The sequence below is a fragment of the Anomalospiza imberbis genome, chromosome 21, assembly GCF_031753505.1.
Source record: "Anomalospiza imberbis isolate Cuckoo-Finch-1a 21T00152 chromosome 21, ASM3175350v1, whole genome shotgun sequence".
Lineage (NCBI taxonomy): Eukaryota > Metazoa > Chordata > Aves > Passeriformes > Viduidae > Anomalospiza > Anomalospiza imberbis.
Window position 1 is genome coordinate 8,685,615 of NC_089701.1, and position 68,719 is coordinate 8,754,333.

At 51.1% G+C, this 68,719-nt stretch overlaps 3 protein-coding genes and 3 long non-coding RNA genes across 20 annotated transcripts in view; 2 read left to right on the top strand and 4 right to left on the bottom strand.

Moving 5' to 3' along the window:
* Nucleotides 1–8,145: 8,145 nt before the first annotated feature.
* LOC137486308 (uncharacterized) lies at nucleotides 8,146–12,599 on the top strand. Its single transcript, XR_011005676.1, has 4 exons — nucleotides 8,146–8,802; nucleotides 8,852–9,723; nucleotides 9,997–10,098; nucleotides 11,900–12,599. It is a non-coding gene; the product is annotated as an uncharacterized lncRNA (long non-coding RNA).
* Nucleotides 12,600–13,317: 718 nt separating this feature from the next.
* On the bottom strand, nucleotides 13,318–32,426 carry TMEM268 (transmembrane protein 268). 12 transcript variants are annotated; one of them, XM_068211486.1, is made up of 10 exons: nucleotides 32,296–32,405; nucleotides 26,501–27,494; nucleotides 23,829–24,137; nucleotides 21,498–21,607; nucleotides 19,490–19,597; nucleotides 18,215–18,364; nucleotides 17,143–17,253; nucleotides 15,642–15,719; nucleotides 14,472–14,657; nucleotides 13,318–13,652 (listed from the first exon to the last, which is right to left on the bottom strand). In XM_068211486.1, exons 3-10 carry the CDS (start codon nucleotides 23,926–23,928, stop codon nucleotides 13,473–13,475), a joined length of 1,023 nt encoding a protein of 340 aa, XP_068067587.1. In that variant the 5' UTR covers nucleotides 23,929–24,137; nucleotides 26,501–27,494; nucleotides 32,296–32,405; the 3' UTR covers nucleotides 13,318–13,472. The 12 variants fall into 12 exon arrangements, with proteins under 12 accessions (XP_068067587.1, XP_068067588.1, XP_068067580.1 ...); XM_068211475.1 differs by lacking the exon at nucleotides 13,318–13,652 and having other exon boundaries at nucleotides 13,759–14,657; XM_068211479.1 differs by lacking the exons at nucleotides 13,318–13,652; nucleotides 19,490–19,597 and having other exon boundaries at nucleotides 13,738–14,657.
* Nucleotides 32,427–32,449: 23 nt separating this feature from the next.
* Nucleotides 32,450–35,964, bottom strand: ATP6V1G1 (ATPase H+ transporting V1 subunit G1). The gene is made up of 3 exons (XM_068211488.1): nucleotides 35,807–35,964; nucleotides 34,021–34,121; nucleotides 32,450–33,188 (listed from the first exon to the last, which is right to left on the bottom strand). Exons 1-3 carry the CDS (start codon nucleotides 35,886–35,888, stop codon nucleotides 33,015–33,017), a joined length of 357 nt encoding a protein of 118 aa, XP_068067589.1. The 5' UTR covers nucleotides 35,889–35,964; the 3' UTR covers nucleotides 32,450–33,014.
* Nucleotides 35,965–44,766: 8,802 nt separating this feature from the next.
* On the bottom strand, nucleotides 44,767–46,302 carry LOC137486312 (uncharacterized). Its single transcript, XR_011005687.1, has 2 exons — nucleotides 46,213–46,302; nucleotides 44,767–45,252 (listed from the first exon to the last, which is right to left on the bottom strand). It is a non-coding gene; the product is annotated as an uncharacterized lncRNA (long non-coding RNA).
* Nucleotides 46,303–59,381: 13,079 nt separating this feature from the next.
* The window catches only part of LOC137486319 (uncharacterized), a 125,336-nt gene continuing 115,998 nt past the window's right edge, over nucleotides 59,382–68,719 (bottom strand). The window contains exon 2 of the long non-coding RNA XR_011005688.1: nucleotides 59,382–59,993. This is a non-coding gene — a long non-coding RNA (uncharacterized lncRNA). The remainder of the gene's footprint in view (nucleotides 59,994–68,719) is intronic.
* WHRN (whirlin) overlaps nucleotides 60,851–68,719 on the top strand; it is a 52,530-nt gene continuing 44,661 nt past the window's right edge. For 2 of the 4 annotated variants that reach the window (XM_068211502.1, XM_068211503.1), the window contains exon 1: nucleotides 60,851–61,579. In XM_068211502.1, coding sequence (XP_068067603.1) covers nucleotides 60,980–61,579 — 600 coding nt within the window. In that variant the 5' untranslated portion in view covers nucleotides 60,851–60,979. The remainder of the gene's footprint in view (nucleotides 61,580–68,719) is intronic. The other 2 variants (XM_068211499.1, XM_068211500.1) reach the window with 2 other exon arrangements.

Below are 68,719 nucleotides of genomic sequence, written 5' to 3' on the forward strand. Positions count from 1 at the left end.
GTTCTTACAAGAGAAGAATAAGAACAACAGTGTACAGGGCCCAAGGAGAAATAGGAGCTGGTTGGGGTTGTTTCTAAGAGGCACTTATAGTAATGGGTTTGAACATCCACAGTGATCAGATGAGACCATAATTCTTAACAGGTGAATATTCAATAATCCAGTCAGAAAGGAGATGATTAATTGTCTTTTTAGGGGATTTTTTATTTAGATTTATACCAAGGAGGAAATAACATTTTCCTGCAATCAATGCATCTTTGTTTCTGAGTTAGAAAACTGAAATTAACCATTTTTGAGATCTCTCTTTAGAAAAAAAATTATAACGGCCCAACCACCTCAGCTATTTAACACCCAGCTGAGTCCTCTTCCTATCACCCACCCAAATCCTGCCCAGATCATTATCCCTGGCAAAATCCAGAGCACAGGGAGGGTGGCAGGGCTGCACAGGGAGCAGCACCAGCACCCCAAAACCCCCAGTATTTGGGGTCCCACTGCAGGCTTGGGGTCCCAGGACAGTGCCACATGCCCTGGGGTGAGATGGGAGAGCTGGGATGTGCTGTGGGATGCATCCCATCCAGCCTCTCTCCCAGGGCTGCCTTAATAGAAATGTCAGGTCAATGGCTACAAGAGAATCACCAAATTCCAGGGTTTTTTTTCCCAAAAGGCCTCTATTCCCACAGCATTTATCATTGTCTAAACAAATTTATTCTTGCTGTGTTACATAAAATACCTTACTAGAGCTAAAGACTACAAAAATAAAATAATAAAAGTATTCCCACAACAGGGGCTGCTCGGAGGATTTGTTTTCCTTTTCCCAAGCAGAGTAAACAAAGGTGCAGCCAGCTGGCAACCGAGGAAAAATCTGCACAGGGATCCAGCCAGCAGCATCCTCCAAACCAGCTGCACATCTGGGAAACCTCCACACCTCACACCCCTCCCTGCCAGCTGCCAGCACATCTGGACCAACCCTGCACAGCACCAGCCCTTCCCCAGAGCTCCCCCTGCCCCAAAAAGGGGCTTTGGGGTGGGTTTGTCTCCAACAGCAGCTCCTGGGTCACCCCCTCTTGCTGTGCCAGGTTTCAGAGGTCAGGGCCATGGAAGTGGCTCTGATCCCCGCAGGAGTCATGTGTGACAAACAGCACAAGGGGCAGCCCCTGAAATGGGGGGGAGTGCCTGGGCTGAGCAGGAGGTGGGAAAATGAGGAGTGAAGAGCACAGGAGTGCAGAGCCTGGAGCAGAGCTGGTGCCTCCTGCTCCACCCCGGGCACCTGACCTGGTCCTGCTTCGGAAACATCCCGGACAATTGTCACACCTTCACAGCTGGCCTGTCTGCCAGGGGAGAGTGAGCAGTGACAGGGAGGGATGGACCCTCAGGAGGCTCCCTGGATCCAGGGGGATGGCAGGGTGGCCCCAGGGGTCTGTGCATCACCAGCTGCCCAGGGCACAGGAGGAGACATCACCTGCCCCTTCCAGGGGTGACTCCCACACAGCTCTTACCCCACATTCCCTGCTTCTGGAGACCCTTCCACCGCAGGCTGTTCTGGATTCTGTGACCTCCCCTGGCTGATGAAATCAGTTTGCCTTGGAGGGGTGGCTCAGGCCTTTTTTGGGGGTTTTCCAAGCTTCACAACTCACACCACGAGTCCCACTGCAAATCTGTCGGGTGGTTCTCAAATCCCACACTGAGATTTCAGCATTGCAGAAGTTTTGGCTGCCTGGGCTCTTTGCAAAGACATCAATTTCACCCTCTAATAGGCACAGCAAACTTGATTTCAGGCCCACTTACAATGCTGTAAATCCAGGCTAACCATATTAAACTCAGGGCAGCTGATGCCAGAGACTTAAAACCACCAGGAGTAAAAGTCACCTCAGGTGTGTGCAGCCAACAGCCTGGCCTGAGGCCACCCTGGGCTGCTTTACAAAGCAGCCCAGAGAAATTTCTCTATAAATGTTCCATTAATATTAACAGCTAAATCCCTGGTCTGCCTTAAAACCCTCAGCCCCACCTAAGTTAGCACCAAGAGTTCTGATTTAATTTGCTCCCAAGGCTGCCAGACCACAGCAGCAGTGGCTGCATGCTGATGTAGCTCCCCTGGAGTTAATCACATTTATTTCTGTCTCTAACAGGGGTATAAACACTGCCCTGGCTGAGGAACAACCTTTTGTTCCATCCCTTTTCAAGGCACAGAAGAAAATCTGAATGAAAACCACCAAGTCCTACAACTTCTCCTTCAAATTTTCACCTAAACGTCACCTAGAGAAAAATTCCCCAGCAGTATGAAAACTACTGGGTTATTTTTTCCTTCAAGAAATTATTCTTGAGGCTTTCTAGAAATCTCCTACCATGAGGAAGAGCTTTAAGTAAAACACACCCTGGAGCTGATGCATCAATCCTCAAGCTGTGCCCAAAACATGAGGTACACCAGGCAATCTTCACTTTTTAATAGTAAGGAAAGACTTTTTTTCCTGAAATAAAGGTAGCAGCAGCCAAGCACAGCCCTGGTCCACCCTGCCCCTAATAAATCCTTTGGCACAGAATTCCCTGTGGCTCCAGACAAGCTGGGCTCTGTAAGGCACAGCTCAAACCTTAAAATTTCCCTGATTAACCATGTCCCAAACCAATCCCAAAGCAATGGTTTCACTGAGGTGAGGAATTAAACACAATTTCATGTAATTAATAACTGTTTAATAGCTATTACAATTTCATGTAATTAATAACTATTTCAACAGAGCAGCCTGAGCCAGAGGGAATTTCTTGCCAGCTGCCTCTCTGTCTCATGTCCCACTAAATCCAGCCTGGCCACTGGTTTGTACTGGTGTGATTGCACTGGTGCCCACGCCGAGTGAAAACACAACCACATCTTTTACAGACAAATTTGGGCTTTTGAATTGTTTCAGATCATGTGAACAGTCAGTTTTAGTTTCTGTTCATTACATGAACAGACTGAAACTTGAAACCAGAAGAAATCAGAGAGAAGCAGGAGAGTGGGCAGCTTGTAAAAGAAAAGAAAGGTTCAGCAGCAAAACCTCCCCATTCATAAAAATAGAAAGTGTTAGGAAGAAGCAGCAGAGTGGCAAAAGAGGACTTTCAGAAAATCAGAATGAGAATACAACACCTAGAAATGAGGATATCAGGGTAAATGCCATCCAAGAGTGGCACAAAGATTTAGTGACAAATGTCAAGTTGTGAGATGTAGATAAAGGGTTAAGAGAAATGCCAGAAAAGGGGGTTCTGCATTCATCTGAACTAAAAGAAGAAAAGGAAACATGGGGAAAGCTACAGTATTAAACACCCTTATTGTTTCCGTTTTCTGAGAGAAAAACCCATGCTTCATTCTCCCCATGTGCCCAACAACGAGGCAGGAATAAACTAAAAATAAAGGCTGTCTGTAATACATTTATTTCTTTATTTATCTATTTATTTTAAAAAGCATCAAATACTCTGGCATTGAATACTCTGGTATTTAAAGGGTCAAAGGCTCCAAGGGCTACCAGGCACCCCAAAACTTCCTTGCAGACAGTGGAAGGGGGCCAGAGGAAGGGCAGTGACGAGCTGGTCACCCAGAGGGAAGTGGAGCAGGGCTGGTCAGGAACATCCAAAGAACACTCTGTGCATGAGCCCTCGGATGGTGCAATGGCAAGGGACACCCAAGTGACCCTTCTCAAGACTAAACTGTGCCACATAAATTCTTTCTGACATCCATCTGGTTGTGGGGACAAGAAGCAAGGTGAAATATCCCAATTTATTAGGGTTTTGGGCACTGTTTTCCATGTAGGCCTGGGTTTTTGGGTTTTCCTTGTAAGACCTGGTTTGCCTGGGTTTTTATGGCCACCCTATATGGCACAGGCTGCTGAAGAACACACACACACAAGTCCTTGAAGCTCTGAGCTGTTTGTTCCCTCATTTCTGGGAGGAGAGGAGGTCCCTCCAGGGGAGCTGCAGGGCCCTGGAATTTTTTATCCAGTGTTCTGCAGGCAAATAATCCCAAAAATACTCTTCCTTTCCAGGGTGCCAGTAATTGCTGGAGGTGCCCTGCCAAGGATGGCAGCGGCAGGGAGGCCGGGCAGGGAGATGGCTCACATGGCATGGGAATGATTGGCTCACACACCACTGGAAAGATTGGCAAGCAGCAGGGATGGAATACACCCTGAGGGAGCTCCTGTCTTGACCCAGGTGCCTAGGCATGTGCCAAACCTGGCTGGCATCACTGTCAACGCCTGCCCGTGCCCCACAGGGGACAAACCAATCTGCTGGCTCACCCCAGGGCTCTGCCACGTCTGCCCCTCCTCCTGAAACTTCACTGGGCTGGGCATTTTCCATGTTGTGGCTGGCTGCTCTGAGCTGTGTTGGTGTCTCTCTTCCCTCTCAAGGATGCCACCTTGCCAAGGGCTGGGGAAGGGAAAGGATTGTGGGGATCTTGCCATAAAAAGCTCAGAGTCACCTTCATCTCTCCTCGATTAGTGAATGTTGGGATGGATTACTCAGAAATATCTTGTTTCTAAGGACTGGAGAGGAAGAGCCAGGCTGGGCTGGTGGCACAAAGAGGCCACCAAGGTGACAAGAGCCACAAGCAGCTGAGGAATTTTTTGATTCAACAGAAATTCCCCACCGTCCATGCCAAGAACAAAGCATCCGGAAAAGCACAGCACCAGCTTTGGCTCCCAAAACAATCCTTTTCCATGTCTTGTCATCCACAGTCATGGATTGCCATTGCAAGGGGTTCCTGGGCACTGAGACCCCTCTGCCCCTCATGCCAGGCCTCCGCAGGATGCGTTGTGGGGATCACTGGGCTTTCTTCTGAACTGCATCAGATCCCCAAATGCACTTGCCCTGGTTTATTCCCTCTTAAGCAAGCTGGTGTTTCATGAAAGGTTCACCATGGAGCTAAGCTGGAGTTCTGGGAGAAGGGCAGGTGTAGCAGTGCTGAGGGTAAAATCCACCAACAAACTGGGAAAATTTGGGGCATTTCTCTTAAAGGGCTCTAAGGGAGCTGGAGAGGGGCGTTGGAAGGGGGTCTGGAGTGATGGCACAAGGGAAAATGGTTTTAAAATGACAGAGAGCAGGGCTAGGTTGGATTTTAGAAAGAAATTCTTCCCTGTGAGGGTGGGGAGGCCCTGGCACAGGGTGCCTAGAGAAGCTGGGGCTTCCCCTGGATCATTGGAAGTGCCCAAGGCCAGGCTGGACAGGACTTGGGGCAGCCTGGGACAGTGGGAGGTGTCCCTGCCATGGCAGGGGGTGGCACTGGATGGGCTTTAAGGTCCCTTCCAACCCAAAATTGTCAGTCTATGATTTAGCTCCACCACGCTCCTTGGAACAGCTCTGGATTAATTCAGGCCTGTGCAGAACCCACAGGTCATGGAGAGGGTCTGAAATGGCATCAGGCCGGTTGGTGGCTGGAGATGAGGTCCCTCAGGAACTTCAGGTGACATTCTGTGCTCATGGGCAGTAGGAACTGGAATGGATGACAGGTTGTTTGCAGCACATGGATTAATGTGACAACTAATTTTTTAGAGATTTTTGCACATCTGCAGTAGAATCAAGAGGCTGGGGAGTCTCTTTCTCAGCAAAATTCTGGTTTTACATCAGCAATGGGAGAACTGCCCTGCTTTTTCCAAAATCTTGGAGCTCTGGGTGCTGCTCCACAGAAACCATGGCCTTGAGCAGCCTGACACAAACCACAAAGTGCTGAGCACTTCTGGCTGTAATTTGCTGCTTACAAGGGGACTGAGCTGTTCTGGAAACCCAGCCCAGATTATGGGTTTCAAATGCTAGAAAATCTGTCCCTGAGCTCTTAATCCAGTTTATGGGTTCATCACAAATGGAGCTGAGCCATTCTTGGAAAGAAAATTTGGCAAAAGGAATCCTTCTCCAGTGTATCAGTAGAAACCACATACAAAGCTCAAGCCAACCCATCTAGATGGAGGAGTAATTAAAACGTGTCACAGCCTCTGTTTGTGGGTGAGGGAAGTGGGGACAGCGGGGCAGCTGCCAGGGCTGAGTGCACAGCAACAGGACTGGCACCAAAACCCACCTGGAGGCTGGACTGACACCAAAATCCACCTGGAGGCTGGACTGACACCAAAACCCACCTGGAGGCTGGACTGACACCAAAATCCACCTGGAGGCTGGACTGGCACCAAAACCCACCTGGAGGCTGGACTGGCACCAAAACCCACCTGGAGGCTGGACTGACACCAAAATCCACCTGGAGGCTGGACTGGCACCAAAACCCACCTGGAGGCTGGACTGACACCAAAATCCACCTGGAGGCTGGACTGGCACCAAAACCCACCTGGAGGCTGGACTGGCACCAAAACCCACCTGGAGGCTGGACTGACACCAAAATCCACCTGGAGGCTGGACTGACACCAAAACCCACCTGGAGGCTGGGCTGTGCAACAGGACTGGCACCAAAACCCACCTGGAGGCTGGACTGTGCTCACACACCTGGAGGGCAGCTGGAGGCTCCTCAATTCCAGCCCTGCTGGTGCCAAGGAGATTCCTGCCATGGTGCCACAGCCATTCCCACCACTGCAGGCTGTGCCCTGGGGCCATCAGGGTGCAGGAAATCATCTCCCTCTGCAGAGGCATGGGGAGAGGAGCTCCGTTCTCCTGCTTCAGAGCTTCAAAGAGTCATTCTCCACATTTTATATTTAATGGAAAAAAAAAAAAAAAAAACACAAAAAAACAACAGACCTGAACAGGGCTATTTCCTTTTTAAAGTCTCTTCTAACAGCAGCTCTCTTTCAACAGCTCATTTACTGCCCATGTGGGACTCCAAAGTGAAATCTGCTCAGCCATGGATCTAAAAGACTTCCCTTCACACTAATCCTCATGATCCTTGCTGTTCTCTGGCAGCCAGGCTGGATTCTCTCTTGACTGCCCACATCAATGAATCATACATTATCTATGCTTGAATTTGGTGAAGTTTCTGGTTAATGATGCATGAGAGAGAAGAGGACTCAGCTGATGAGTTGTGCTGCTCAGTAAAACCTGGTGGAAGAGAGAAAAACAGCCAAGATTGATTTTTGCCATTAAAAACCCACTTGTCTGGTCTCGTGCATGGATAGGAGCAGATGCACTGATTAAAGTCACGATGGATTTGTGGAGTCTTACATACCAGCAAGGGAAATTGGAAGTGGAAGAAGAATCTGGGATGTGTTTGCTGCCAATAGACGCAACGAGCGCCTGCAGGAGTGGTGGAAAATGGAGAGGGAGATGATCTCCTCTCCCAGGAGACCTCGGGCAGTGCCCAGAGGGGCAGCCTGTCCTCCCAGGCCTCTCACCACCCACCTTTTCTCTTTATCTTAGCACCATCTAGAGGGATGTGTCTGGAGAGCACCCACACACGGGGTGTGGAGTCTGGGGAAGCCAAACCTCAGAGGAGCACTGCATTCCTCCAGGCACCCTCACAGGGTTCAGTCATCCCCCTTGTCCTGCTGAGCTTATCTGGGAATTGGAACAATGGGTCCTCCAGAGGGACTGGAGGTGGGGAGGTGCAGAGGAGAGGTCAGGAGGGTCCTGCTCAGGGTTTGGGGTTTTTTTTCTTGATATTTTTTAACACCTACGGATCTTGCAGGTTTCAACAGAGGCCACATCTGGAGTGCTGTGTCCACTTGGGCTCCTCAGCACAGCAGGGACAAGGAGCTCCTGGAATGGGACCAGCAGAGATGAGCAAGGGCCTGGAGCATCTCCATGCCCAGGAAAGGCTGAGGAAGCTGGGGCTGCTCAGCCTGGAGAGGAGCCCCAGTGAGAGGGGCCTCAGCCCTGGGTGTCCTGTGTGTCCCTGTGTATCCCTGTCTGTCTGTCCCAGTCTGTCCCAGTCTGTCCCTGGGTGTCCCTGTGTGTCCCTGTGTGTCCCAGTCTATCCCTGGATGTCCCAGCCTGTCCCTGTGTGTCCCTGTCTGTCCCTGTGTGTCCCTGTCTGTCTGTCCCAGTCTGTCCCTGTGTGCAGAGGGCAGAGCAGGTCCAGGCTCTGCTCCAGGCCCAGCGATGGCCCCAGAGCCCCGGGCAGGGCCTGAGCCCAGCAATTCCCTGCCCAGGAGGCAGAGCTCCTGCCCTGGGCAGTGCCAGCCCTGAGCAGAGCCCAGGGAGGCTGTGGGGTCTCCCTGACTGGGAATATTCCACTGTCAGAGGCAATTCCTGCACTCCAGCCCCATCTCCAACCAGGCTCACACAGGGGCAGTAGGAATTGGAATGGATGACAGGTTGTTTGCAGCACATGGATTAATGTGACAACTAATTTTTTAGAGATTTTTGCACATCTGCAGTAGAATCAAAAGGATGGGGAGTCTGTCAGTAAAACTCTGGTTTCACATCAGTACTGGGAAAACTGCCCTGCTTTTTCCAAAGTCCTGGTGCTCTGGGCGCTGCTCCACAGAAACCATGGGCTCGAGCAGCCTGACACAAACCACAAAGTGCAAGGCCGTGGAAAACAAAGTCCGACCTGCCTGGTCAGTGTGTGTTTGGTGCAGAGACAGGAAGGGAAGCACATTGCCCTGGCCAGAGAGGGAAGCAGGAGCTTTCAGAATTCACCTGACAGGGATTAGGGAGCACAGAAAAGCACAATCAGCAGCAAAGTCTGACAAAGGACGCATACAAGCTGCATTTCTTCAGTAGCTGGCTTTAGTCAGGACTAAATCAGTGCTCTGCAGGTGGAATGGGGTAAACACCCTGGGAAAACCAAGGACAATCCTCTCCCTACATTTTGTCTGTTAGGGATTATCACCCCTACATTCCACCCCCCCATACAATGGGTATCAGAGGGCTTGAAGGTCTGATTAGGGGACAGAAGGACAGTGGCAGGTGTCCCTAAGAGACAGAAGGACAGTGGAGGTGTTCCTGCCCATGGCAGAGGGGTTGAAACTGGATGATCTTTAAGGTCCCTTCCAACTCAAACCATCCTGCGACCCTAAAACTGTCTCTGCAGTGTTGAGAGAGCAGCACCAAAGGAGAGGGAAGGTTCCTTTCCTCACTCCTGCCCCAGACAAGCTCAGTGCTCACTGCAGGGACCCTCTCCAGCTCAGTTTGGGATCACAGCACAAGGTTCACCTCCTACATCCCAAACCCAGCTTCTCCAACAGCCACAAAAGCAACAGCAGCAACCCCTCCAGCCGAGGCCAGGTCACCTTTAATTTTCCTTCCCTCAAACCTCGGAGCAGCTGCCCTGAGCCAGCACTGAGTGCTTTAAACTTCCCGGGAGGGGCAGGGGCTGGTCTCTTTCTCCAGGCAGCACTGACAGAACCAGAGGACACAGTCTCAAGCTGCACCAAGGGAAATTTAGGTTGGATATTGGGGAAAAAGTTTTTCACAGAAAGGGTGATAAAGTTCTGGAATGGCTGCCCGGGGAGGTGGTGCAGTCACCATCCCTGGGTGTGTTTAAAACAAGCCTGGATGTGGCACTGGGTGCCAGGGTTTAGGTGAGGGGCTGGGGCTGGGTTGGACTCGATGATCTTGAAGGTCTCTTCCAACCCAGTGATTGTGTGAATTCTGTGAATTCCCGGGCAGGGATCCCGGGGGCAGCGCCAGGCTGAGCCCATCCCCGCTTGTGACCGAGCGGGCGTTCCGGGAGCAGCACCCGTGGGAGGGAGCCGGCAGCGCGGGGGAAGGAGGAAGCCGAGCTGTTGAGTCAGCACTGCGGAGCTGCCTGCGAGAGCAGAGGGGCACAGCCGGGCGAAGGACGCGTTTGCTGAGCCCACGAGAAAATGGTTTGAGTAATAATCAACGGTAAGGAAACCTCTGGTTTGAGGAGAGAGCTTAGAGGGGAAATACTCTGCGTTTTTCACGGCCTTCGCTGGTGGGGGGAGCCAGGCTGGTCCTGGAGGGGTTGGGAACACAGCCAGGACGGCAGGCACAGAAAGAAGTCCCGTTTATCCCAGTAAATCCAGTCCCTCCCTCGCTGTGCTGGGGTCCCGCGGGCCCCGCTCTGGGCTGGCTGGGGAGGCTGGGTTGGGGGGCTGCTGTTTCCCAGTGCTGCAAAGGTGTCCCCTGTCCCCACAGCCTGCCGCTATGTGGCCAGGAAGATGAGGAGCCTGAGCAGCCGGGAGCCCCGCGAGCCACCGCCCTGCCCGGCGCAGGCAGCGCCCCAGAGCCAGCACCAGAGTAAGTGTGGGCTCAGGAGACAGAGACACCCACATGTCCCAGAGCCAGCACCAGAGTAAGTGTGGGCTCAGGGGACAGGGACACCCACATGTCCCAGAGCCAGCACCAGAGTAAGTGTGGGCTCAGGGGACAGGGACACCCACATGTCCCAGAGCCAGCACCAGAGTAAGTGTGGGCTCAGGGGACAGGGACACCCACATGTCCCAGAGCCAGCACCAGAGTAAGTGTGGGCTCAGGGGACAGGGACACCCACATGTCCCAAAGCCGGCACCAGAGTAAGTGTGGGCTCAGGGGACAGGGACACCCACATGTCCCAAAGCCAGCACCAGAGTAAGTGTGGGCTCAGGGGACAGGGACACCCACATGTCCCAAAGCCAGCACCAGAGTAAGTGTGGGCTCAGGGGACAGGGACACCCACATGTCCCAGAGCCAGCATCATAGTAAGTGTGGGCTCAGGGGACAGGGACACCCACATGTCCCAGAGCCAGCACCAGAGTAAGTGTGGGCTCAGGGGACAGGGACATTGACCCACATTATCCCAAGCCTGCTGGGACGGGGTGGGGCAGGGCTCACCTGGGCTCTGCCAGGAGTAGGGGTACCTCCACACTCCCTGTCTGTGCTCCCAGGACCGAGCTGCAAACGTTTCTCTTCTCCCCTGCTTTATTTCTCCCGTTGTTTTTTGTTTTGTTGTTAAATGTCATTCCAGCCCCTGGCATAGGGGAGGAGCAAATAGCAGCCTTTGGAAAAGGGGACAGATGTGCTTTGGGGTGGGGGACAAGAAGATGTCACCTGCTCCCACAGAGCTATGTGTCCCTGGGACACTGTTTGTAACCCAGAACCCTGCCAAACACCAAAACACAGCACCATACACGGAGCTGGCAACGAGAGATTCCTGTCCTTGCTTCCCAATCTGCCCTCACTGCCCTCCCTGCTCCCATTTAAAGCACACATCTGAACCACAATGGCTTTGCAGATAAAGCACAGCCCCAGTTTGGCACGGTGGGTACAGCAAGCACCATCCTGGCTCCCGTCCCTGCCCCAAGGCATGGAATATTCTCCAGAATCACCTGACTGCACTGCTCAGGTGTCAGAGCTCCCTGTCAAGGTGAACTCAGCTTTGAGCAGCAGGCAGAGGAATCTCAGCATGGCAGGGATCTGCCCCACCCGTACTGGTTGCATTGGTTTGGCTGAGTCACTCCCGCTGGCTCCTGAGCAAACATTCCCAGAGCAGGAGCACATTCCCGGGCAGCTGCCTCAGGGTCAGGCCATGCCTGTCACCTCCTGCCTCTGCCAGGAGCTCGGAGCTGTCCCTGGAGACTCCAGGGAAGGCACGGGGCTGAGCCATTCCCTCCCCGCTGCCCCCGTGAGCTGTGTGGGAGGGGAGGAAGGGGAATTGTGTGCACAGGGGGACCTAAAATATGTCCAGAATTTCACTTGTCCCCTAAAGTAACAGCTGGATCCTGATCAGAGAAGGGAAAGGGGATGTGTCCCTTCACTGATGCATTGATTAAGGGTGTGTGAAGGAGAAGCAGAGGGAAGGAGCAGCTGCCATCCTGCAATGGGAGCCAGGAATTTGCAGAGGCTCCAGGAAGATCAAGGCAAGCACTTGGATATATCAGGGAGAGGAATCAAACTCCTCGTTTGAGCAAAGCTGTTCAGCTCCTTTCTGCAGTTAATTCCTGGGTGCTTAAGTGCAATCAGGATAGCTGAGGTTTTCAGAGGAACTTACTGTCCCTTCCAGAACCTTTCCCCTTGGTTAATCCCAAATCCCTCTCTTTTCTCCCATCCTTGTCATTTGCAGATGTAAAACCAGAGCTACCAGCACCTCCTGAACCACCAGCCTCACTCCCCAGCAACATCAAACCCATCCAGTGCAGGTCCTGACGATAAAACCCTCATGGTCCTCCCATGAAGGCACGAGATTTCTTCCCTGATTTTTGCTGGAAATCCCGTATCCCAGGGATGGGAAAATAACAGCAAATCCCTGCTGGATCTGCTCTCGGCACAGAAGCACATTGATAGAAAATGTCCTGATCAGTGTCTCATGACCAGAAATTTCTAGTTGGCAGGAGAAAAAAAAAGAAGATTCCCAATGTGTATCAGATACCTCTGGCACCCGTGGCCATGGAATACCAGGGGAAGAGCAGGAGCCATTGCATCCTAGCAGGGAAATAGATTTTTATACTGTGAAACCAAATAATGCTCCCGGTGAAATTGGTACAAATTCATACCATTACCACAAAGGTTCCAAAGCGATTCCGGAGCTGGGATAAGGAGTTTTGGAGCTCGGGTGTGTGGGAATCCCTTTCCCCATGCCCAGTGACCCCCCAGGTGATGTGCAGCACCCCCAGAGCAGAGGCTGCAGGGATGACAGCAGGATGTGCCCCCAACCCTGCCCTGTCACAGAGCAATGACAGCAGAGCCCCAAACCCCACTGGTGTGGGGGGGATTCTGCCTGACCCTTCCTGTGACAGCTCAGCCAGAATTAAAGGTGGACGAAAATCAGCTGGTTTGCAGTGTGGTGGCTTTCCTCCTGGAATGAGTTTTGCATCGCTGCAGTGCTTGGGATCGTGCATTGGCAGCATGGGGGGATAAGGGGATCACATGGGGGGGTCACTGATAAGGGGATCATTGGGGAGCTCACTGATAAGAGGATCCTTTGTTGCAGGGTCACTGGTAAGGGGATCTTTTTTTGGGGGGGTCACTGATAAGGGGATTCTTTGTTGGGAGGTCACTGATAAGGGGATCCTTTGTTGAAGGTCACTGATAAGGGGATTACGTGTTGGGAGAGTCACTGATAAGGGGATCCTTTTTTGGGGGGTCACTGATAAGGGGATCGTTCATTGAGGGGGGATCACTGATAAGGGGATCCTTTGTGGAGATCTCTCATAAGAGGATCATGTGTTAGGGGCTGGCTGCTGACAGAATGGTGCTGGGGCCTCAGGTAGGAGGAGATGGATCTCGCCATTCCTGGAGACATAAACAATGGGAGAAGGAGCAGAGCCATCCTGAACCCTGGGAAGTGCCAAATCCTGGTGCTCCAGGGCTCAGCCCCCTGCTGCCTCCCCAGCGATGGTCTGGCCTTTGCTGGTACGAGGTTGTGTGAGGGGGTGATGGTTCCTGGCACGAGGTTTTGGACACAAACGAGTCCCAGGCCGTCCCTGGGTTGTTTCTGACCCCTGGGGCAGCTCCCCTCCACCAAGCTGGTGGGTAGGAGCTCTCCAAGGTGAGCAGCTTTCCTGCATCTTTTATTAGAGTCCTCTTTCCACTCGTTCATCCAGGACAAGGAACTACAGCTCCCTTCTCTGCCCCACAGCTCCTCCACCCTGCAGTGTGGGGACAGCTCTATTTTGGTGTTTTCCTGCTCCCTCTGGTCACCTGCCCCTGCCCCAGCTGTGGTGGGTCTGCAGCACGGTGCTCTGGATGAACTGGCAGAGACAGGGAATGCTGCTGTGGCCCAGGTGTCCCCCTGGGCTGGCCCGAGGGAGCCGGCCCGTGACCAGCAGCCGGACGTAGCACGCACTGAAGATCACCAGGAGCTGCTGGGCCATGGCCTGCAGGGAACAAGAGAGGTGTCAGAGCAGGGCATCCCTGTGGGCAGAGCATACACCAAACCCCATCTTCTCCCTGCTTCAAGGACTGTCCTACTCTGACAGGAGCAGGACAGCAGCCAATGGCACAGATGACTGGCCCAGATGCCCTTGTGGCCAGCAGTGCTGGCACACTGTCCCCACAGGGGGGTGACACCAAGTGACCGCTGGCTGTGGGTGGCCCTGGGGACCTGCTTGCTCTGTCCCTGCCTCCTGGGGGTTGTTTTGCCCTGTAGACAGCCAGAGAGCCTCCATCTGCAGGGATGTCACCTCCACTGAATTCACTTAGTGACAGTGACAGGAAAACTGCAAAGGAAATCAAAACCATCCCTTTGGTAGCTCCGTGCTGAGCACGAATCAGGGCACATTTGTTGCTCAGCGTGGCACAAGTCTTTGAAGGCACTTTCCAAAGGAGACAAAGGCTGGACTCATCCATGGCTCAGCTCAGCCTGGACAGGGGCATCAGGTCCCTGGGGAGAGGTTTTCTTCCAAACAGGACCCTTGGGACCAGCAAGGAAAAGCCCAGTTCATGAATTCCTCAAGGATTATCACCAGCTGCTCAGACAGCTTTGAATTCAGGTTTACAAGTGTGGAATTCAGGTTTTTAAGGGTTTCTTCCTCCTCCTGCTCCTTGCAGCACCAGGGCTGGAGAAGGTCTGTATGGACTTCAGGTGCTTCTGCTGGAGAAAAAAAGTGGTGTCCCCCATGGCTGGGATGAGTCTTGGAGCTGAGATGCCTTGGGGGGTGATTTGGTGCCACTGTCAGGGGGATATTTCTCCTCACCTGGGGTGGACCCTCGGGGATGAGGTGCAGAAGCTCACTGCAGGTCACAGGATCTTTATTCAGGGTCACCCCGCTGGATAAAAGAGGGGATTCTTCACATGGAGCCTCCTCCTCCACCTCCAGCTCAGGCTGAACTGCCACATCCATGACCACCCAGAGCTTGTTCAGCCTGTGCCTCAAGCCTGCCTGGAAGAGAAGGAGATTTTGGGGGTCTCCAAAGGCAGGCAGCAGTGGTGTCCTGAGCACAGCCTTTACAGGGCACCATTTCCTCCTACATGGATTTATTCCTGGGATTTCCCACCCCAGGCACCAGTGGTGTCCCATGGAGAGCCTTTACAGGGCACTCTTTACACCTTCATGGTTTTTATTCCTGGGATTTCCCACCCCATGCAGCAGTGGTGTCTTGAGGACAGAGTTTAAAGGTACAGTTTTCTCCTTTTTTGCACATTTTTCACTCCTGCGATTTCCCATGCCAAGAGCCGTGCCCAGCACTTGGAGCTGGGTGTCCGTGCCATGGCCTGACTGCCTCAGCTGCCAGTCACTGCCCCCAGCACCACGGACACAGCCTGGCATGGAGAGCCCTGTCTTTAAAAACGGAGTTCTCTCATGCCCTGTGTGAATCAGGGAACTGCTGTCCATCCCTGAGCTGCAGCTTTCAGGGAGATGAGCGGCCTGGAGATTTCAGAGGGCTCTCACCTCTCACCCCACAAAGTCAGTTCAGTGGATATTTACACACCCACAGAGAGCAAAACATTTTCTGAAGGCTAAGAGGACAAAATTTGTATATAATTAACTCAATCCAGCAATTCCTGCTCCTCCAGGCTATCCCACTTATCCCACAGGAGGACAGCTCAAGGTGGAAGCTGTTTCAAGGTGTGCCACATGCTTCCAAAATTTGCCTTTCATTCCTGATGGCTTTCCATCACTAAAGCTGCACAGTTAATTATCCAGACACGCACATTCCACGGGGTCTGGACAAATTCCTGCTGAACTGGGCAGGGACAGGTGCACTTTATTCACCTCCCAGCCTGCCCAGCTCCCAGTGCACAGCAGGGGAATGCCAGCAGGGCACTCAAACACTCATTTGTCCTTTCCTGCCTCCATCCCAGCAAATCCAGGGCTGAGGGCAGGATCTGCCCGTGTCCCCAGGCTGTCCCCAGTGTCCCTTACCTGTGTCCCCTGCAGGTGAGTGATGTGGGCTGCCAGGGCCTGGAGGCAGAGCTCGGGGCTGAAGTGAACAAACCACAGCTGCAAGGGGCAGGTTAAGGAAGGATTCTCTCCATGCCTCCCCTCCCATGCTGGAATGGGCTCACAGGGAGCAGAGCTGAGGCAGGTGATGGCCTCAGGGTGCTCAGGGCAGCCAGGACCCCAATAACACAGCTGGTTTGAAGCCTGGAGGGTTTGGGCTAAGACAAAACTCCAAGCTAATGGGGAAGCAGAGCCAGTCTTCCCTCACCCCCTGCGGCCTGGGATGACCCAGGGTAATTTCCCATTGCTTATCTCAGTGACCCCACACTAAATAAACTGTGGGGCACAGTGACTCAGCTGCCCTAAACCCCTTCCTGCTGTCTCACCTTTGTTTCTAGGGATTCACTCCATTTATTTTTTACCAGTTTGCCCATTCTCAGTGCTGCTCTCAGGACACTGTTGAGAAAAGTTTTCCATGAGGTTTTGGGGATGTGAGTCCTGCCAGCCCTGAGGCAGCCAGAGCTCTGTCCTTGTGCATCTGCTGCATCTGCCAGCAGCACAGGGATGCAGGAAAATGTAAAATCCAGAGGGTTAAAATGGATCTGACATTGGAGCAGACAGAGCCATTGTAAATCTCTGGGTTATTTGCTGCTCTCAGGCAGTTTTGGGACAGGTAGGTCAAGGTGAAGGCTCCCTGGATTAGTCCTCTAATGGACTATGCTGGCCTGAATAAACATGGAATTCAGATTTACAGACATGGAATTCAGGTTTACAAATGTGGAATTCAGGTTTTTCAGGGTTTCCTCCTTCTCCTGAATGACTTTGCCCTCCTGCCCTGTCCCCTTCCCTGCTTCACCCTGGCTTCCCTCTCCATTTGTATTTCAAGCCTCTCTCTGTGTCTCTCTCACCTTCCTTTAACACCTTCATGGAGCCTTAAAACTGTCTCCATTCCAATAAATCCCTGTCTAGTGCAGAAAAATAATCTCTGAAAAGCAGCAAATGAGCCCAAAGATGGGGATTTTGTTTTTCTCCATGTTAGAGTTTTTGGGGGACTGTTTGGTTTTCTTCCTGTTTTTTTTTTTAGTGGTTTTGGTTTGGTTTTTTTGTTTTTTTTTTTTTTTTTTTGCCATAGGCACTTTGCAATCCCTCTGCCTATAGGCAGAATCATCAGTGGCACATAATTATAACATATTTTTAGGAATAATTATCTGCCCTAATGAATTCCACTTCAATCCTTTAGACTCTTTATTTCCAATCACCATTGGGCATATCTCAGTCCTCACTTACAGGAGAAATAAAAATGTCCCAATTCCTCATACCATCCCATAGGAGACAAAGCAGATCCTAGGAATGCCACCCTCTGGATCACAACATCAATAATAATTGATGTTGTGATTGATAAATGTAATTTATGTAACTGATAAATGCCTCCAGCAGGAGGCATTTATCCAGGAGAGATCTGACCAATTCCCACCAAGGATACTTGTAGGATGTTGTGTGGCCCATCCAGGACATCTGTAATCCCCAGGATTATGCTGTGTTTGATAAAGATTTCATTGACAGCTGCCAGCCTCACATCTGTGTTCACGTTTAGCTGTTAAAGAATGCAAGGAAAAATAACACAATGCACAGCAAAAGTCTACAAACTGCAGCTAGATAATCCCAAATACTGCAGCTCTGAAAGGAAATCAGTGGGATTGAGTTCCAGTGTCATGTTCTCCCTTCCATCCCCCAGCAGTCTCCTTTCTTGAACCGCTGTGAACCCCCACATTTGCCTGGTTTCCTCTTGGAAGAATCATTTGCTCCGAATCCCCCTCTGGATTTTCAATAAAGACTTTCCAATATTATTCTTCAGCCAAATAAATGGTGCCAGTAATGCCAAAGGCAGCAGGGAATGCAAGGAGGAATCACCAGGAGCAGGGCAGGAGCCAGAGCTGCTGTGGGAGCACAATCCACACTCTGCAAGGGTTGGTCTGCAGGGTGACCTTGTTGTGGCCTCTCAGTGCTCAAAGAAGCTTCAAGAGAGCAGGAGAGGGACTGGGGACAAGGGTTGGAGGGACAGGACACAGGGAATGACTCCCGCTGCCAGAGGGCAGGGATGGATGGGATATTGGGAATTAGGAATTGTTCCCTGGGAGGGTGGGCAGGCCCTGGCACAGGGTGCCCAGAGCAGCTGTGGCTGCCCCTGGATCCCTGGCAGTGCCCAAGGCCAGGCTGGACAGGGCTCAGTCTAGTGGAAGCTGTCTCTGCCCATGGCAGGGGGTGGAATGTGATGAGCTTCAAGGTCCCTTTTAACCAAACCAGCCTGGGATTCTCTGAGCCTCTGATCTCCAGCAGCAGGAGGTCTGAGCCAGCCTGAGCAGCTCTAACACTTCCCCTCCAAGCATTCTATCCCCTCCCTTGGCTGCAGAACATCCCTTGCCTTCCCTGAGTGCTGTAAAATTATTCCCTCCTCCCTGGATCATTGTATTCTTTGCCAGCAGCTAGGGAATGCCCCAGCAGGAGGAATCCTGCTCCCCTCTCTCAACATTCCCACACCGAGAGCCTCCTCTCACCTTCCTCTGGTGCCCATCAATGACCAGGATCACCAGGACAGTGAGAGCCAGGGCCACCAGTGTCACCAGCACGCCAGCCCCCCAGGAGTGACCCAGGGAACACAGCTGGAGGGTGGAGTAAAGGTTTGTCCAGAGAGAGATGTAGAATACCTGGGGAAAAATAGAGAGGCTGGTGAGAGTCACAAACCCATGAAAGTGAGAAAAGTCACAGGAAGAAGAAAATAACAGTCCCTTCCCCCTTATAAATTAGGTCCCATGAGATTTTTCACAGGGTGAGAAAGGCCAAAATTTCTTTCCAATAATAAATAGAGGAAAGAAAGGAATGGAAGGACTAAGTGAGCCCTAGTTTATTTTAAAAAATCACCACTCACCAAAGACAAAGAGTGAATTATTAATGATGATTCATCCCTAGGAAGGATTTCAACAGAGTTCTTCCATTTAGATGAGGAATGCACTCACTGAGGAATATTGATAATAATTCTCAGAGTCCCTGAATTTAGAAAGTTCCCATTTCAAGGTGGTGCAGAGACCACTCTATTACAGTAATGCTCAACCAGTGTGCACTGACACAGGGCTAAAGGGCTGTGTTAAAGTCAGGGAAAACTGGATTCCTTCACCTCACAGAGCACAGATTTGGGCAGGACATTGCCTACGAGCAGGTGTGACATGTAGGGCACAGCATCTTCTCATAATGACAAAACTCAGGTGCACTAAACAGGCACCAAACCCCTCAAAACACTGAGCACCAATTCCTACAGTATCAGTGAAAGGAGAAGATTTGTATAATGGCTATCCCTAAATAAAAAAAAAAAAAAAAAATTAAAACAAAGATTTGGCTTTGATCACACCCTTTGCAGCTTTGAGGCTGCAAAGCACCAGCCTCACAGCAGATGCTCACGGTTGGGTCTCTGGAGGAGTTTCTTTCACCAGAAGAAGACAAACAAGACCAAAAGTTGACTGATTTGATGGTCTAAATTAGCATTAGGACCAGAATGCCTTCAGATCTTTAAAATCAAGTTCTAGACCAATCCTGTTGTAGGTGCTGTCACTTCAGCATGTGCTGGTGACCCATGGACAGCCTGCTTTGGTGGGACTGCCAGCAATGGGGTGGAGAGAGGGACCTGCCCTCCATCTGCAAGAATCCTGTGAGCTGGAATTGCCAAGATAACCCACCAGGAACGTGTCAGAACCAGGATGTGCTGCCCAGCCCAACCCCGCTCCCTCCCTGGGCACAAGAACCCCAGTGCCCAGCTGGGCAGCCCACAGTGCCCTCACCACAGCCATGGCAATCTGGAAGCCCCTGGAGCTGTAGAACAGGTACCGCCTCACTTCGGGCTTCAGGACGCCCTCCTGGATCAGCCTTCTCCACAGATCCATCGGCACCTGCCCGGGAACAAACACAAAACCAGAGCCACCCTCCAGTTTGGGCTCCAGTTCCCAGCAGAACCAGGCTGGGCAAACCTCGTTGTCACTGTGGCGCTCGATAAAGAAGGATGTAGTGTAAGAGCCTGAGATGAGAGATGTGGGACACCAGGTGGCTCTTCAAAATGCTGTTTATTGTATAGAAAATGCTGTTTATTGTACACAAAATGCTGTTTATTGTATAGAAAATGCTGTTTATTGTACACAAAATGCTGTTTATTGTATTTTACAGCAGCCATGGGTCATGGGTGACAGAGCCATGCCTACAGCTGTCAGCTCCAGCTTGTAGGCAAAGCTGAAGCCCCTTTAGTTCTGGTTACAATGCATTACATACTTTTCTTTCCTGAGCATCTCAACACCTCAGAACCAATCAATACCTTCAGTATTACCTACAGCCTATCACAACTACTGTCATTACCACATGATGGTCATTACTAGTCATTAGATAGTCATTACTGTCCAAACACATGAGCTAGTGTGTTACACTTCAAGCTTAAAGTTGTTTTTCAGTTTTCTTGCAGTGGAAAATTCTTAGACCCTTTTTCTACTTGCTACATTGACATGTTTGTTTGCCTGTGGTATCTTCTGCTTTTCCTAAGACCTATTTCCACTTGGAACAAACATCTTTTTTGTTTGTGGCCAACATATCCTTTGCTCTAATCATAAAACCTCCTTCCAGCTCAACTTAACCTTTGCTTTCTTAGTTGTCCAGTAAGACTGGCTCAGCAATTCTCAATTTAGACCTCTCTTATTCTTCTATATCAAAGCTTGCTTCCATCTCTATTCTGCTCTCAGGTTCTACATTCAGAGATCTTTCTGCCAAGCACACATATCTGTGAGACTGTCTTGTCGAACTTTCATCTTTCCCAACAATGTAGGACACATTTTATGGTGCAAAAAGAAAGGATTCATCCCAGTTTATTTTGTGCATCCCCTTTTATAGGGTTTTTAAGAACATCCCTCGTCTATCCCCAGCTGGTCAGTAACAAATTGTTACCCTGTCACTCAAACCCCAGGTGTGTACGTGCAGGGAAAGTTCTTTGTGAGAGATCGTTTTCATTTTTCTAACAGTATAAAAACAGTTTATACAGGTGGCTAATGTTTACCACAGACCTAGAGCTCTTTCTCAGGGAAAGCAGGTTGTTTTCCACAGTCCTAGAGCTCTTTCTCAGGAAAAACAAGTTGTTTTTCACTGCTGCAGGACTCTGTTCTCACAAAGAGCTGTCAGCTTTCTCATGGCTTCTGTCAGCTCGAGTCAGGATTTGGTGTGTAGGCCTTTGGCCTGCTGTTTCACTGGGAGAAATGAATTTGTAGAAAATTAATTTTAAAGTTTAAGGTTTATATGCTGTGTATAAATTTTGTGTGTAAATTTTCTACAAATTCTTTTCTCACATTTCACTACCACTCCTCGTGGGGTACTGCAACCCAAATCTGTGTCCCAGAGCTGTCTCCCACAGGGAGCACCTCCAATCCCACCCACAGAGCTGCCACAGACCCAAAACTTGTGTTCCTGCCTCAGCTGCAGTGAGTAAAACCTGCCTGGGAAGGGCAGGGAAAGTCACAAGGGAAGAAAACGCCTTTTTGTGATGAAGGACAAGACAAGGCAGATATCCCAGGGATGCTCTGCCCCATCAGAGTGAATTTTAAGCAAAATTCACTACAAATTATCTTCAAAGAGTTTCTTCACTGAGGTTTAAGCCAAGTTCATCCCAGTTGACTTCCAGCCCACAGGGAATAGACTGAAGTTGGACTGAAACAAGCGACTCTCAAACCAAAAAAAAAATCCCCAATGCCATCTGGGACGTGGGTGTAAATGCAAATTAAGCAAATGCAGCTGGAATTAAGTCCCGGGGGAGCTCACCTGGATGCCAAGGGACTGCAGTTTGTCAGCACAAAGGTCCATGTCGAAGGAGGAGGTGCGGCAGGTGTTGTCCATGCTGAGCACCAGCAGCACCCGGCCTTGGGGGGGTTCTGCAAGAGCCCAAAAGAGCCATGAGCACAGCACTAGGGCAGTTTTCACAGAATCACAGAATAATGAGGTTGGAAGAGACCTCTAAGATCATCAAGTCCAACCTGTGCCCTAACACCTCAACTAGATTATAGCACCAAGTGCCATGTCCAGTCTTTTTTTAAACACATCCAGAGATGGTGATTCTACCACCTCCCTGGGAAGACAATTCCAGTACTTTATTATTCTTTCTGTGAATTTTTTTTTCCTAATATCCAACCTATACCTTCCCTGACGTAGCTTGAGCCTGTGTCCTCTTGTTCTGTCAGTTTTATCCCACAGCCCAGCAGCACCTGGCAAAGGGGAGGCCGAGAACACAAACCACCCTGGTGTGATTTAAACTGATCCAGAATCCCCTCCTCGGCCATTGCCAAGGAGCTTTGCAAGCAGCCTTAGACCCCCTGGAAGGAAACAGAGTGCAGAAAGGGAGGAAACCCCCCAGACATCCTAGGAGTGAGCAGCCAGAGCTAAGACAAGATAACAGGATGCTCAACCATGTCCTGCCTCAGCAACCCCTGCCTGGAGGTGTGGTGGTGAAACAGCAGGCCAAAGGCCTACAAACCGAATCCCGACTCAAACAACTTGTTTTCCACAGTCTTAGAGCTCTTTCTCAGGGAAAACAAGTAGTTTTGTGAGCTGGAATTGCCAAGAGAACCCACCAGGAATGTGTTAGAACCAGGATGTGCTGCCCAGCCCAACCCCGCTCCCTCCCTGGGCACAAGAACCCCTCAGGCTGGGCAGCGTGTGGTGCCCTCACCACAGCCATGGCAATCTGGAAGCCCCTGGAGCTGTAGAAAAACCAGTTTTGGCTTTCTCGTGGCTTCTGTCAGCTCGAGTCAGGAATTGGTCTGTAGGCCTCTGGCCTGCTGCTTCACCACCACAAACAATGGGCTCGGGCTGCTGGGTGCTGCTGAGGCTCACTGCCCTCTTGGAGACCCTCCCATTGCCCACCCACCATAAAAACCAACTTGAGCAATGAATTCAAGTGCTTTCCAGCAATCCCATTGCTTGGGAATGTGGCAGGGCTGCCCTGGAGCACACCCAGATCCTGCAGCAGCGTGGCTGCAGCGTGGCTCTGCTCAAAGCTCTTCCCGTGTCAGCTCGGGGCAGGATCAGAGATGCATCCTAGAGACTCAAGTCAGGAGCCTAAAACGTGTGAGGACAGCCTGTCCTAGATTTGAGGAGCAGCACGGGAGAGCTGTGATCTCCAGGCAGCCCATCTGGCATCCACCTAGAGCTTACACAAGCCGTGCTACAGAGAGAGGAAGAGTTTGGGCCGAAGGAAGTGGCTGGTTCAGCTGAGATCCTGTTTCACTGAAAGGTCTCAACCAAATTGCCTTCCCCTTTGCAGCTCCAGGGTCAGCCAGGTGTCCCTGGGCTTCTCCTGGGGACATTTAGAGCAAAAAGTGGGCCCTGCTGGAGGGTGTGTGGGGGGTTTGAGTGACCAGCCATCCAAGGCTCTGCCAGGCTGCTCCCAGCCCTGTCCAGCCTGGCCTTGGGCACTGCCAGGGATCCAGGGGCAGCCACAGCTGCTCTGGGCACCCTGTGCTAGGGCCTCCCAGGGAGCAATTCCTTCCCATATCCAATCCATCCCTGCCCTCTGGCAGCGGGAGTCATTCCCTGTGTCCTGTCCCTCCATCTTTCCTGTTGGCCCCTTCAGGCTCTGCAAGGCCACACTGAGCTCACCCCAAAGCTTCTCCTCTCCAGGTGAACAATGCCTGTCCTCCCAGCAGAGCTGCTCCATCCCTCTGATCCCCCTGGTGTCTCCTCTGGATCTCTCCAGCAGCTCCAGCTCCTCCCTGTGCTGGGCCAGGGCAGGGGCAGCTCTGCAGGTGGGGTCTCACCTGAGCACAGGGCACAGGGGCACAATCCCCCTGCCCTGCTGTCCCCAGCACAGGTCAAGTTTCCCAAAGATTTCTCAGCTTCAAAGGCCAAGAGGAGAGGCCTTGCAGGGGACTGCTTTTCCATAGGTTGATTCGTTCATTCCTGCATATCAGGTATTCCTAAAAAAAACCCCAAAGCATCTCCATCCCTTTCCCAAACTGCTGAAACATCCACAGTGTTCTGGTACTTTCACAAGTGAGATGCTGTTAAAGAGCATCTTTGGTAAAATCTGTCAGTGGTTATTTTAAGGACACTGAGCTCAGATCTGCCTCTCCTGTTAGCAATGAGCTGCTCCCTTACCTGTCACCCACTGCAGGGCTCCTTCCTTGAAATCACTCTTGCTGTACAGGAGGGAGGACCCATTTTTCTCAGTTCCACCAGTTTGCCTTTTCTGGGCCATGCTGAAGGTGTGTCTCCTTGAAGGATTCTGTGTTTTCTGGTCAGAAATTCAGCATTTCTCTCTCTAATTCAGCATTTCTTTCTCTCCCTGCTGGGAAGCACCAACCAACCCCACAACAGCTGAGTGGGGAGCAGACTGTGAAACCCTCACTCCCACTGCTGCCTTCCTGAGGATCCTGCTTCCCATGAGCCACGAGGCATTTTTTAGCCCTGAAAAGAGAAAAAGAACATCCCAAATCTTGCAGAGACAGCAAATAAAGGATAACAGCAGTGACTGTGCTCCTTGGGGATGTCAGCACCTGGTGTTGGCCAGCATGAACTCAGTACACACAGACTCACTTTGTATGTTCGGTTTTTGTTGAGAGGTGGAAAAGTTATCTTTAAATATTCCTTAAATTATCTTGACATTCATCAGCATTCACATTTTGTAAGCAATTACCAAGGAACAGTCAGGGTTTCTCCTTGCCAAGCCTCTTTGCCATCACCTTCAGAAGAACCTGGAGCTGGTGGAAATGCCCCTCCCTGGAATTGACACTGGGACAGATCCTCACCACAGGATGGGAGTGCAGATGAGGCAGAAAAATGCATCTGCTGAAGGCAGAGTCAAGCAGGATCTCCCACCCAGCAGCAGTGAAACCTTTGAGGTGTCTGCTTTCCCTTCCTTTCTCCTCTGTTTCCCTTCCTTTCTCCTCTGCTTTCCTGTCCCCTCTCCTCTGCTCTCCTCTCCCCTCTCCTTTCTTTTCCTTTTCCCTCTCCTCTCTTTTCCTCGTCCCTCACCTCTGCTTTCTCTTCCCCTCTCTTCTGTTTTCCTTTCTCCTCTCCTCAATTTTCCTTCTTCCTCTCCTCTACTTTCCTTTCCCCTCTCTTTTTCTTTCCCCTTCCCTCTCCTCAGGGAAGTTCTCCCAGCAGACACAGTGCCCAATGTTTTCCAGGTGTTTTTTTCCCTGCTGACACAGCTCTCTAACCTCCTGCCAGCACCTGTGGGCGGCTGTTAAATGCTTGGAAGACTCTGGAGTTTACTTTTCAATTACCTTCCACTCCAGCTCTCCAAAACCACCACTTACTTTTTAACTTCTGCTCAAACCAGGAGCCTGTTGCTGTCTCCTGGTGGGAGGATCCCTCACAGATCTCACCCACTCTCCTTCCAAAGGGGATTGTTTTGTTTCTGACTTTTTTTCTTTTTTTTTTCCTGATGGTTGTGGCTGTATTTACCCCCTTGCACAAAGCCAGAACAGTCTCTGGTTGAAGAATGTCAGAAAGGAAACAGAGGCAAGAGAAACAACGTGAAATTTTTTTCTGATCACTGGGGAAAAAAAACCCAAAATGGCTAAAAACACCCTTAAAGGATCTGAACTTAAAGGATCCCTGAAAACATAAAGGATCAAAGCAGTGAGTGTGTGCACACAGGATGGGCACAGCACCTGCTCTTCACCTGCACAGGTGAGGAGGGGTTCCCCTGGGCACATGGGGACCATGGGCCACATGAGGATCATGGGCACCATGTGTCACAGGCACATCCCAGCACCAAAAGGTGCATTCAGGCTGGGTTTTCTCACTCCTTTCCCTCTTTTGCCATCCAACAGAAGGGAGTGTAAAATCAAGACAGAAAAGCCCAGAGAAGACAGAAGCAAAGAGTGAAAAAACAGAGGAAACTAAAGGAAAAAAATAATTAGAAACTGAAAAAAAAAAAACCTGATTAAAACCATCCTGTTGCTGCTGCTGGCACATCCATTTGGAGATGAATCAAGGCTCTCTGGCTCAGATGATGAGAATCTGGGGCCTCTGGAGGACAGTCCCCAGGAGGTGACAGTGAAGGTGCAGCAGCTCAGCCACTCCCTGTGGGAAACAGCCTTCCCCAAATGCTGGCAGCTCCTCAGCCAAAGCAGCTTTGCTTTTACCTCTCAGTGCACCACAGTTTGGCTCTGCTGCCTTTCCCTGCAGAACTGCCCATCTGGGGATTTGGGTTCCCAAACCTCCCTCTGATCCCTTCTGAGGCACCTTGAGGAGCAGCCTCTCCTCTCCTGCACTCCCAGGCTCCGTGTTCTCTAGATTTTTTCTTATTCTTTGTGCAATGCCAACATCCCTCTGGTGAACTGACTTCCTCCTTTTTTGGACACCTCCAAGCTCTCACAAAACAGCAGAGAAACACCCAGCAGGTCCTTCTGCCTCATTCCCAGAGCAGCCAGCAGAGCCTTACCTGCTCCAGCTTGCTCCTGGTGCTGGGAATGCAGCTCAGCCTCCTCCTCCTCTTCCTCCTCCTGCTGCCTGTCCTTTACATGCCACTGTCCCACTCTGCACTGCACAGGTGCCACACTGTGCCACCCCCAAGCAGGAAGGTTCCAGCCTGTGCTGGATGAGGTCCCTCTGTCCCCTGTGCCTCCTGGGATTACCCAGGCCTGTGCCCCTGCCTCCCCCTCTTCACCCTGAGCTGCACGCACCGACTTGCAAAATCTCCCTGCTGCATGTGACTCCCCCCTGGGCTGCATTCAGAAATGTGGGTTTAACCCTCTGTAGTTCCTCAAAAGTGTTCCCACGCCGAAGGCACAGCCGCAGGGGGAGATTCTCCTCCTCACCTTCAGCAGGGTTGGGGTCCAGAGCTGGAGCCAGAGCTTGAGGAATGTGAAGAGTTGAAGAGTGGCACAGACAGGAGGCTCTCCCCTTCCTCCTCCTCCTCCTCTTGGATCAGCCAGGCAAGATTCAGGAACTACAAATCCCACGGTTGCACCACATCAGTTCCTGTGAGTGTTTCAGTCAAAGCCAAACACCCAAGACAGGGCTGGAGACATCAGAAGAGGCAAACGCAGATCTCAAGGCTGACAAGCGGTCACTATCCATCAAAGGGTCATGCAGAGCACACAGGAACAGGGATGACAGGCAGGGCAGGAGTTGTAGCCCTCCCCAAACCAGGCTGTGCTGATGTGGAGCAAGTTTCCCCTCCAGCAGCTCCAGAAGAAAAGCAGGAGGCTCAGGCACAGTCAGATGGATCCTCCAGAGCACTGCACATGCTGGAGGTGTTTGCCTGACAATGCTGAGACACCATGAAAACAAAACTCCTTAGCCTGGGAATCGTGGTGTCAGAGCTGCCCAAAAGCTGCAGGATCCATGGAGGGCCGGAACAAAGCAAATCCAGGGGTGGATGGTTGAAAGAAAAGGAAAAATCGGCTCTTGCAGTGTCTGCGTGAACTTCCTGGAGCAAAGGACGCTCTCCTGGAGGGATGGGTTCTGCAGCCCTGCCTGCTCCAGAGCTGTGAGTTCATCCCATCACGTGGCTCCACAGGCAACAGGAACAACTCCAAAGCCACTCACCCTCATGGGATCTTGTTACATTGGAAACTGGCAACACCATCCAGGTACGGGGAAAAATCCCATAAATCTGTCACCAGCTCAAGGCCCAGCTCCAATCCCCACCCAAGACAGGGCCATGGGAACCTTTGAGCTCTTTTGCAAACACTCCTCATCACAAGTTTTGGCTTTGTTTGCTCCTCACCCACACAGAGATGCTGACAGGGAACACGAGAAACCAAGAGCACTGCCAGCTCTCCACAGCAAAACGCTCTGGGCAAATCCCTGTGGGACAATAACTTGAAAGCAGCGTGGATAACGAGCTGCAGCACAGCCCCTGTGCACCTCTTGTTTGGCAAGACACAAAAGCTCTTGGCATCAGCACCTCCAGCAGAAAACTCCTGCTCATTTGACAGGAGTGTTGGGATCACCAGAGGCTGGAATGCCAGGATGGTTTGGGTTGGAAGGACCTTGAATCCCATCTGATTCCAACCTTCCACCAGCCCTGTCCAACCTGGCCTTACCCTCCCCTTTACCACAACATCTGCTGCCTCTGGGGGAGTCCCCCCACCCCGTTTTCCCAAATTCCTGCAGTGCTGTGCAGTTGCTCATGGATTGCTCAGAGCTGATGTATTTGGTTTCACCTTTCTCAGTTACTCCTCCCTGCAGGGAGGCTCAGCCTATTGGTTTCAGATCATTTCTCCCACTTATCAAGATCATTTGGAACTGTGATTCAGTGCTCTGTACTGTTTGTACCTCTTCCCAGCTTGGTGCCCTGGACTTACATCGTACTCCCTGTTCCACCTGCTGCATTAATGAATATATTACAGGGAAACTGATTGCAGGGGAATGAAAAAATCTGCTTTTTCAAGATAGAAATTTGAGGACTGTCCCAGGCTGACAGTGCCCACCCACCCCTCCCAGCCTCAGGAATAACCTCACCCTTCATCACATCCTTAATGCCATTTCTGAGGTCACTCTTCAGCACCTATTTGAAGTCTCAATACTTTAAATAACCAGACACACACATTTAGCCTGGTTTTGCCTTTTCTGACCATGTTCTCTCTCTATTTACTCCATGCTTTGATAAACTCAGCTGCTTTGCAGTATTTGGAATCCACACCCCTGTTATTCCAGCTTTTTTGACCACAGTCTGCATGTGGCTGCAGTTTCTCCCCACGTCAGCCTTGTTTGGACTGTGCACACTGCAGCCAACACTGGCACGTCTCATTTTCTTTTGATGAAACTGCATTTTCAGGGGAGAACTGTGCCATCTCTTTCCTATTTTTTCCCTAGTGAGCCTTAATTAGGAGAACAAAGTTGTTGAAAGCCTTGTCTTGCCCTTCTCTTCCCTTCCTGCACACAAAGTCCTTTCACTTAGCGTTGTTGGATTTTTTTGTCAGCACAGCTGACAGATTGACAGTCATTAAATATAAAAATTTATTTCACACTACCCATAAATTACAAGTTTCAAATGAAGAATGACACTTGCTTAAGGCACTGAGTGTGGTTCTTATCTTTTTTTTGTCCTACTTCTGCCTTCTTCCTATGAGGACTTAAAGTATTATTCTTTTTACTATGGTAATGCAAAAACCTCTATTCTTGAATCTCAAATTAAAAGAGGCAAAGCTCACTATGTGCCTGGGATAATGATTCAGCTATTGATCCAGAAGATGCTTTATTAGATTATTTTGAGGCAGACAAATGTAATTTAATACCAATTTATTTTCTATTCCTATGGTAGTCCAAGATGCAATCTTTTCTGCATGAAATTAGCACTTTCTCCTTTCAACCTCAAAGAAACATTACACTGTGCTCCTTCCTTGGATTAGTTTGGGAAAACTTTTTAGCAAAACATTGATCTAGAGGGTTCTCAATAGTATTTTCTTTAAGACTTTAAAGCCGAGACCTCAGCTGGGATCAGCAGGTTCTTGCCTTGTCTCTCCCATTATGCAATAATGCAAGAACTAGTGAAGAGAGATAAAGGAGAAAGAGATTCCAGGTGAGGAAAACAGAGGCAAAGAGGGAAAACAGAGCAGGCTTAATGCGGGCAGAGAGAAGGGAGAGGAGATGCATTATGTTTACACAGTCATCTGTCACCTCCAGGGGACACTGCAGGGTGGTCCCACCCCACAACAGCAGGACAACACCTGGGATACCCCATCCTGCTGCTCACACCTCCCACGAGCCGCCCCACAGGCCGGGAACTGCTGCATTTTCTGTAGGGTTACCAAATTCTGCCTTCTCTGGTGTCAGCTGGGCTCCAGGGTGGGAGAAAACAGCAGGAGCCCAAAGCTGGAGACAGCAGGAAAGGGAGAGGGACTGCCAGCAGCTCACTGGGCTGTATCTGCCATTAAAACAGCTCCAGATTTCATAAAGATCATCAGGAAGCATGCAGTGACATCACAAAAGCAGAAAAATGAGGAATTTAAGGTTGCCAAATGTGGACTTGCCCCCTGGAATACCCTGAATTCCCTGATGTTGCCATCCAGCACAGCCAGCCTGGCAGCTCGAGGCAGGGAGGGGAAGGGCTCCTGGATGTCCAGCAGCAGGGAAATGTAGGGTCCTCTCCCTGCTTCTGAAAGTGCCCAAATCCAGCTGCCAGGGGAGCTCCTGCTAAAGCACTGCCAGTCAGAATTGCTGCCCCCCTAATGAGAGCTCTCTGGACTCCAGATCCACAGTTAGAGGTGATTTCCTTCCTTTATTTCATAGGACCACAAGATCACAGAATATCCTGAGCTGGAAGGGACCCCAAGGATCACCCAGTGCCACCCCTGGCCCTGCCCAGACCCCCACCAACCCCACCCTGGGCATCCCTGGCAGCGCTGGCCCAACGCTCCTGGAGCTCTGGCAGCCTCGGGGCCGTGCCCATTCCCTGGGGAGCCTGGGCAGTGCCAGCACCCTCTGGGGGAAGAACCTTTCCTGCTCTCCAGCCTGACCTGCCCTGGCCCAGCTCCAGCCGTTCCCTGGTTCCTGTCCCTGCCCCAGAGCAGAGATGGGAGCTGCCCCTCGGGAGGAGCTGCAGCCCCCGGGGAGCTCTGCCCTCAGCCTGCTCCAGCTGAACAATTCCAGTGCCCTCAGCTGCTCCTCACGGGCCAACCCAGACCCTTCTCCATCCCTGTGCCCCTCCTTTAGACACTCTCTCACACTCTAGTGCCCAAAGTGCCCCCAGAAGCACAATGCCAGGTGGTATTTCCAGGGATGGGAGCCCAAATCAAGTGAATCTCACAGTGGTGTGTGGGCCCAAATCAGCTTCTGCTCTTTCTGTGGTACATGAGCAGGCTGTGGCTCGGTCCTGAGGGATTGTCACAGACTTCCAGAGTGGTTTGTGTTGGAAGGAACCTCCAGAGATCATCCTCCCTTCTCTCTGCCTGCAGGGACACCTCTCAATATCCCAGGCTGCTCCAAGCCCCATCCAACCCGGCCTTGGACACTTGCAGGGATGGAGCAGCCACAGCTTCTCTGAGTGGAGGAGCACCAGGAAGAATTCAGATACAGATTTGTTCTAACAGCTGCTGTGGGCTTCACTCCTACTCCTCAAACTTCCTGCAAAACGCCCCAAAAATCAGATTTCAGGGTCAAGAAGCAGCATGTCCCACTCCATACCTGTGTCAGGACTGTTCCCTGCATAGCATTTCCCCGGCACACACAGCATTTCCCCTGGCTTAGGCACACAGGGCTCCCTTCCCAGAGCATCACAGGGCAAGATGAAAGAATCTCAGCTGCAAATAAAATCTCTGCAGTGCACAAACCAAGCCAGCCTTCCTGGAGAACAGTAACTGGAAATGCTTCTTTCAGTGCAAAGTTGGAGTTATTCTCAACAGTTACGTTTCAGGGAAGTATTACAGAAAATTATTATTCTTGCAAGACATTAGCACTTCTGCATGTTCTAAAGGGAGCTTCTTCACAGCACATTTGCAATGAGAAATAGTCATGGAAGATTTTTTCCCCTTTTTCTCCTGCTTCTGTTCTAAAGGAGGATAAAAATCCTCATTAACCAAGGGAAACTTATGAACCAATATGAGAAAGTGGAGCACACATTTCATTTTTTCTGGACAGAGTCTCAGTCTGTCACTGATAAGAGAAGAAATGAAATTGCTAATTACAGCCCAGAGCAAGGAGGGATTTGAGGAGTGTCCTGCTGGAGCCTGAGCACCTGCTCTCAGCAGGTAGAAATGTCTCATCTCCAAAGGACAGAGTGAAATTACCATGGCTGCAACCTTTTATGAGGCCATAACACCTCTCCACATTACAGCACACGGATTAAAACTGCTTTGATCCTGTTCTGCTTGTACCCACCTGGCTTCTCCCCCAGCCTGGTATATTTGACTTTGCAAGAAGCTTTTGTTTCAATTTTACAACCCGTTTAATAGCTTGAATTCCTGAAGAGATCTTTCCAGGAGTACAGTGCACTACTGTAAAATATGACAAGAGGAGACCCCAGAGCTGTCTGCTCCTGCCTGCAGGATTCACATCCACATTCATCCTGCTTTTTTCCTTTCCCTGTCACAATTCCAGAGGTCCAAGAGGCTTTGCAATGCCTCACTGAGGAGCTGTGGAAATCAAGATGTTCTGAGGAACAGAACAGCATCCGTGAGGCTCCTTGCAAAGATCCCAAACTGCACAACTCCTGGGCCAGATCAGGGACATGCTGAGGTTCCTTTTCCACAAAAAGCCTGGAATTTGAACTCCACAAAAAAGCAAAGCTGCATTTAATATTCTGCTGGTAAGAAAAAGAAGCCACTGAAACATGAAAACTCTCAATGTATTTGTGTGTATCTTTGATTAAAGAGCTGGAAAGTGAAGCAGACAACCCCAGAACTCTTCTTTCCCACTGCTCCCAGGCACAGGATGCTGCAGGATTCAGGATGACCTTGGTACAAACACGCAGTGACCAGCACTGGACCCAAGGAAGGGTAATTACTGTGCAGCACCTGGCTATCAAACTATTCCAATGAACTGGCACCATTTTATTTCCCCTAATGGTCACAAGAACATTTGTTCCTGAAGGTTTTCAGAATGATCTGGCAGGTAAAGCATCAGACTGGAGCCAAGAGGAGGAGCTCTATAATGGGTTTTAACTTACCTGCTGTGACCTTCAGATATCGGCTGTTTCTCTTAAACTTTCTTTTATCAATACCTGATGGTCACTCCGCAGAGTCCAGACATCCAAGGTGCCCAGCGAGACCTGCCAGCATTCCCAGAACAAGTCAGCAGGAAGAACCAGACTGAGCAGAGGCTTTGGACTGAAGTGTTTTTACTTTCATGTGTCACAGTGCCAGACTTGTACCTCAAGCTAACAGCAGAATATACAGAGGATTCAATACAGAGAAACTCAAGCACCTGAAAATGATCAGCCAGGACTTGCACAGCCAGAGAATTCTTCTTACAGGGTTTAAACCCTGTGCAGAGGTTTAACAACACACTGAGAAATGCAGTTTGGTCAACAAGAATACAGGTACACAGGTTTAACAATTACTGACACAGGCCAGCAGCTCTCTCCCTTGTCTGCTTCACAGAGGGAAGCCTCTCACTGCATACTATCACCATGGAAAGGGAGCATTCCTATGCCAGCTGCAAGATCTATTTAATAACTTAGCACAGATCTGAGACATGGCCACTTCATGTCTGAATAAGCACTGCATCCGTGTCAAAAGAGAAACTAAGAGAACTCCAAGAGCTCACTGAAATAATTTAACACATGTACAAGGAGGACAGGTAAGGTATGGCTAAGAGCTGTACATTCCACCTGAAGCTCAGACTTGACTCCCAGCACTGCCAGGACACTGCTCCCTCCTCCCAGCACTAGCCATTGATGCGATAATTCACATGGATCTCGGGTTTGATGTCACACACCAGGGACAGCAGCTGGGACATCACCACCTCCCGGTTCTTCTGGAAGTTCTGCTGGATTACACTCATCTTTTCCTGAGTTTCCTTCTCCACCTCAGTGGTGCAGCTGCCATGGGAGCCAAGGGCCTGCAAACAGCAAAGGAAAGAGGGATCACCATGCCAAGCTCTGTATTTTGTTATTCTGAATCATCTCAAACATTCATCTTCGTTGAGGGAAGATTAATGTTAGTGTTCTTATTAAAAAAAATACTGCTGCATTTTTTGCTCAGATTTCACCTTAAACTTCTCCACATATTTCATCCTTAGCCCCTGCCTCTTTTATAGAATCATCTCAAATGGTCTGGGTTGGAAGGGACCTTAAAGATCATCTTGTTCCAACTCCCTGCAATTTATCCATTATCCACCAGTTTAGAGCATGAGTTTCTAAGGCGTGCCCAAAATAAAAGTCCTGCTGTACAGACAGCTGGAATCCTTGGGCACAACTGCACTAGAGAGTGCAAGAAAAGTAACACCCAGGAGTCACTTTAAGCACAATTCCCATCATCCCACTCCTCCTACCCTTGGAGAATCTTTATAAAAATCTCTGCCTTCCCTCCTGGTGACCAGGGATAAAGCAAGTGGTCTCTGCCATGTCAGCACCATAGGAAATGAGCCTGTGACAGGAGCAACGAGCTCGGTCTCTTCTGGACACTGCTACACACAGCAGCTTTTGGGAGGCTGTCACCCCTCAGGGCACCCAGGAGCTCATTAAGCTCTTTTCCTGTCAGCTGAGATGCAACACACCATGTCCTGAGCCACTTGCACGGGTTTCTCTGGGACACGTGGCTGTGCCTCACAGGAAGGCGCTTGGGGAAGTGCTCCTGCTGCAACTCACTCTACCCTGAGGGTGCTGCCAGGGCAAGGCAGCCCCAGGGCAAGGCAAAGGGCTGGATAAAAGTGAGTGATGGAGAAAACCAACCGCTGCCTCCTTGGCCTTGAACTCCTTCTCCCGCTGCAGGCGGTACTGCTCGATCTCTGCCTGGGCCTCCTCCTTGGCCTGCTTCAGCCTCCGGTTCTTCCCTGCTCCCACGGGACAAACCAAGGCAAAGAAAGAGGAGAAAGCACAGAGAGCAAGTTTTCCTCATGCACAGCCACCAGCACAGTGTTTGCTCCCTCTGCAGGAAGCACCAGCCAAGCCCCTTCCCCCAGTGTGCTGGTCTCGGGAGGAGCCCAGCAAACCCTGGCCAAGGTCACGGAGCCATGAGCTTCCACCACGGAGCAGTGGAGTGCACGTGGACACATCAGGCAACATCCAGGCCTGGCTTATTCACAGAATGAGTCCCAGACTGCTTTGGGTTGAAGGAACTTTAAAGATCATCCCATCCCACCCTGCCATGGGCAGGGACACCTCCCACTGTCCCAGGCTGCTCCAAGCCCTGTCCAGCCTGGCCTTGGACACTGCCAGGGATCCAGGGGCAGCCACAGCTGCTCTGGGCACCTGTGCCAGGGCCTGCCCACCCTCCCAGGGAACAATTCCTTCCCAATATCGCACCTAAGTCTGCCCTCTGGCACCTTCCATATAAAAAGTCCCTCTCCCTCCTTTTCCAAAGCCTCTTTAAGGCCCTGGAAGGGGCTCTGAGTTCTCCCTGGAGCCTTCTCTTCTCCAGGTGAACACCCCCAGCTCTCCCAGCCTGGCTCCTGGGAGCACCTCCATGACCTCCCCCAGATCTCTCCAGCAGCTCCAGCTCCTCCCTGTGCTGGGCCCAGGGCTGGGGCAGCTCTGCAAGTGGGCTCTCACGTGGGACACAATTCCCCCTGCCCTGCTGCCCACACTGGGCTCAGCCCAGGATGTGTTTGGCCCTGAAAGCTGTAAATGCACTGCAGGCTCATGTCCAGCCCCTCATCCACCAGAACCCCAAGTTCCTCTCTGCAGGGCTCCCCCCAATAAATTCTCCAAGTCTGTACCCGTGTTTAGGACTGTCCCAACCTACGTATGTGTGCAGCTTCTGTGAAATCCCAATAAAAGCCCAATAGAAAGAGCATTAAATCTTAGTTTTGCCAGAGCAGCTGTGAAACCAAGAGCTGTCCTGGCCACTGCCTCAACTTCCTCTCCTGGACTTCCCACCACATTCTCCCCTCCAAGTTTATCATCACTGTGGTGAACTACAGAAATCTGCCTCTTGCAACATTGTCAGGGGGTTGAACTGCAAACCAGGGCAGGTATATAAATACTGATATACATATCTATTTGTTTGGAGGAGAAAAGATTTGCAAGTTTGGGGGTCCTTGCAATCAGAATTTCTCTTGCATAACAGGAGAAGCTACCTTGGATCCATTAGGAATAGCGCTATAATTACCGATATGGAAACGCACTGTTTGCACCAGCTGAAGGCAGGAAGGACAGAGAGAGGCACAGCCATGCCCCAGGAGAAGGCCAGGTTATGGTGACCGTGTCCTACAGAGAGCCACGAGCACCCGGCTCCTGAGCTGGGCTCTGCCAGAGGGGTCCCGGTGCGGCTCCGACCCCTCGCACCGCACTGAGCCTTCGTGGAGAGCCTCCAGCGCTGCTCTCCTGGGGGCCCCACCGAGCCCCGAGCACCGCCGGGGCAGAGCTAGGGCATCCCCGCTGCCGCACCGCCCTCAGCGCCGGGCCGCAAGGCCTGAGGCGGCCGCGCCGGGCCAGGCCAGACCGGGCCGGGCCGGGCTCTCCCGCCACCACACCCCCCGCGGCGGGGCCTGACGGAGCCGGGCCGTGCCGTACTCACTCTTGCGGGCCTCGGCCACCTTCTCCGCGGCGCGTTTCTCGGCCTGCAGCAGCTGCTGGATGCCCTGCGACTGGCTCGCCATGGCGGCCGCTCCGTCCGGCCGGGCCGCGGCAGCGTCACTGCGTCACGCGGGGCACGCCCACACCGCGCCGGCCACGCCCTAGGCCACGCCCCTCACGGGGCTAATCCAGGCGCGCGGTGTAAGCTCCGCCCATAGCCCCACCCCCGCCGATTGGTCACGCCCACCGACACGCCCCATCCCAGTAGCTCCGCCCCCTGCGGGCTTCACCACGCCCCCTCGCGTTAGGCCCCGCCCCGTGGTTTGTGAGGGGAGCCCCCGGCCGAGGCTGGTTCGGGCCCCTCTGCCCCCAAAACCCACTGAAACCCCGGCAGGAAGGCGCTGGTGGGGTTTGGCTTTGTTTCTTTCGTGGTTTCTAATCGCTGGAACTGCGGCAGCCCCCGGATGAGCGAGGGCACCAGGGATGCTTTGGTCCCTCCTGGGCTGTGGCGTCTCCTCCCCACCGCTGGTGTCACCCCCAGCACAGAGCCACTGGTGCTCAGAGGGCTTTACAATCATCCTGGACAACCTTTGCCAGCGGCTCCCAGAGAGCCAAGTGTCCCCCGAACGCCCCCATCCCGCCCAACCCTCGCCCATCGCATCCCAGCGGCCATTGAAAGCCCTGAACGCAGCTCCCCCGGCACTTTCGGAGCACAAATTACAATTATTGTCAAATAATATCGCTCTGATGAAGCCTCAGAGCCAGGACAGTGACTCATCGCTGCCGGGAGAGGCGGGGGGGGGCTGCCGGTCCGCCTCCTCCATCCCCCGTGATGGAAGGGACAGGAGACAATGAATCAAATGCATATTTATAGTGCTGAACAGGAATTGTGAGTGTTTTCAGGGTGACCTTCAGCTGGGCCCAGCGATTAAGTGAATGGGCTTAGCGTGCCCATCCATTCAGGGGGATATTTGCTTCAGTGAAAGATAAAAGGAAAGATGAGGAGAAGAGCTTGGACCAGAATTCCGGGGTTCGAAGGAAGGCTCGGGTGCAGGGATGGGGCACTGGGAGCACAAGGATGAGCTGTGGCATCACAGCCGGGCCGTGCTGGCAGAAGGAAAACCCAGGAAATGTGGTCCTACATCACCTGTCACGGATGGGGCAGCTCAGCAAGGGGACACGCTCAGCTGCTGTGCTGGTTGTCACAGGAAATCGTAGAATGGTTTGGGCTGGAAGGGGCCTCACTTACTGACATGCTGTCTCTATTCCGAAATACGTCACAGCCAAAAAAACCTGCTGGGGTCAGCTGGGGCAGATCCAGGCTCCTTTACAGCAGCAACAACCCAGAAAGTAGTTTCTTCTCATCTGACCCCAAGCCCCAGGAGTCCCTGTCCTCCTCTCCCCTCACACCAAAGCTACAAAATCATTAAACTCTCCCTCTTGCCCCCACGGCCCTCAGACGACGCCCCTGAGCTCCAGTCCCATCCAGAAACCCACCATGCTCATTAGCTGTTCCCGTGTTTCCAGGAATGTTCCCTGTTAATTAAATCACTTGAGCTGAACCCTGAGGTGACCCCAAAGCAGGATGCTCTGAAGGGGAAACCAGGGATCAAACAGGGTTCGGAGCAAAGTGGTCCAAAGGGGTCTGGCTCTGCCCTGAAGTCACAGACAGCACTGGGGTGTTTTTCTCCTGGGTGAAGGTGATTTTCAGACTCACAGTTTCTGTCTGTAAGGTGATAATGAGAACACTGCCCTTTTCTGCCCCCTGAAATACTTAGGCACTGATCACACTAAATTTTCAGACAAAAATCCCTCTGAATTTTTAGCTCTCCTTAAAAAAAAAAAAAAAGTGATGAGTTTTTAGCTATTTCATTTTGACAGTTAACAAATGAGACATCAACAGTTCATGTTTAAAACAATCTTTTGCTTGGTTGTGTTGCTTTCTAGTTCACAATTGCCCAAAAGCTAATTGAAACCTCATGGTGTGTGTCACATGAAACACATGTGAATCCAAAAGCTGTTGGAACAACTTCCCCATTCACTTAATGTTTGAAAAAATCACTTCTTGCTGGTTACAAAAACAAAAAAAAACTAAAACCCATCACTTCCAATCCTCAGACTTGCAGAGGTATAAATAAAAGCTGCTGGAACCACTTGAATTTTACCAGAAATTGGTTGATAATTAATTAGCATCAGGAGTACTTCTGAGCTTGGCTTTTATTCCCTCAGACTCAGGGAACATGAGCTTGTCACTTGCTATTAGAGGAGGCAGCTCTTACTGACGCTGACATTGGCATCCTTTTATTTGTCCAGCACTGGGCAAAAGACATCTGAGGATGATAAACTTCAGCAATCCTAAATTCCATGCACCTCACATTCAACAGAGACTGAAGAAAGGATATTTATAGGAGGCTGAGGCTGGTCCTGCTCTCTAGGATGGGAAAACAAATTATCAAAAGAAACAAATGAAAGTATTTTCTTTTTCTTTTAGCAGTTTCCACAGATCACAATAATGATAATTAAATTAAACATATCTCTTAATTTTCTTTTTTTTTCCAAAAGCTTTTTTATTTTCCTGCAAGCATTAAATACTTATTATCATTTTGGAGCTGCATCTCTCCTCACTCTCCTTTTGTTCTACACTGGGTCACAACTCCAAGCATGTGTCACACAGGTTCCTGAAATACCAGCAGATATTTCTAGAATCTAGGAAAAAAAATACAGCTTGGTTTTGCTTTTCTTTTAGTTTCCAAGCCCAGGCAAATCGTGCCATGTCTCATGATCCTGCTGTCATTAAGGATTCCCAGACAATTTGGGAAGAACAAGATTTTAAACAGTGTCTGGCCCCTTTCCAGAGCAGGTAATTACATTTTTCCTCTCTAAATTCCCTTGCACTTTCAATTGGATCCGTTATTATTCTCCATTCCCCAAGTTAAACTGTTATGCTGTGCAATTGTCTGTTCTTTCAAAGAGGTTTTGTGTTCGCCCCTGGGAACGGAGCTGATCTCTCTCTTCTGAGGTTTAATTCATTCACAGAAATGCATTGAGGTGATGCAGCTGCTGAATGTTGATAAAACATCATTGGTTGATTATTAAAAGATGGCCATTGAAAGATTATTAACTAGCATTTATATTTTGGATGAATTTTTCATTTATAAACAGAGTATTAAAAATCAAAGTACAGCATAGCAGTAGAATTTACATAGAAAAATCAATTAAACCCTGAAATGCACAAGTTGGTGTCATTTGTCTGTACCTGACCTGTGCCAATAATTTGGCCCAAATACCCCAAAATGAGAAAGCAAGCTACATTTATCATCTGGAGTTGCTCTGTGATCAAGGATGAATTAAAGCCCGGAGTAACCCAATTGCAGTGATGGAATTACACCACAATGGACTTACATTGATATTGTAAGAATTGATTTTTTTTAAAAGCAGTTTAAGAAGCCACATTTCTGTGTCAGCCCCTGTTATCCTCCTTCAGGATAAGAGAGCTACTTTGGAGTGATATTGTAAATGCAGGTGAACCTGGTGGGAAGAAATGCTGATGTCTGACTCCAGTTCAGAAGGCTGAATGATTTCTTTATTATAACTATGCAATAATGCATTAATATACTATTTAAAGGAGATACTAAAACTACAAACCTACTTGTTCTACCTACCATATCTAACTAACTAACAGCTTGTGACCCTCTCCAAGAGTGCAGCCACAGGTGGGTTGGATTTGCCATCAGGTTCAAACAATCCTCACCAGAATCCAACCAAGCAATCACCCCAGGTAAACAATTCTCTAAACACATTCCACATGGGAAAAACAAGGAGCAGAAACAGAAATTGTTTTCTCTTTCTTCTCTCTGTGCTCCTCTATGAAAAAATCCTGAGAGAGAGAAGAACGTGCCTGTCACAGGAGTGGTGCTTGGTTGTGCCAGTGCCTTACATCACCTACCAGGCTCAGTTTCATATAAATCAGGATCTTCCATAAGAGCCAGCGTGGGAGCTCTGTTTATATGTTCTTCTGTTGGGATGAAGTGTCAGCAGGCCTTATTAATTCCTTGTCCACCAAAGGAAATCTCCATTCCTGTTTCCTTGACATCTCCTGGCCTCCATCCTTAATCAGAGGTCAGATGTCTTTTGCAAAGACGTGGCTGGAAAGATAAATGGACACAAGACAGTGCTCCCCATGAGGCATCCATGTGTCCCATCCACTGGGATTCCTCTGTCAGGGAACATCCTGGGAGGGGCCTCATGGACTCACCACAGACTGTCTGGACCAGCATTTTTGGATGTGACAGCAAAGCAAAGCAGCTCCTGGAGTAAATACAGCAATAAATAGCATCTCTTGTAATGGGCAGCACCAAAGTTTTGGCTGCTGAAGGCAAATTCCAGTTCTTTGCGATAGCATTACTCCCACTCCACGGGGAAGAAACACACAGAAAATCCTGGTTTTTTCTTCACCATAAAAGATCTTTTGGCTTCTAGTTCTGCTTTCTCTGCCCCAAATCACTGAGTAATGTCATTGTGCACCGTGGTACAGGCACACTGACTTGCAGTGATGGATGAGACAATCCCTGTGTACGGAGATTGTTTGGTGCTCGGAGCTCTTTGAGTAAATGACACAGCACAGCACAAGCTTCATTATCAATATTGCCTGGAAATATCAAAAACATCAGAGGCCACAGTTTAATTTGGATGCTTATCATAAGCTCGGGAGAAATGGAAATGTGTGACAATAACAAAACACTGCAGCAGTGATGCCAAGCAGCCTCGAGCAGCTGATGAATTTCTAGGCCACGAGGGATGGAGCTGCGGGTGCTGGGGATCCTTCTCCACCACTTGTTCAAACAAAAGTGGTGCCGGGAAGTGACAATGTCTGGAGCTCCAGCAAATATCCCTGCGGCCTCTGGGGCCTGAGGATATGTAGAACAAGAGCTGCTGGTGTGCAGCTTCCTCGTGGGACTGTTCACATCACTCAGCTGCAGGGCTCCTGCCTGCTAAATGAAGCAGATTTTTCTCCATAAAGGCAGTGGAGCGATAGACTCTTCACTGCACAAGTTCAACCAAACACTCAGAATTACCCCAGGAAGGTGAACTTCCCTTGCTCCCAGCTCAGAAAGTTTGGAGACTGAAGCCAGACAACAAATAGCTCCTCCAGGAAGGTTTTTCAGAGGTACATAAGCACCTAGGCATGCAGATAGCTACCTAGTGGAACTAATTTGTTTACAACATTCACGGAAAAATCTTAATAACCAATTTCTATATTTAGCCTTAATACCTTTGAAAATCCAAGCTCTACATCCCTGTGCTCGCTGTCCCCATCCACTCCTGTGGGACTATGGGAAAAAGCCAAAAATAAACCCACAGCCAGCATGACCCTCCCATAGTTCTGATTTTGTCAAAACCAACCCAAAGGCTACTGTCCAGTTTGGGCTCTTAATTACCCAGCTCATTACAAAATCAAGTCCACTCAGTTTACCTGAATTACCCCCTGGTTCTCCCATTGCTCTCCCCTCCCTAGATCAAACCCTTGCTCCATCCTGCTTGATTTCCATTGCAATTTGCCAGACAGCTCTCAGCTGCAGGGAAAATAAAATCAATCCATTTTTCCACTCCCTCATCCAGCAGCTTCATGCTCCGCCCGGCATCGAGCCTCATGCTGGAAGGATGAGTTCCCCAGCAAGTGGCCACCACCAAAGCAGCCCAGGGCCATTTGGTCAGTGAATTTCAGAGCTGCTGGAGCAGGGGCTGCAATGATCTGCCTGACGGTGCCACGGGCTCAGGAGCAAAGTTTGGGCTCTGTGTAATGGGATTGCACTTCAGTGGTTTTGGGATATTAATAGCGGGATTAACCTGAAACAGCTGCAGTAAAAAATTGATTATCAAGAACAATAAATCATCTCACACATGCAGGTAACCTGGGGGTTTTTTGCATTGCAAAGCCATGAGTTTCTCTATAGGACTGTAACTCTCCCAGAACAGCAATACCTAGGAAAAAGCCAATCAAAATATGATTAAACTATTTTGGGAATGCAGAAGGCAAAGGAGGAGAAGGCTGCTGGATTTTACAGCTCTAAGATACAGACACAAGTAATGCGACTTCTTTTTTTGCCCCTCCCCACCTCTACCTGCTGACCAGTTATTTTCAGAAGACTTTGGGAATGACTTTGCAGGGCCTGGAGCCAGGACAAGATGTGGCTGCTCTAGGCATGAAGGACATGGGAAGGAGTGTGGCTACTGCAGCATCCAGCAGCTGAGTGATGGCCTGCTCCCCCTGCATCCCAGAGCCCTGAGCTCCCTGGATTTGCTCCTGCAGTTTTCCATACACAGCCCCTGGAATGCAGAAGAGCTACTGCTAAAAGCCCAGCCCATTGGGTCCAGCTGCCTTCCCCCCACAGGAACAGGGATCCAACAGAGCTGCAGTGTTTGAAGGACCCTGAAGCACCAGATACCCAAATCCACCCCACAAAATCCACAGCTGGAATGTGAACTGTCATTTCCATGGAGGCACGAGTGAATAACTCCTGCACGTGGGTTGAGTCATCTGCTCCCGACTCCTGATCCAGACAGGAAACATTGAGTGAGCCCGGGAAGGGCCCTGCTCACACCCAGGGAGCTGAATTATTCCTTGCATTGGGGCAGATTCCTTGACCATCACCTGTGGCATTGCCATGGCAAATGCACATCCGTGGAGCTGGGGAGGAGCATGGCTGAGAGGGAAAAAGGATGTGCCTCAGCCTCTGAAGCAAGCTATTTATAACATCAAGGAACATTTCAGGGGACAATTTTAAAATATTCCACAGGCATAGAAGCAGAAAAAGAGACATTTGGTTTGGGATTGGAGTCCTCTGCTACACCCAGTCCCCATCCACACAGCAGGACTTGGAGCACACCAGTGCCAGGGCTCTTTTCAGTTCCAGGTGTCTCCTGGGTACTCTCAAGTGCAGTTCAGCTTTAAGAAGGTGCTCAGGTATTTCTACAGCTCAGAAGGTCCCCATCCCTTCCATCAGCTCTGATCTGCACTGCGAATCCACAGATCACAGACCCTTGCCAGCCCTCTGGCTCTCCAGTGCGTGAGGAATTACATCACAGCTGCTCTGTGCTCCTTGTGAGAGTGGAGCAGGAGTCTTCACAGGAACAGATGGGACAAGAAGTGCCAAGTGCTGCCATTAAGTCAAAGCAAGTCCATCCATCCAATTCAAACTGCTGGGCCACAGCTCACTGCTTTAGTTTGAGAATTATTATTTATAGCCAGTAACAAAAAAACTAGATCCAAATCAAGGAGATCACTGAGACACCCAGGGATTGGCCAGTTGGAACCATGGAATCTGCTGACCTGGGTTAGTGTTGGCATCAGAGGCAAAACACCCACAGGGCCTGGGGATTTATTGCAGCAAGGCTCCTTTGAGCCCCCAGAAGGAGCCTTTTCTAGAGCCATGTCTGGGCCAGGAGGAATCCAGAGAGGGATTAGCAGACTGGGTGTCCCAAAGCCTGGCACATATTGCACTGCTGGTGGAGTCAGGCCTTGGAAAGTCTGGGATGCAGGTGGGAGAACTTGCAGCTCTTCCAGCAGTGCTCCCAGAGGGGTGAGACTCCCCCACTGCTCCCCTTCCTGTTCCTGCAGTGCACAGAGCTGATCCACACATCCCCCAGTCCTCAGTCCCCACTCTCTGGAGAGCAGCAGGCTTTGGGGAACAGTGGACAAGCCGCTGCTTTCCCAGGTAACTCAGCCTGGGCTGTAAACCAGCTCCACGCTGCCAGTCCTTCCCTGCAGAGCCCCAGGCAAGGTCAAAGTGAGCCCTGAGTGCTGCAGGAGCCTTGAATTCCCTCCCATGGGAAAAGCCCATCAATATCCCATCCTGTCTCCCTATACCCAGCTCACTCTGATGCCATGCCCCACCTCTTGGAGCAGCCCAAGGCAGTCCCTTTGGAACACTCTCAAGCTCATCTGGCACCAGCAGCACAGCTCCTGCCTCGCTGCCTTGGTTGTTCTGCCCACCACAAAATAAAATACAGTGAATTTTCAATAAAAAGGGGAAAAAAAAAAAAAAAAAACTGTGGAGTTTGTCTTTGCCATCTCATTCTGCTCCTGGGTAGAACTCTGCAGTGTCCAGACTCCAGTTCCATTCCAGCCAGCCTGGCAACGGGAATGGGACCACTTTTGCTTGTTCCTACCACAGACATTTTGTCCATTACTCTAGGAAAACTGATTTTACTGTTGTCATACAGAAAAACACATTTATGATGGGTAAAATCCCCTCTCCAGATCCTGGTTTACTGGTACAGGAGGCCTAAATCCTGGGATTTTGCTGAAGAGGAATTCAGCTTGTGTATCTCCAATGCTCCAGCAGATAAGATCCAAAGCAGCATGTGTGTACTTATCTGCCACATCCACACCTGGAATTTTCTTTCCCAGTGTCCAGCTCCAGCTTCCTGGTGTTCCTTATCTCAATATGCTGAGATTACCCCCCAGTTTTGTTTGTTTTCTGTGTGATTTGCACCATTTCAATAAAGATGTTTGTCACCAAACCCAAACATCTCATATCTGTAGCCTGTATATACACACAGAACATGCCTTTCCTCCTCTCCCTCTCATTTAGACAGCACGTGGAATTCAGGGCTGACACTCAGGATGGATTGCACTGAGCTAAGAGAGACACCAGATACACATTTCTTTGCAAAAAGCCCAAACTTCCCTATTTAAATCCCTTTGTCATGACTGTTGGTTGGTATTTAAACAAGCACATTGTATTTTCTGAAGCAGTTTATCCACCTTAATTAAAAACTTAATATTTATGGAGCAAGACAGGTGTGCTGTACACCAGCAGGAAGTTACAGTCCCCACTTTGGGTGGCAGGTGGCTTTTTGCAGTAACCAGCACATAATCACTGCTAAACTGGAATAAGCACCATCGATTGCTGTCTCTCATAGAGGATATGATTTTAAAGAGCTCACAACACCAGGCTGTTCAAGCTTATTGTATTTATTGATCGAGACTGTGAGGATCGTAATCACGTGTGAAACATCAGGTTATTCATCAGCTGTTGGCTAGTCAAAAGGAGCACTCAAAACTGCCCAAATGGCATCAGAGAAGAGCAAACGCTGCTGTGGGAGGGATTTGTCACCATCCCATGACCGCAGAGGGCAGTGGAGGGGATACTCCAAGCAGAGCTGGCTCCTGACCTCTCCTGGGCAAAAGGCAGAGCAGGAAAAGCCAGGCCCCACACCTCCCACAAAACATCTCACCAGCAGAAACAAGAGGGGAGACAGCCTCTGTCTTCAGGTGCCTGCACAGCAAAGCAAAAATAGCAGCCAACAGATTGGGCAGCCTCTCATCTAAATCAGAGGTCAGGAGTTTCCTCTTCAAAACTGAACCTGGTAAACACCTCATTTTCATGCCCTCTTTAACTTGCCTCTTCTCATCCAGTGACTGCTGCTGCCAAGGCTCCAGAACTGGAATGTAACAACACAACTCATCAATGATCACTCCTCACCCTTTTTTTGCCGTATCACATCTCATACACAACCCCACAGTCTGGGCACAGCATCACAGCTCCTCCGGGCATGAGATTCCTGCTGCAGCTCTGCTGGGAGCAGCAGAAAGGAGTTGTTGTGCCACAGAGGGTGAACAGGGAGCAAAGGGCAGCATCCTCACTGTCTTGGTTTGAACAGACAGGTGTCTGCTAAGGAAAGCAGGAACCTCCCCTGAAATGGAAAATGTAAACCCCCTCCCTCTGAATTATAATTAAGGGGCTCTCAGGTAAAGATATGGAATTAGGAATAATAGTTCTTTACTAGTAAAGTTAAAAATACAAATGCAGCAGCAGTCCCATCCCATGGTGGCTCAGCCCTCCTGCAGTGCCAGCTGTGCTTCTGCTGGAGCAGGGATCCTGCACAAGGGTGGAGTTTTCCTCTGAAGCTCCAGGGCTGGTGGGGATGGGCCTGGGCTTCCTCTGGGAATGCAGTGGGGAAGAAAGCTGCTCGTCTGGGAATGCAGTGGGGAAGAAAGCTGCTCCTCTGGGAATGCAGTGGGGAGGAAAGCTGCTCCTCTGGGAATGCAGTGGGGAGGAAAGCTGCTCCTCTGGGAATGCAGTGGAGAAGAAAGCTGCTCCTCTGGGAATGCAGCGGGCAAAGGCTGCTGTGGTGTTCCAAGGTCAGATTGTATCCAGGTAGGAATGCTTGGCTCCTCCCCTGGGCAGAGCCTCTCCCCATGGATGATGGAATTTTCTCAGCCATGCAGGGACACTCAGTGGCCATGAATAGAAGAGGTCTGCTGGAGGGAGGATGGGTTGAGGGAGAGATAAAGAAAAGTGCCCAATGCACAGAGGATACCTGCCCCAGCTCTGACAGATAGGAATAGAACACACACCCCCCATTTCCAACCTAAGACACTCACCAAGGAGAGAACAGCACCTGTGTGAGAAGAAAAGGAGCTCTAGGTTGGTCAGGAATCATTTCCAGATATCCAGAAATCTCATTTCCAGATATGTCCCCAGGAACCCAAGGCACAAGCCCATGGCAAACACATGACAGAGCACAACCTGAGCCGAGAGCTGAGCTGAAATTCATCTCCTGAGCCCTCCAGTGAGATCCAGGGGGGGACACCTCAGGTGGGGCTGCACAGGGCAACCAGAGCCAGGTGGAACACATGGATGGAGTTCCTTTAAGGACTGATTTTGCTTAAGAACTCCTAAATTACCCTGACAAAAAGGTAGGATGTGCAAATGAAGTGTCTTCCCTGGCTGTGGTACTGTCCTCCCTGTGTTCCTTGCAATCAGCAGTGTCAGTGGTTGCTGCCATCTCTTCTTTCACCAGATCATCTCTGTTCTCTTCATCTCTGTTTTTCCCAACCTCACTCAATCTTTCCCACCACAGCCTTATTAGAGATGCTTTTCCCAAGGAGTACCTACATGATTTAATGCCTTTCTGGTGCCTAATCAAGAATTCTACTTAAAGAAGTCCTAAATTAGCCTTGCGTGTTCCTTGTCAGATCATTAGCCACATTGGCTTTCATGCTATTTTCTACGTAAATCTGGGCTTTAAGTGTTTTCTCTCTCCAAGCTGTTCTGAAGAATCCAGTTATTTATCAAATAAAAGGTCTGAGTTGCTGTTCTGGTGCCACAACCCCCCAGTGCTGGGGATTTTTGCAGTGTCCTGATGTGACCCTTAGACTTGAGCTCCTGTCTGCCGTGTGTTGCTGTTTATAGCAGCAGCGAGCACTCGGCCTATTAAAATTTGGGTTTTTCTATGCCTTCAGGGAAGGAGGTGACCAGAATGAGCATCTTTGGTGTAGCAGGTTAATAGTTAAATGTGCAACACTACAGACAGTCCTGGTTTTGGAGGATGTGTCCCTATGCCCCAAATCAGGGAAATTATTTGGTTCTTAGAAAGCCAAAGGAAGATCAGTGGTGTTTGCAAAGAAAAAAGTCCTTTACAATTTGCTGCAGGCTGCATAGTCACCCATGTGAGAACAAGCCTTGCTTTTTCTAGCATTTCTTGTTAAAATCCCTGCCAAATCCCCTGCCTAAAGGGTAATTCAGAATTTCCAAGGTTAACAATGCTAGCAGACTCCTGGCCTATGGGTCTGCATTTTTATACATATCCCAAATGCATCTGATTTACCACTTAAATGCTCTGGGTTGTACCAGGGGGAGAAAAGCTTCCGAGATCAAACACTAGGCAGTGTCTCCTAATAAACTCTGCTAAAATGCTGTGGAACAGGGCTCATCCTGCAAGGGAGAGCATCTCCAGGAGCTGCCTGTGTGGGGCAAACAGAGCTGCAGCCTCAGCCCCAGCACTCACCACTCACAGAGACAAATTAATTCCAACAGTAATTACTTGTGCCAAAACTCAGTAAATGTCCCGTCACAAGAAACTTCTTTGAAACTAAAAATCTCCCTTTTCTTGGGAAGGAAAGACACGTCCTGAGCCAAGAATGCTGTGAGCAGTGCAAGGAGACAGCAGGAGGAGTGGGAAGCTGAGGTGACATTGGGGACTCTACCCTTTGGTGTCCCAAATAGCCCAGAGGGAGCTGCAGATGGGACCCACCCAGCCTGAGGTCCCTCTGCAGCTCTGAGAGCCTCTCTGTGCTAAGGAAGCAAAGGGGGAAAGGGGAAAAGGGGGAAAATGGAAAAATGGAAACATGGAAAAATAATAATTTCCATCAAGCAACAGAACAGAGGTCACCCGGCTGCATCTTGGCCCAGAGAAATCCTGCAAGAGAATAGAAAAAGGAACTTGGATGAGGAAAACTTGAAACCCTGGGAGTGTTTATTGATGGCAGGAGAAAGGGGGCTGGAGGCTGTGAGAGGGGAAGGCAGAAGCCAGGTGCTCCTGACAGAGCTCAGGAAGGAGAATTTGGCTGCACCAGCTTTGGGTTGTGTGGATTGGAAGAGCTGGAGGTTTGCAGGGAGCAATAATAGAGAATAATAACTTCACAAAGCAGTGGGGAAATGCTGGGATCTGGGACAGGCACACTGCTGGGAGAGCAGGGATGAGAGGTTAACACAGCCCCTGTGGGCTGGGGTGTGAACACAGATCCCAAGGGCTGCTGGAGCCCCAAACCAGCAGCCTGGTTGCCTTCCCAGCCCATCCTGCTTGTGTCCAAGAAGGAGAGGGGTGACAGGAGCTGTCTGTCTCTCCTGCCTGGCAGCTGGCAGCTCTGCTCCTCCTTTATCACCCTGCCCAGCTCATTGCCAAGTTTTTATGCAAAGCAGAAAAGCCTCATTAAGTGATGCTGAAAGCACTCCCCTCTTGGTGTTAGATGTGACACCCATCTAAGTGAGCAAAATGTTCTGGCTGGGTTAAAGCTTTGTGCAGGTACAAAATTACTCAGGAAGGTGCAGAGTGGGATGAAATCCGGCCTGGGGAGGAAGGAGAACTGACTGAGCTTGCAAAGTGTGTCAGTCTCAAAGTTGGGAAACAAGCCCAGACAGCCTCATTGTAAGTCTGATATTCAGCTGCACATGCCAAATGCCTTCTGACTTCCCTGACAGAGCTCCAGGGAGCAAATCCAGAAGGACAGTGACATCTCCTCTGGTTTAGCAGCATTTCCTGCAGTCCATGGACAGGCAGAGCTTGGTTTCATGCTCCAAGCCCCATCCATGCAGCCTTTGGAGGGATTCCTTGGGGTCTGGTCCTCAGGGATTCAAGAGGTGTTTGGACAATGCCCTCGGGCATAGGGTGGGATTGCTGGGCTTGCCCTGTGCAGGGCCAGGAGTTGGACTTTGATGATCCTTGTGGGTCCCTTCCAGCTCAGGATATCCTAAAGATTTTCAATCAGGCAGCTCAGTTGCAGCCAAAGATGCTGCTGCAATTGATACTGGGTGAGTTTGTCCTGCAATTCCTCATGGCTGGAACTCCCTCTGTCCATCACTTTCAGGAGCATCTGACCCAAAAAGTGTCAGCTCAGACCAAATCCCTGTGGCAGATGACTCTGTGTTATGTTCAGAGATGGGTGGGAACTGGAGCACCCCCAGCCATGAGCTGGGTACCCAGAGAGTCTGAGGAGATTGGGGTACCTCTGGAAGGGATCCAAGGGACCAGGGTGCCACAGGGCTTTGATTTGATTGTTTTTTCTCTGAAAAAGGCTGTGCTGATGGTGTGGTGGGAGCAGAGGGCTGGGACAGCACCTGTGCACCTCCAGGGAGTCCTCCCTACCTGGGCAAGTACAGAGAGCACCAGCACCTTGAACTGCTGGCAGCCTCCGTGGCAGGGGGAATGGCAAATTCTGCCTCTTCTGGATAATAGGAAAATAAGTACTGAGATGGAGAATCCCAAATTAAAACACTCTGGGCATCGCCAGTGGTGCATTTTGGGGGCTGCTGGGAGAGCAGGGGTGGTAACAGCACTGGGTTCTGCTGCTGAAAGGCAGGATCTTGGAGCTGCTGGGGGAAGATTCTCTTGAACTGGTGCCTGAGTAAATCCCAAACACCTCAGAGCACCTGCTGCCCCCAAAATGGGGCAGACAAAGATTATATTTTCCTTTTTTTGTGGTAATTCCTTAATTATGGAGGTCTCCAAAAGTTACAGAGGTGGCACCTGTGCAGCTGGGTCTTGCACTGTGAGCAAGAGTTCATTTGCTTCTCTTCTGCTTGTGCCATGTTAAAAATTGTTTCTGTCTGTCTGCTGGAAAGCAAAGTAGAGGATGTATAACTGCAGAATTTGTCAGATAAACCAGCGTTTAAAGTATCCCTCCTCCCTGCATCCCATTCCATCTCCTCTCCCTGGTTTTTGTCTCATTCAAGACATTATTAACTCTCTCTCTGTAGCCATGGCTCTGCTCACAGCACAGCATTAAACCAAACAGAGCAACAGCTGCTTGAGATGCAGCAACATTCATCTCTCTGCTCCCTTAGCTGGAGACCTTGGCCCACACCAGGTAGAACGTAAAAAGCAATTCATCCAGGAAAGCTGGAAAATTCAATCTGTTGTACCAGGGAGGGAGGTTTAGGCCCCATGAGAATTCCTCTACTCCCGTAGGCCCTGCTGGCATTCCTGCTTTCCCAGCAGGGACAAAGTGACAGGGAGAGGTTGACTTGGAGTCTCCATTCAGCTGCCCAGGTGAGCAGCTACTCAAAAGCTGCTATGAATTCAGTTATCTTCATATAGTTTAGGTTGAATGAAGATATTTTTATTCCAGGCTAAATGAGGTGTTTTTAATGTCAGCTACTAAATTACCTCATGTAATCTGCTGGCTGCCTCCTGCTGAAGCAATGAGTGTCTGTGCTTGGGAGAAGCAGAGTAATTTGCCTGCAAATGTCTTCGAGCAGCACGACAGTGACCTTACACTCTGAGACGTGTGACAGAGGTGCTGTGGGGCTGCCAGGAGCAGAAATCCCTTCCCCAGTCCAGGGAGGATCCAAGAGGAGGCAAAATAATTCAGGACAGGGCTGAGACTTGTTGCTGGTTCTGCTTCTGTAGAGAAATCATTTCCTCACTCACCATTTAGATTTTATTTATTTACCAGCTTTTTTTTTAATGGGAATCTCATTGATGGTACTTAGGGGCAGAAAGTGGAGGATGGGATGGGCAGCTCTAGCTCAGGTTATACAATCACAGTTTGAGTTGGTTTGGCTTGGAAGAGACCTTAAAAACCATCTCATTCCACCCCCTAGAGACACCTTCCCCTAGACCAGCTTGCTCCAAGCCCCATCCATCCAGCCTAGATCCAGGTTCAGGCTGGTAATTCAGGAATGGCCACTGTGCCCACAGACTGAGGCCTGCTTTCTCCTCCAGTGTCTGACTCCTGATGGCAGCAGGAGAAAGGATGTGCTGCACCAGAGCTAGCCTGAGGCTCAGCCCCTCTTCCCAGCTGGCAGCTCTTCCCTCTTCTCCCACAGCAATTCCCTGACTCATTCCACGTGTGTGTGGATGTGTGGAGCAGTGGTTCCTGCAAACCCTTCATCCTCTGCGGGCTGCCAAAACCGTGGCTACTTATTTTGTGTCTTCAGCACCTTCCAGGGCCTCACAGGGATGGAATCCCACATCCCCTGGTGTGGGATCAGGGCCTGGGCTCTGGTGTCTCTGTGCCACACCTGTGGCAGAGCTGGAGTGTGCCCAGGTGGCTGCTGTGCCGTGCAGTGCTCGGGGTGGATCTGCTGGATTATCCACGTCATGGCCCTGCAGCAGCTTTGCTGCCTCTTAGAGTTAAGTCACTGAGGGACAGAGCCCTTCTTACCGCCTTTGCCTCCATGGAGGGAGGTTGTGCTTCCACTGAGAGAAACCTGGCAGGAAACAGACTGGGCATGTTTAGCCTCTGGAAGTGGCTCTGGAAGCAGCTTGGGCTGAGCAAAGCAGGGAACTCCAGCACCTGGAAAGAGATTCCGAGTGGGGCTGTGCAAAGGGTGTTTAACATTCATAGCAGTGCTGGCTGCAGGGTGAGCTGCTCCTCCTGCATGGCCCAGAGCTCGGGAAGGGCCACAAAGGCAGCTCCCGGGGAAGGAATAACATCTTTCCCTACAGTAATCCTGCTGGCTTTACCTTCTGCATCTAAAGTGGTGAGATCAGGTGCCATCTAGTGTAAACCCTTCCTCTTAATGCACATCTGACTCCAACCACTTATTTCTGTTATTTCTTCCTTTCCCTGCTTTCATAAGCAAGCTCTGAAACCCTCAGCTGCTGGAACAAAAGCAATTCAGCCTTTTCCCAGGAGATTCTGCAGCAGAAACCTCACCAAGCCCTCCTGGTGCTGTCTGCAGTGCTAAAGGGAAGGTAGGAGAGTGATCCTCCAGCAACACCAGATCCCTACAGATCCTCCAGCCCAGCTGGGGAAACCAAGCAGGAATGGGATGGGATGGGATGGGATGGGATGGGATGGGATGGGATGGGATGGGATGGGATGGGATGGGATGGGATGGGATGTGGGGTTCAGTCTGTGGCTGGAGGATGGCACAGCTGCTCTGGGCTGTCCCACCTGCCCCTGGACAGGTCTCCTCCCTCTCTGGCATCTACAAAGTGGTTGTGGAAATGGTTTGCCGCAGGGAAGAGTGAATGGGCCTGATGCAGCCTGTGCTGAATTCAGGAGCTATTCCCTCCTCCTGGACAGAGTGTGTTTGTGACCATTTCTATGTGCCCTGCCCTGGGTTTCAAGGCAAATTTCATAGCCCTCCCACCCCTGCTGCTCTCTGTGCTGAGTGTTCCTGGGTATTCCCTGGTCAGGGTCCCTGTGGAAGGAGTTCCAGCCCTTCCAACACCCCCAGCCCCACATGCAGCTCACTGGGCAGTGAAGGCAGAAGGCTGAAACCCCCCTTTGAGTGAGAGCTGATATAAATCCAGCTGGCACAGATCAGGGCAGGATGTGTCTGTAAATTTTTATTCTTTTCACTCCTGCCAGTTGACTCAAGAACCATCGGCTCCTCATGCTGTTAACGTGCTTTGTGCTTATTGAACTGGAGTGTGCCTGCTCACGCAGAGATGCACGGCCCCAGACTCCCTCCTCGTGCAAAGGTGACTGGAAAATACTCAGTTTAACTCCAGTCTGAGGTGGAAAGTCATGTGGAAAATTAGGGGAGCATGAGCTGGTGTCTTGAATGTTCCCACCAGGGGATTCCTCTCTGCGAGGGGAAGGGCTGGGGCTCAGTGCGGGTGTGAGAGCTTTGCTTGGGGCAAATCTCCAGAATCCGGAGCTCCCAAGGCAAGGCAGTCCTGCCTCGAGGGAGGAGAATGAATATTTAAAAACGGAATCAGAGTCACTGGGGAAATGTGACAGGATTTAAACGATGACATAACATGCTTGTCTTGTCTTTGCTGCCGGTGCTAATGAGCAAGAATTGAGAGCATTAGCGATCTATCCGCGGGCATTAGCGCGTGTGGGGCAGCGGATCGCAGCCCTAATTAGTCTCATCCTCGGCTGCCAGCGCTGCCACTTTGCCTGCCCGCCGCTCTGGAGTTACTCAGGCTTTACCACAGCACTGCCCATCACCTACACCTGGTTGTAGTTGGGTTTTGCCACCTTTCTCTCCCTAAGAGATGCCAGAGCACTTTTTCCTGCCTTCTGGCAAGTTTCAGAACTGTGATGACATCTCTGAGAGGGTTTTGTGATCTGTTTTCCCTTGGCCATTCGTCACTTTATGAGAACTTAAGGCATTCAGAACAGATTTTAACATCAAGAACAGATTTTCCTTCTTTTTATTTGTTTGTTTGTTTGTTAAAACTAATATCTGTCCTTCCAAAAGCTTCATCTCTGCAAGAAAACCAGAGGGGTTGGGCTGGAGACAAACAAAAACCTGCAGAGAAACAGAGAAAGGACCCAGGATTCAAGCTTGTCCTGCCTATTTTTCCTTTCTCTCCAAGCTCCCAATTCCTCATGGTGGGATTTTCAGTGGAACCTCACAGAGCCCTGTCAGAAGGTCAGGGCTGGCCACTGTGTGATGGGTGCAGAGAGGGAATGGTGCCAGCTTCTTGGGCAGGAGATTGGGCCTCTGGCATCTCCCTGATGGTAGGAAATGAATTTTGAAAAATCAAATGGCCGATATGATGGATTAGATGTCTTTGCCCCACTACATTTAATCGATGGCAGTGGTTATTTATGGCATTATATACTACAAATCTATAATGATTAGTACCTCATTAACTTTTTCTTTTGATTGTCTTCCTGCAGTGCTGCAATAAGGGAGCCCAGAGCTCTGCATGCCTCTCCAGCCTGGCAGGGATGGGTTTGCAGGCTGGAGGAGATGAGAGCGATGCTTTGGATGAAGAGTGTGACCCTGCAGCCCCATTATCCTCTGAGTGAGTGGAGGAATCTCGGTATAAATCACCCCCACCAGGAGAGATGCTCATTGGAGGCTCCAGGCCTCCAAGATCTCAGTCCTGTGTTCCTGTGGCAATGGTTGAACTGGGAGCAAAGCTCCCAGCAGTGCAAAGCTGGGGTGGGAAACTGAGGATTAATTTCCCGGTGCTCTGGCAGCATTCCAGGGCTGTCACAGCAGGAGCAAGCTGCTCCACAGGAATTTTTGGTGTTGCACTTCCCCTGGGGCACAGATGGATGCACAGGGAAAGGAACAGTCTCAGTGAGGAGCTGTAAGGAGCACCTCCCTTTCTGCCCTGGAGTTTGTCCCCCCAAAATGTGCAATCAGTCCTTGCAGCTGAGTTCTCCTGCTGGCAGGGCTGAGTTGTGCTCCTGATGCAAACCTGCAGGGATAGTTTGTACCACTGCAGTCACTTCCACCACTGCAGAAATGCTTGGGAAGCTGGCCCATAAATCCTGCCAGACTGACAGGCTTCCACACCCAGGCTGATAAATGTATATGAATTAGGTAAATGTTTTCAAATGAGATAAATACCTTCCAATTAGATTAGCTCTGTATGAGTTTGTCAATTCCCAGTGTGAGTGAAGCCCCTGATTTTCCCACCTGCTGGGAGGCTGAACTTATGCAAATGAGCTCTGCAGTGCTCAGGTCTGATGGGAAATTGGTGGATATATTAACAGAGCTCTTCAGAAAGGGACTGTACTTCTCCCAAATTCATTTGGTACTTCCCAGCCAGCCCCTGACATAAGAAGGATGTGGAGCTGCTGAAGTGAGTCCAGAGAGGAATGTGAAGGTGCTCTGAGAGCTGAGCCCCTCTGCTCTGGAGATGGAGAGAGATGGAGTTGCTCAGCCTGGAAAAGAGAAGGCTCCAGAGTGTGGATATTCTCAGTTCATTCAAAGAAAGAACAGAGATATTCACACCAGAGAGAGCTCAGAGTCCTTCCAGGGCCTGAAGGGGCTCCAGGAGAGCAGGAGAGGGACTGGGGACAAGGGATGGAGGGACAGGACACAGGGAATGGCTTCCACTGCCAGAGGGCAGGGATGGATGGGATATTGGGAATTAGGAATTGTTCCCTGGCAGAGTGGGCAGGCCCTGGCACAGGGTGCCCAGAGCAGCTGTGGCTGCCCCTGGATCCCTGGCAGTGCCCAAGGCCAGGCTGGACAGGGCTGGGAGTGACCTGGAACAGTGGGAGGTGTCCCTGCCATGGCAGGGGGTTGAACCAATTTGATCTTTAAGGTCAACCCAAACCATTCCATGGTTCTATCAGTAAAGCATCCCAGCCTGTGTGTGAGGTGCTGCACTCCAAGTGTAGCCAAGACCTCCAGCAGGGTGAAATCCCTGCCTGAAGGGTGGGGACTGGGCTGGGGCAGTGGTGGACCCAGCAGGAGGAGAATTCAGGGTTGGGGGCATCAATTTGCACCTTGTGACCCCCTGTGCACAAGGTCAACCCCAAATCATGCAGGAAGGCACCACTGAGGACAAAGAGTCTGTGCTCCCCCTCTGTGCTGCAATTTCCCAGCCAGCCCTGTGCCATGCAGCTCATCTGTGGCAATATTGGACTCGTTTGACAATTTCTGCTGAGTGAACAAACCCAATCCTGTACAGTAAATTATTCACAGCCCCAAGGCTGCCTCCTTCTGCAGGTGCTCCCTATGGCACGGCTCCCCAATCCTAAAATGGCCTTAGAATCATGGAATCACAGAATGGGTTGGCTTGGAAGGGACCTTAAAGCTCATCCAGTTCCAACCCCCTGCCATAGGCAGGGACACCTCCCACCAAGCAGGCTCACTAAACTCACCTGTCCCATCCAAGGACAGTCAGCCCTCAGGAACAGGCTCTGTGGCCTTAAACACCAAATTGAACAGCCAAGGTGCCCAAATCAGAGAGTGGCACTGAGCTGATCCTGTGCCAGTGGCAGCTCTGCCTGTCCGTGACACCCAGGCCCGCATCGTGACTTAGCCATGATTTGTGCTGGACATTAAAAGAAAAAAAAAAAAAGCTAATGACGCAAGTGGCTTTTTCTTTCAGGCATTTCAAGCAGGACTGGAGAGTGCATAAGTGCAAGAAATTGCTGGAGAAGGGAGGAGGATTGCAGCTCTTAAATCATCTGGCTCTGCCACGCAGGGTTACACTCAGTGGTGTTGGCACTGTGGAGAGATCACTGCAGGCAAATCAGGGGGGAGCTTCTGCTCCTTGAACAGGCTTTTTCATCAGAAAATTGAGCAAATGTAGGTTTGTTTGAATGTGAGTTGCTTTGACTTAGGGTTTTAGTAACTGTCACAGCATTCCAATGGCTTGAAATGAAAATGTGGCTGGGAATACAGGTGAAACTATTGCTGTCCCTTTGGTTTGATTCAGTTTTTAATCCACACTATCTAAATGACTGATAAACTCTAACCCTGTCTTGTCCACCCCATGGAAACATTAGGGTTTGGTGCTAAAATTCTCATCTTTGATGTTCTCTTGCACAATGGAAACCACCAAATTCCCACTCAAATGAAGCTGTTTGGGGCTGGCTTTGCTCAGGAACAGTCTGAGTGTGGCACTGAGCTTTAGGAGATTTGTAGATATGCAGATACAGAAGGACTTAAGGAGTGTCAGAGTTTCCTACCCCCTCTGCCTGCTTGTACCCTGCTCTTCAGGACCTGCCCCAGCTGGGATGTGTCAAACTGAACTTGGTCTGATGAAGCACAGCAACCTCCATTCATTGGAAACATTCCTGTTGTGAGTGGTTATGCTCCTAATGCAGAGCTCAAAAAATCTCCCTTGAAATGATGATTTCTCACTGCTCCTATGGCTTTCCTTCAAATCCAACTTCTGCCTGTGATAGCTGGAGCTGAAGAGATGGAGCCTGAGCCTGCTCCCTGCACCTTGGGGAACTTGTGAGTCTGAACTGTGCTGGATTCAGCTTTGCTGCAGGAGGAATGGTGCTGGAAGCAAAGCACCCAGGAGTTCAGCTGGAAAACCCTCTGGATGCTTTTCCCTCTGCACAGGCTCCTTCTGTGAGCACTCAGCTGCAGCACTCAGCTGATTCCTGCACATGTCCAAGCTGTGCAAACCAGCCTGGCCAGGGCAGAGGATTGGAAGCCAATCTGCTAAACAGGGATTTAGCCAAGAGGCAGCCCCGTGTGCCAGCCATCTCCTAATACTCTCTTAAGCAGCACAGGCAGCTGCTGCTTCCTCCCTGGCCCTCCTCACAGTTCACCTCAGTCCTCCAACTGCAGCAAGGCATTTCCAAGCAGAATTAGGTTTTGTTGGCTTCTTGCTACAGTGCCTTTTAATTAGGAGCACAGCTGCTCTGGAAACACGGAGCTCACTTTTCAGAGTGCCTCTGGAAAGTGATTACAGCGGATTAAAGCGGAAAGGTTAGGCAATTTATTCGGGTGGCACTTAGCAAACGCATCGGATTATTTTGTGCTGCAAGGATGATTTAAAAACTCACAAGAATAACACCTTTTGGGCTCCTGCTGGCCTTGACAGACTCTGCTGGGCAAGGCAGGTAGTGGAGCTGAAAGCTGGGAATGAGCAGTGCCCAACTGCTCTGGAGCTCTCCATTGTGAGTGGGTGCTGAGGTCCCTGTGCTGGTGTCTGTCGGGTCCCCACCGTTATCAAAGGTTCAGTTCAGCCAGGAGCTGTCCCAGGAATTATTGTGGACTATCAGTGTCCGTGAATCTTGCCTCCAGAGGATGTTTGTAGGTGATGCTTCTGTACCTGGCATTGATCCTCTGCCCTGAGCACTTGTTGCCAGCACTCCCCCCTGGCAGAGCTCCCATTCCAAATCATCCCGGAGTCACTGAGGTTGGAAAAGACCTCCACGATCATCAAGTCCAGCCTCTGACTGATCTCCACCTTGTCACCAGCCCAGAGAACTGAGTGCCACATCCAGGCCTTCCTTGGACACCTCCAGGGATGGGGCTTCACCACCAATGGTTTGGATTAGGAGGTCCATAAAGATCATCCTGGTCTATCACCCTGCCACGAGCAGGGACACCTTCCACCATCCCAGGTTGCTCCAAGCCCTTTCCAAGCTGATCTTAAACACTTGCAGGGATGGGACAGCCACAGCTTCTCTAGACACCCTGTGCCAGGGCCTCCCCACCTTCAAAGGGAACAAATCTCTTCCTAAGCAATCCTGAAGGACCACTTTGATGTGGCCCTTGGAGCCCTGCAGCCCTGCACAGGTATTGCACACTGATGGGGAGCATTTATTCAGCAGCATCTCCTAGGCTGAGGAAGTTTGGAGAGGTTTTGCTCAGGTGTGGGAACACTCTTGAGCCCAAGAGCTGCGTGAACCCTCTGGTTCTGCATTTGGGAATGATTCTGGTTCTGGAAAGCTGCTCTTTCCCCTCTAGCCCAAGGCCATGTGCTGCTCCCTCTCAACTGCCAGGCTTTAGTGTTTACAGCAGTGGAAAGGATAAAGCCCCCAGAAATCCATCAGAACCACATCAAAGCTGAGGCTGAGGCTCCATTGAGAAGACCTCAATCCTTTTCTTCTCCAAAGGGAAAGCAGTGGGAGCCCCTGTCTGGAGTGTATGGTAACGATCCAACTTGCCAACGTGTGAACAATCTAAATGTAAAACTTCTCTGAGGAGAAACTAAAACAGGGGTCACATCCAAAGGAAAGGCTCGAAGCTGTCCTGTGGCAGCAGCAAGTGGATGGGGCACCCCAGGGATGAGCAGTGTCCGCTGCCAGGCCTGTAGCAACAGCAAGAAAACAGAATCATTCCCAAATGCAGCTACTCCGTGTGTTTCTGCTGGGTAGCACTGGACTGGAGTTGTTCTGGGACTGGGAAACTGACTTTGTGATGTTCTGGAGAAGATATCAAAAGATCAGGGACCAAGTGCCACCACTGGGCAGCTCTGGCCATGGAGCAGCCCTGGTGGCTCTGCTCTGGGCATTGCCACGCTCTGCTGCAGAGGCAAGGGATGGATGTGCTGCTCCAGGCTGGAGCTAGTGCAGAGCAGCGGCAGCTCTCACTGCATCTGCTCGTGTTCACACATTGGGAGTCTTCGTGTAGGATTAAAAAAGGCTGGAGGAGCTCAGACACTGCGCTGGTGGGAACAGCAGTGCTTTAAATAGAGGAGTCTGAGCGGGACTGAGCACTCACATCGTGTCTGGGTGCAATTCAAGGCTTGCAGTACCTTGTTTGCCCTTCTCTCACTTTGCTTGGCTGATGTAGGCGTATTTTTGTTTTTACTCACTTCTCTGTCCTATATTGTCCCCTTTTCTTTCCAGTAATGTTGACTGCTCCATCTGCTTATTTATCAGCCACAGTTCGAACGCGAATTTCAATTAGCAATCTGCTTTGTTTAGTTTTGTTTTAAACAAGGCATTGAGAGCTCCAACAAAGCTTTAATACATAAAGCTACTTGTACTGCAGCTGTTTAAGCTCTTCCATCATATCCATGAATAAAATGAATCCTACTGCTATCAAGATTCATCTGATGAATTAGGTTTAATCCTCCTCTACTGTAGCAGATGGAAGGCACTTCAACAAAGACAGAAAGATTTCAAATGCCTGAGATGGAAAATGGTCTTTGCTCAGGTGTTCCAGAGATATAAAGAAACTCAAACCTCACGTAGTAAGGAATAATTCATCCAGCAACCAGAAAAGCAGCTCCTGGATTTCTGCACTCATTCCTGATGCTTCTCTTTTGGGTCTGAGGTCACAAGTCCTGGGTGTGGAGGCAGAGAAGAGGGTGGCTACCTGTGTAAGGAGCACCCCAGGTGGGAATGTGATTCCCTGAATCCCACCTATCCAGGTCTGCAATACTGTGTGCCTGAGGCCCTGCCAGCTTCTTGATCATCGGATCTGGACCACCAGGATCCTTCATGGGAAGGGCTTCTCTGTCCTGGTTGTGTTTGCTAAATGAGGAGCTAATTGCTGGGAGTATGGGGTGGACTCCAAACCTGACATCCCAGAGTGGTTTGGGTTGGAAGGGACCTTACAGATCATCTCATACCACCCCTGCCATGGCACCTTCCACTGTGCCAGGCTGCTCCCAGCCCCATCCAGCCTGGCCTTGAACATTTCCAGGGATCCAGGGGCAGCCACAGCTGCTCTGGGCTCCCTGTGCCAGGGCCTGCCCACCCTCACTCAATTCTTAAGAAGATTTATTTCTAAGATCTAATCTACATTTCTCCTTTTTAAAAACTGCTCCCCCAATCATAGATTCCTTCAACACCCTGTCAGTAGCAGATGTGTCTGAATTTCGTTTAGGTGTGATGAAAACAAAGCCTGTGCTGAGCTGATGGGTGCGTCCCCAGCACCATAACTCAGCAGTTACCGTGCCCAGCACTGTGAGGTAACAACAATCCCACACCTGGCACGCCGGGCAATGGAAAAACAGCCCCGCGGGTCAGGTAACGGCTCCGTGTGCCGGGGCAGGCTGTTCTCCGGTGTAAACCGATCCCTGCCCAGTGTCCTCAGCCGTGTGTCCTCCACCCCCAGTGCGCTCGCCATGCTGGGATGGAGGGAAGCTGCGGAAGCTCTGGGATGGACGCGATCCATCCCAGGAGGGCTGAGGAAGGCTGCCAGGACTTTCCATCCTGCGCAGCTCCCACCTGCGCGGGCTCCGCGCCGCGCTGAGCCGCGGGCAGGGCTCGGCGCGCTGATGAGCGCTGATGAGCGGGCGCGCTAATTGCGGGTCCCGCGGGGGCGGGCGCTGGGGCGGGGCGGGGGGGTCCGGTCCCGCCGCCGGGGCCGCTCTGTATAACCCGTCTCCCGGCAACGGCGGCCGCGTCACTTCCTGGGGAGCCGCGGGCGAGCGCACGGACAGGTGGAGCGGCGGGGCCGGCCGGCAGCGGTGCTGCCCGGGGGCTGCGCTCCTGCCCCGCCTGGGTCCGCTCCTGCCCGCCTCGGCTGCGCTCCTGCCCGGCGAGCCGCTGCCCGGCCGCTCCATCCCCCGGTGCGGTTCTGGTGCCGCGGCGATGAGCGCGGAGCTGGACGGCGTGTCCGTGCACTCCTCCTCCTCCTCGTCGGGCTCGCTGGGCTCGGCGGCGGGGCCGGCGCCGCGGCCGCTCTCGGCGAACGTGCGGCGGCTGCACCAGGCGCTCACGGCGCTGCTGAGCGAGGCGGAGCGGGAGCGCTTCATCCTCTGCCTCAACGCCTACCACGGCCGCCGCAACGTCTGCGACCTGGTGCGCTCCCTGCGCGCCCTCCTCGACGGGCCCCGCCGCCGGCAGCTGCTGCCGCTGCTGCGCCTCGTCCTGCCGCGCTCCGACCAGCTCCTCTTCGACCAGTACACGGCCGAGGGGCCCTACCTGCCGCCGCCCGGCCGCCCCCCGCCGCCCCCCGCCCCGCCGCCGGTGGTCCCGGGCGAGCTGCGGCAGGTGACGCTGCGCCGGAGCAAAGCCCACGAGGGTCTGGGCTTCAGCATCCGCGGCGGCGCCGAGCACGGCGTGGGCATCTACGTGTCGCTGGTGGAACCGGGCTCTCTGGCCGAGCGGGAGGGGCTGCGCGTCGGCGATCAGATCCTGGGGGTCAACGGCAAGTCCCTGGACAGGGTGACCCACGCCGAGGCGGTCAAGGTAAGGCGGCTCCGCTCCGTTTCCTCCATCCCGCCTTGTCCCGCGTTCCGCTGCGCGCCCCGTCCCGCTCTGCCTCTCGGTGCGTGTCCGTGTCCCCCCGCTCCTCCCTTCCCTCCCTGGGTCTTATCCGCGTCCCTCCCCGTCAGCCGGTGGGACCGGAGCCCCGCGGTGCCGCTCTCCGGGACGCGGCGCTGGGAGCCCGCAGCCCGCGGCGGAGCGGAGCCGCTCCGCGTTTGCATCGCGCCGGCGACATCGTGCGGGACCAACCGTGCGCGGAGCCCGGCCGGAAAGTTTGCGGTGGCAATAGCGGTGCCACTCACGGCAGGGACCGGGCTGCCGAGGTGGCTCCGGGCACGGCAGGCTCGTCCTGCGCTTTTGTCGCGCCTCTGAAACGCAGAGGTGCCTGCTCGTGGTTCGCCTGCAGCCTGGGAAGCTCGTGGAAGACGGAAATCTGCGTGAGCCGGGTTTTAAGGGACGTACTCCAGCCGCTCGAGGGGGTTTCTCCTCGCAAAGATGGGGAAACTGAGGCACGGAGAAGCAGAACAGACCCCCCCAAGGGCTGCATCGTGCCCGAGGCAGGAGCAGATCCCCGATTCCCCTCTGAATGTTCCAGGGGGAGAAGGAGAACGGTTACACAACTGAACTGAGAGCTCCCGCTCTCCCAGCACGGCTCCACATGCCCCGGAGACCTGTTGTAGCCCATAACAGCATGGGGGCTATCGATAAAAGCTGTAATGTGGGGGGAGAGCTCCATAAACTGTGGGATTTTCGCCTGAAACGCGGGGTTCTGAGGCAAATCCAGGTCTGAGTGTCCCAAACCATCCCCAGAGCTGATCTTGTGGCTGGTGGGCTCCGCTCGGAATGTTCCCGAGGCACAAACCTATCGAGCTGGAGAATCGACTTTTAGAGCAGCAATTTGTAGGCAGCGTATGGAGAGCTGGGATCTGGCGTGACAAGGCTGTTTTCCAGCTGTTTGTGCTTTAATTTTTCCATAATAAGCTAAAGTGGTTCTGTTGGGAGCCTGTTCCATGTGGAGCCTCCCTCTGACAGCACATTAATCTTGCACAGCTTTGAACACTTCTTCCCTGCCGACCTGTGTGTTCCCTGCCCCGGCTTTAAATCAGTGCCCTGGGCAAGGGCACGACTTCCAGGCTGGAAATGAGTGCCTGGTAATCCTGAGAGCAGAGGAAAGGTTTGTAGGAATTATTTTCCTCTTGTTCCTAAAGATAGGACAACAGCAGGGTAAGCTTTCAGTTGTTAGTGTGCAATTTCCTGGCTTGGAGATTGCAACCCCCACATATTTTGTTATGGCATTGGGATGGAGAGGAACCAGGTGTCAGGAATGCTCTACTCCATGACTTCATCTCCAATTCACTCCACTCTGCTGGGTAATTCACATCACTTTCTATTTGTTCTCTAATATAATGTAATTGGTGCCTTTTAGACATTATTAATTTTGAGTGAAACTAAGTGCTTCCTGCACAGAAATAATTCCTGGGGGACGTGGCTTGCCAAGAGCTATATTTTCTTAATATGCTCCTGATAGGAAAAAGCAGCTTAGAAATTGTCTCCTTGTGAGCTGAACTTCTTTCAGCAACAAATTCATCACTTGCCCTGTGCTGGCACCTTCTTGAGCTCCTGGGCTCTTTTCACATCTGGGAAGGGTTTTTAATGACCCACCTTGTGGTGATGGAAACATTTTGCTTGGGAAGAGTGGCAGAGTGATTGACAGTATGGCTCTAATAAATCCTTGGGAGATTCTAAAATGAACCAAGTGTTAATTTGCCCTCAGATGCTGCGTTTGGGAGAGAGGAATGAAGAGATCTTCTTCAGCCTTGAGCGATGCTCATTTGAAGGTTTAAGGTACAAATACCTCAGCCCGATGTTTTGGGTGTCATTCAGAGTGTCAGAGCTGCACAGACAAGAGGTGGTGATGGGTGGCTTGGTTTTGTGCTCTCTGCTTCCCCTTGAAACCTGGGATCTGGGGCACTGGCAGCTCTGTAAAGGCCCCTGGCTGTGGTCTGGTCTCCTGAGGCAGAGCCAACCTCGCTGTGTCCTGCCCTCCCCACTGCTGGCTCTTGGTCTGCCCTGCAGTGGGGCAGTGGAGAGGGAAACCTCAGCTCCCTTGGTCAGAGCTTGGTGCTCACAACCCCAGGATTGGGGATTTGATCCCTTTCTTGGCTGTTCACTTCAGAGTTGGACTCGATGATCCTTGTGATGCCTTCCAACTCAGAACATTCTGTGATAAACCTGAGCTGGGTTTGTCCTGGAGTTCGTGCACACGCTGTATTTGGGATCAAACAGAGAGAGAGCTGAGAAGAGAGACTTTGCTAACACAAGCCCCTGGCTGTGTGACTGATCTCTCAGACTCTCTCAGCTCCAGAGGAGGGGCTGTGTCGAGCCCCCCCGGCCAGAACGTGTCAGATGGGAGCTCAGCTCCGGTCCCTGCGTGCGCAGCGATGCTCCGGCTCCTGCGGCGGTGCCCGCCTGTCCTGCAGCCAGCAGCTGTCTGAGCAGGGAGCCCTGCTGTCCAGCACAGGCACGACGAGCTGTGCTGACACAAGTTGTCAGAGCTCGCTCCTGGGGCCAGCGCAGGGCTCGGGAAGGCTCCCGGGCTGAGCGCGACAAACTTCCCGAGCCACGGATCCGCTCGGTGCCCGCCGGGGTGCTCGAGGTGCCCAGCTGTGGCTGTGGCAGTGGCAGCTGCTCAGGCAGAGCAGGGAATAGATGCCATGTCTGGATTTGTTTGTGCAGCCTGGGATGAGCGTTCCCACGGCAGCCACTGCGTTCCTTTTCCAAGTCGCGGTGGCTCTGTTGCCTTTCCGTGCGTGTGTGGCTGCGCAGGAGCAGCCCAGCTGCTTTTATCCCTTCTCTCGAGGATGCTGGCAGTGGGGTAGCAGCAATTTCTGTTCACTCCTGGAATTTTCAGGCATCACTCAGTGATGCACGCGGAGTGAATCGTGGCAGCAGATGAGAACTGCCACAACACTGGGCTAAGTGACCTGCGTGATGACCCAGCTCAAAACTCACTGCTGGCCTGTCACCACTGCACTGGTGTTTGCAGATGTTTTCAGCGTAAATTAGATAAAAAAGTGGCAATCTGACTTCAACCACAAGATTAGCTCAGCACTTCAAATCAATTCCCTTAATGACCAGCTCCTTAACCTTTACGTGAGCACGGGAGTTCTATGCCTTGTCTGCTCTGAGCTCGGCTGTTCCATCCAAATCCAAATTAAATGACTCCATTACAATTACAGCTCCATCATTGCAGCATTCATGAGTGCACTTTAGCAAAAGATCACCAGCATTTGAATTATGGGGTAAGTGGAGAAGTTCGTGTTGTCTGCCATATTTTTAGAGCTTGCTTGGCTTTTTTCAGCCTTGCTATTTAGGACATTATATCATGTCTATACACTATAGATATATATTTATTTTACTATTTATAGTGTATATGCTGCTACATTTTAGCATATACTGCTATATTTTAGCAGTTGTGCTGAAAGTTTGTATTGATGAGCTGTCATATGTTATCCAGAGGATTTAAAATCAAGGTACTCGTGGCTTTAGACATCAAAATTTTACCGGGGAGGTGTTTCCCCAATGCTCTGGTGTTGGCATTAAATTCACACTCCTTTCTCCCCCACTCCTTACCTTTCTTGCTTTGCTGTAGGTTTTTATGTCCTTTGAATAAAAAGACATTTAGGGAGAGAGGAGATGACAGAAAGTGAAAACTGGAAAATTTCCTGATTAAGGATTTGGCTTAATGAGCTACACCAGCCCCAAAGAGCTGCACTGATCCCACCACTGGCCCAGCTGTTCCTGGCAGATCTGGATCAGCTTGAGCAAAATCCCCAAAACTCCACTGATTTGGATGTGCTGGGCTTGGGGAGTTTGGTTCTTTGGTGTTGGTGTAAATCTGTGATGGCTTTGCCCAAGTCACTGGGCTGGAACTGAGTTTATTCTGGAGGAACTGGCATAGTTCAAGTGTCCTGGCTTGGGTTTTTCACCTGTGGAGAGAGGCTGGAGGGGGCTGGGGAAAGCTTGGGATGAGGCTGACGAGGCAGCAGGGTCCAGGATGTGGCACTGCCAGCCTGTCTGTGTCCTGTGTCCCTCTGACAGCCCTGCCTGGGAAGGCAGGGAGGGTGATCACATCCAGGGGGGTCTCCTCCTCTCCCTGGCCTCTGAGGGAAGGGGATTGCATCAGGGGGTACCACATCACACCCCAGCCTGGGATAGAGGGGGATCTCATCTCCGGCCAGCACCATCTCTCTGCTCCAGCAGGGCTTTTCACTCCCTCCAGCCTTTCCATCTCCTGCTCTGATGGAAGTGTCAAGTGGGCATCTAAAAATAATTAAGAAGAGATTAAAATTCCTTCTACATCCCATTACTGTGGGTTTTCCTGCTGGCAAACAAGGTGATCTCTTCAGAGACTGTAATATTTCATAAGAAAGGACCCCATGTGTGGGATTGCTAAAAGACCTCTGAGAAATGACAGCAGAGATGTGCAGTCCTGAGCCTCAGACATATTTAGAGCCATTTTTCTTTCCAGACAGCTTCCAATAAAGCAAATTTCATGTCACCATTTCTTGTGGTGCCCAATTAATTGATCACCATGACCTGACACTGCTTATTCAATCACCACAGCACTGGGAGCACAGCTCAGAGCAATGAGTGCAGCTTGGTTTGGTTGGGTTTTGACCCTTCCAAGTGCTTGGAGCTGTGGATGATCAGCCAGAGCCAGGCTGAGGGGTGAAGGCAATCCACTGATCCCTGATTCTGTGAAGATTTCAGCCCTGTTCCTTCAACTGCTGCGTGCTTATCGCAGGCTCTGTGTTTTTAGAAGGCACTGAAGAAAGTGGCTTGAAACTTCTCCCCTTCCCGAGGGAGCTGGAGCATGGAAAAGGAGGATGTGACTAGCATCCGCCCCAGTAGTTAGAGTGATAATCGCTTCCTGCATCTCTGCATCTGCTCAGAAACAAAAACCCCAGAACTGCACCAAAAAAAAGCACTCACAGCTTAAAAGGCAGGTGCTGTGTGAGGCCAGGAGCTCCTGCTGTGCCCTTCTGTCCTGCAAAGAGTTTCCATGTCAGCTCCTGCAGTCAGCTGGACTCGGAGGGAGAGTGTGGATAGTGTAAAGGCACCAGGATCTCCATCTGGGAAAAAGGAGGAGGGAAAATGGTCACTCTTGAGCTTGGAGGCATCTGCATTTAAAATGACTTTTAAAGCTTCTTGAGGGGGAGGGCTGATGGCAGTGGAAGGGCTGCTCCTGGTTCCAGGGCCAGATCTGGAGCTGTGGTGGAGCAGGTTTGAGCACTGGGCTCACCTGGAGCTGCCCGCGGTGCTGCTTCCCTGTCACTGGGAGCTCCAAAGGAATCCCTGGTGCCACTTGGGCTGGGATGAAGCTGCACACCCAGCCCGGGGCCATGGGAACGTGAGCTTGGCTGCTCCACCTGGCTTAGGAGTCGCTTGTATTTGCTGCTCTGCCACTGGTTTCCCTCAGTGGGCAAGTTCCTTAGTCATCTGCTTCCCTTCATTTCACCAGGAAATCACAATCAGCCCTAATGAAATCAAACGACTTTATACTGATGCAAAAGATTGGAATGAGGGCCTTAATCTCTCCTCTCCTCATAATGCAGGGATAATAGGACTTGGCACCAGGACTGGCTTGTTCATCAGGGTTAGCATTGTCAGGGCATCCTGCAGCTCTTGCAGCATCAGTGTTATTTAGCGTGCTCCTTGTAAATAAACAATTTTGCCTCAGCAGAGAAATTGATAAGATAACCTGGAGGATAAAAGCTTATTTCCTTCTAGTGGCCTTTGGAAGAAAACAAAAGCGTCAGAACTGGTGAATTAAAATATCCTTTACCCAGTTCCCTGTCCTCAGGGAAGAGGATGGATTTTCTTGACACTTTCCCCAATGCCACGGAGAATTATTCAACTCCAAATGCCCTCAGTTAAAGTGACAAAGCACCTGCTGATGTGATTTACCTTGGGTTCCTTTGACTGGATGCTCTGTGCGTTCTCCCTGCCGGGAGCACCAGGTGCTTGGTGAGTACAGGTGAAGCAGAGCCCTGCAGGAGCTCTGGTCCTGCCTCTTGCTGGGCTCAGGGATTGCCTCGGAGCCCCTCGGGGTGGGAGAGGCTGGAGAGGGCTCTGCTCTGGGCAGGGATGTCCTCGGTGCTTCACCCAGCGTCTTCCTCACTTCCCCACAATGATTCTTCCAAAATTTTTCCAGCCAGGAATTAACCCTGCTTAGACAATGTGGCCTTGTCTGATGGCATTGTCATATTTAGACAATGTGGTGCTTCACATCGCTCCTTTCAGCCTTGCTTGGCATGGAGAAGACCCGAGGAAGCAGGAGGCAGTGCTTTAATCGGCATTTCCCTTACGCCTCCCCCCTGTCCTGAAAGCACCCAAACAGCTTTGGGTTTGCTTTGTTTCCACAATTCTGTGGAGTTTTCTGCTGGGTTTAGCGTTGTCCCGGGCTTGCCTGGGGGCTGCACTGGGCAGGGCCAGCGCGGAGGGGTGGGAGGTTGCACAGTGGGGATGGGGAGGTGTCAGCCCTTGGGGGGCTTGGGGAGAAGGTGCTGGAGCTAAGATTTCACTTGACCTTTCGCGGTGAAAGGGACATGGGCTTCCCGATGCCTTGGGGCTAAATGTGTGCAATCACCATAATTATACATCGATTTGCATTGATTTGCATAAGTGCCTCTACTTGAAAGCCCAACTGCGGTCCTTTGCCTTGGGAGGGGGACAGAGGTTGGACTGTGCCTCCTGCAACTCCTTTTGTCCTCCTGCAGGGAGGCGGTGTCACCCCGGTGTCACCTCTGTGTCACCCCTGCATCCCCTGTGTCACCCCGGTGTCACTCCTGCATCCCCTGGACCCTGGTACTCGCTGCTGTCCCTCCATCTGTGCTTCCCTCAGCCTCCTTCTGCGTCCTGCTTTCCCCTCCTGCCTCTGGGTCACCTTCTCCCGTTCCACTTCTCTCTGTTCCTCCCACGTCAGAGCACTCCAGGTCCCGGTTCCTCTGCTCACATCCAGCTCCCTGTGCTTTGTCAGGCATCGTGGGACTGGGATAGACTTAAAATCATGGAATCCCAGACTGGTTTGGGTTGGAAGGGACCTTAAAGCTCACCCAG

Coding starts and splice junctions, on each gene's coding strand:
- TMEM268 (XM_068211477.1), bottom strand. CDS start 23,928: ATGGCCCAGAAAAGGCAAACTGGTGGAACTGAGAAAAATGGGTCCTCC. Junction 19,598..21,497: donor TGCAGTCCCTTGGCATCCAG/GTGAGCTCCCCC, acceptor GTTCCCGGGCAG/GTGCCGATGGATCTGTGGAG. Junction 14,658..15,641: donor CTCACCTGCAGGGGACACAG/GTAAGGGACACT, acceptor CTTCTCTTCCAG/GCAGGCTTGAGGCACAGGCT.
- ATP6V1G1 (XM_068211488.1), bottom strand. CDS start 35,888: ATGGCGAGCCAGTCGCAGGGCATCCAGCAGCTGCTGCAGGCCGAGAAA. Junction 34,122..35,806: donor GGTGGCCGAGGCCCGCAAGA/GTGAGTACGGCA, acceptor CCGTGGGAGCAG/GGAAGAACCGGAGGCTGAAG. Junction 33,189..34,020: donor TCAAGGCCAAGGAGGCAGCG/GTTGGTTTTCTC, acceptor TGCTGTTTGCAG/GCCCTTGGCTCCCATGGCAG.